We start from the raw sequence: 72,089 nt of genomic DNA, 5'->3' as shown, positions 1-72,089 counted from the left end.
AGAATGGCCACTCACCTAGTTGCAGATACCCAGCAGTCCAAGTTGTCTACTGGAGCACAGACCCAGTGGCGCATACCCAGTGGCCCAAGTTGTGACGTGAAAGAGATTAGATACAAACATACTACTAAGTGAGCTAAGTTCCAGAAGAATGCTAATCGAATTAAGACGATCACCGGAAAAATATAAACGATGTACGCGCGTGAATATCGCGGCGGTGCCAAAGGCGAGATTCTCGGTTATACGTATTGACTTTATTCAATTTAAACAGTCACGCTGAAAAAGCGCCAGATAATACAGATAGTTGAGCAAACTCAGCTTCGCCGCCTGCGTTCCAATGTAAGATTAATCAAAACGGCAAGTTGGGCCAGTTGGTTGGGATTCATAGTAAGGTTTTGTTACAGCGCAACACAAGACAAGGACAAAAGACGGTATAGAACGACGACACGGCGCTGACTCTCAACTGATATTTTATTAAAGATATGTCGAACTTATATGTAGGTGCCAGTTGATAACCATGACATGTACGATACACAGAGATACATCGAGGCAACTGTGACAAACTGACGCATAATCAAAATTGACATAGGTAACGCAGTTCCTTGTCATGAAGAGTGATAGACGGTTCACTGATACACGCTTTGTCCCTAACCTTGTGAGCCTCGGCGATTTCCCTTGTCAATTGGCTCATTGGTGAATGGGCCTTGATATTATTTTCGAAGTCCCTAAGGACCATCAACTGCAGTTTCTAGACCTGAGAATAATTTTTGGTAAAAATCATGTGTGCTGGAAATATGATCCCAGGTCGGTTAAGCCCATTTTGAACTATAAATCCGGTCATTCTAAAGTAGTGAAGCCGGCTATAGCGAAGACTATCCTAAATGATGCATTAAAAAAGTCGTGTTTTTATATGTCGAAGGCTGCCTTTTCTGATCAGATATATCGGTTACTGGACGCTGGTTAACACAAAGCGATTATTTCATCTGTGAGTGAAAGTAGGGTTCGCGGCGTCAAGAGCATAAATGACCAAGGCATTAAAACTAAACTAGAAGAAAAAAAAACGCAGTAGTACCGTACGCACACAAGTTAGCACATGGGCTTAAGAACGTTGGTTCAAGGTACAACACGGATGTTCGTTTTTCTTCGAAAAATAAGATAGGTCGCATACGCCCGCTAGTTGATAATTTGCTGAAGGATAAGCAAGTGAAGGGAAAATGCACTGGCAAACATGTGAACAGGTACATCACTTGCGCTAAGCAGGTTGTGTATGCCATTCCATTATCTTGTGGTAGACAGTATGTGGGACAAACGAAGCGATGTGTGAATGTTCGACTTCGGGAGCATGAGATATCTCTTCAAGAGGTTGCGCCACTTGATGTCCCAGAGCATTGCAAGTCCTGCGGTTGTCACCCCGAATGAAAAAAAAAATCGTGGCATTATTAAACACGCAAGCCAATTGACAAGGGAAATCGCCGAGGTTCACAATATAAAGATTAGGGACAAAGCGTGTATCAGTGCACCGTCTATCACCATTCATGACAAGGAGCTGCGTTACCTATGTCAATTTTGATTACGCGTCAGTTTTTTACAGTTGCCTCGATGTATCTCTGTGTCTCGTACATGTTATGGTTATCAACTGGCATCTATATATATATATATGTTAGACTTCAATAAAATATCAGTTGAGAGTCAGCGACGTGTCGTCGTTTTATACCTTCTTTTGTCCTTGTCTTGGGTTGCGCTGTAACAAAACCTTACTGTGAGATTGATGTTCAGATTTCAGGTTTGGGAGACTAGGTGTCTAGAAAGTAGATAACCGATGCATTCGATGATCAATCTGTTGCGGACTCATAGAGAGTGTGGTGGCCCTATGGGTGTTCGCGCAGCATCTTGTGATTGGCTGCAGACTACAAGAGGTTCTGTTTAGCTTGACAACCAGAAAACCTTTCGCTGTAAGTCCAAAGCTTCGTAGAATGTCCAGAAAGAACTAGTACGAACAGGCTTACAAGAAAGCCATGCCAGAACCAAACGTTAGAAAGAAACTACGGGATGCAGTGTTGACTACAGAAAAATAATTTGTTGCGTGAACATGGATAATTTCCACCAAGAATACATCAAAAATTGCCACAAAAAAGCTGCAGTTTTACTGAAAGGCGAAGCATCGATTGCGATAGCAAATTAGTACACAGCTATACGAAGTAAGGATAATAGTCTTATCGGCCATATAATTTGGAGACATACACTTGCAAGGCGAATTAACAAGCAAGGTGTCAGCGCGCAGAACCAAACATGAATTCATGACACTCGATGAGCGTGGACACTCGCTGTGAAAACGCTGGTCTGAGCAAGCGTGGCAGCAGCATCGAGTGAAGCGACCTTCGTGCTGCCTATTGTCCATCGCTTCAAGGCGAGAGTGGCGAGAACACAGCGCGCACAAAGGTATGAGCCGTCTGCAGATCCCTTTCAAGATACGGCACGCGCGATCCCGCGCGCCTGTGCGAAGTGCTCGCTTGTTGACAGAGTCGATGCTGTTTCCCTCCCTCCCGCGCTGCCTCCCCGCTTTCCTCCCTATTGCGCGAGAGATTGAGCGATGCTAGTCAGTTCCCTTTGCCCGGTCAGAAATACGCAGTTTTGCTGCCGTAGCCGGCACGTGATGCTCGCAAGCGGAGCACGAAGTCACCTTTCTTTCAAACGCTATTTCCAACAGAAGCCTGCAGCTCCTCATTATCTCCTGGGCGCTTTACTTCGTAATAAAGCGGATTCACATTGGCAGTTGCTATTGGCCAATAGCTGACTTCAATCAAGAAGGGTGTTTGGATCGCTGCGCTTCTTCCTCTCGTTACTCTGTATATTTATTGACGCAGTTACGTACTTCTGGAAGAGGCCGACTATCGTCTGCTCACCGGCGCTCGGTCGCGACTGCCCACGTAGGAACTTTGCCACACCGCTTATCGGTGTCGTAACTGACTGGTCTCACTAATTTCTACTAGTTTTGAGCGCTCAACTAGCCTCGAACGACAGAAACATAAGGTTAGACCACACGCACGTTTGCCAGCGCGCGCTGACTCCGGGACTCTCCTGGTTACACGGCTCGGCAGACAATTGATAACGCTTCAAAAATGCGCAAGGTGGATGTGGCTACTATCCATCGGTCAAGCTGGTGAATGACAAAGCCGGTCCGTACCACGTATCCTGGTCGGACTTGTAGCATATAGACCTTTTTATCGGGCGCGGAGGAAAGGACGCGCGGCGAGTCTTTCCTCCTCTGTGGCTTGTGCGAACCGGCGTGGCGCTGCTTGAAAGCATTGCTGTCGCGTGCTGCGGAACGATTTTGAAATGTTTCAGATCGCACTTTGTGAAATTTACGCAATGTTCGTTCATATAAGGTCGTCAGGGAAGCTTTTCGGTGCATCGGCAACTACAGTATGCGGAAATATCTCTTGGGGGCGCAAACCTGTGACGCGCATTACCAGCCGCGGTGTGTGCGTTGTGAAATATTTTGCGTATATCGGCTTTAATTCAACGATGAGAACCGGTGTCTATTAATAGCATGTAATGGTAAATCTGTTCAGTATCTGATCGCTTGGCGTAGGGACTAAACCATAACAGTGCATGCTCGTGCACGGCCGGCCAACCCACCACGAAACATCTAAGCGGCAGGCGCTGTCAAATAATTGTGATATGCCGGCATCTTTCTCACGCATTTCAAGTCTAGTAGGCTTGAAATCACTATATGTCTCCGCTAGCCTTGCTTACTTTTTTCCCCCACATTGGTGGGGGAAACATTGGCCATTGTTTCCCCCGCATTGGCCATTGAGACGACAAACGCCACCTTTACTGTGCGAGCTCGTCTCTGAAGAAATTATAAAATGCTGCTTCAGTTACACGCGCCTCTAGCACGTTGTTCGCAACATCGGGGCGACGGAGATCTACAGGGTTAGCGATGGCACTGACCCTAGATCCAGCCACGCCGGCGAACAAATACACGAAGACGACACGCGACCATACCCAACATGAAACAGGGGACATTTTCCTATAATTTTGATGACCCGATTTTCAGCGAGTGGTTGTAGTTCACAGAGTAAGCGGGTGCGTGAGAAAACTTTTGTTTCGAATCAGAACGATTCGCGTCGGGCGAGTTAGTGGGCTGGAGCACCCGCCGAGGTTACGGCTAAGAGTTCTTGCCTCTCGGTGGCTTTCTTGGCCCGCTGGATTGTCCTAGTTAACAGCAGCCTCTTTTTTTTTTTTCGTTTCGCAATACCCGTTTCTGCACTTGAGAGTCGCACAAAAAAGCGCCTGTAATATTGATAATTTATGTTTTTTATGCCATCATGGACAAAAACGAAAGAGACATACTTTTTTGTTCAGTGTTACTTTTTTTCATTGTGTTTTATGTAGACGCAATAAAACATGTTTTGAACGCGACTCTGTGTTGTCTGTATTTTGTGGGTTTTTAGCTAGTATTAGATATTAGTATTGCGGATTTTGGAGTTCTTCAGCGCCTCAACTAGCGGGTCTTTATTTCTAGTCGGCAACATTGTTCGCGGGTCTATCGTTTCCTCCTTGTTCACGGCGATAGAAAGGACTTGTCGGAACGACGCCGATGGCTTGTGAAAAAAGATAAAGTCATGGTCGTTAAAGTGATGGCTGGTATTTTAGAGTGTACGCGCGCACGTTGCAGCAACTGTTTTGGACGCATGACTGAGGAGCTATCTGTTCGTGTTTTGCAGACACGACTACCAATGTAGTAGACCTAAGTTTTATCAGTAAGTATTCCATACCAATCGTGATTATCACGACATTCGCAATTCTTAACTGGCTGAGAGAAATCGCATTACGCGTGCCTAGAGGAACAAAGGCATTGGGCATACCTCCTGAAAAAATTACTGTGTATGGTGTTGATGGGCATAACGATGGTGCTATACCGGGTGTTTCTACGAAGTGTTTAGTATTTAAAAATAGCCGTTTTCAAATATAAGGACAGTTCCTTCGGAGACATGCCGTCTGTGGTGCCGATCACGGAGTACGGGTGAATTAGTTGCTAAATAACAAAATTCCATCAGCTGACTTTTCAACTTTGTTTCATCGGGCTCATCGTAATCGGGGAACTAGACCGAGCTCTCCCCTGTGCAAGCTAGATCAACTTCTGGGTCTGGAAAAACGCCATTACCCGCGAAACTGTGGCACGACGCATTACAGCTATCAGAGCACGCGAAACACAGCAACAGGCAGCCAGCGCGCTTCGACAGCAAGGAGCCCGCAGGACGCTGGCTGCGACGAAGCCGTCCTTTCATTTCGAAATGGCTAGTTTTATACACCCTGCCCCAGCTGATTTTACGCACAGCTAAGGAATATGCCGATGGACCCTAATACGAGGCGACCAAATTCATATTGCTGACTATTACACGTAGTAAGGCACACGATTTTTTCTAGTCTCCTTAATTGCATAATTAGTCAAGAAAAATTTGCCAACTTCTGAAGAAATGAAGTTAGGCAAGATTTACGATTAGAAAGTTGTATAGAGCTGTTTGGAAAAAGTCCGATAAAACGGTTTCTAATTTTCTAGCTATTAAATATTTGTTTTTTTCTGCGCTTGCTGCAGATTCCCGCGAAAAAAAAAAACACATGACATGCCTGCTTGCGCGCCGTGATTGCAGTGCTCCCGAAAGTTCCGCGTACAAGCTATTTCCATTTAGCCGGATGTGCTGCAGCTTGAAAGGCGACAATGCAACCGTTATGGCAGCGCGAGCGATAACGGTTGCTGGCGTAAATCGCACAGCCAACGCCTGCGTCATTACCCTCTATATTACTCCATCATAGAAACGCCCTGTATGTGGGTTATGTCGTAGTCAGCAAAAGTCCACTGGCTGCTCAATTCATACAGTTAAACACAACCTGCACACAACATACCAAGTGACTGAACACAGTCTCGCATCAACGTACGCTCTCCGCAACTCAATCTACGAATGACGTCATAAGTGGCGCTACATATCGTCCATTTTGCGCGATCCAGTTATATTTGTTAATTATTCATTCTGACTTTTTTATTTTTCCAGATACCACGTTTCCGGTTGGAGGTAAGATTTATCAGCTATAGTTTAAGCAACTTGCAGTACGGGAATCAGGACGCCGCAGTTTTTACACATCGTTCTCTGAGAGAGAGGAAAGTTAGGTAGGATTGGCTACCGGTAGAGGTGGAAAGTGAGACGGCAGTGTGCTTCTAGTTGTACTTTACTGCATGGGTGGATATAAACAGAAATTTAGCACATGTCAGCATACGGCGCGAGCATGAAGTGACAAAAATGTTCCATAAGGGACATTATGCAATGCGAGAAAAATGCTATACGAAGAGTCGCGTGGAATCACGTTTATACGCCAGCCGAAGAAAGTTGATAAACATTCAGATATATACAAGGGACTGAGGCAAGGGTGCCCTTTATCCCCACTGCTGTTTATGATGTACATGGTGAGGGTGGAAAGGACGCTAGAATGAAATAATATCGGGTTTAATCTCTCATGCAAGCAGGTGGTTACAGTAGTAGAGAAGAAGCTTCCATGTTTCTTTTATGCGGACGGCATTGTGTTGCTAGCTAACAAGCAAAGGGATTTGCAACGTCTGGCTAATATCTGTGAGCAGGAAGACGAGAATTTAGGTTTGAAATTTAGAGTTAGAAAATCACGTGTTATGATAGTCAATAAAAACAGGGAACAGACAGTGCAATAAAGGGTTAGGAAATACCTCGGGTAAAATAATATTGCTACACGCGTGTGATATTTCATTCTTTGAACGAGGTCCGTGGGCGCCATCAGGCCATGAAAGAGGAGGAAGAAACTGGGCTTGCGCTGTGAATCTAGCCGGTCAACGCTGCAACCGCTGTTGTAAATAGTGGCTCGTCTTACTGACTCGTCCTTCGCGTAACATTGTGGAGGAAGTGGAACGTTCACTGTCCTCGCCACGGAGCTCTGAAGTGGCTGCACTGTGGTCTTTTTAGCCATGGCTTCCGATGGAAGCAGCCCGTCGCCACCTACACCTGCTGCGCCTACCACAACGTACGTTACGGTTCCTAGTCTCCGTGATCCTGGGACATTCTCCGCCCAAAATGACGTTGACGTCGACGACTGGCTCGGCATGTTTGAGCATGTTAGCCAAAGCCACCACTGGGACCCTACCATCATGCTTGCCAATGTGATCTTTTATCTGGACGGGACACCGCGTGTCTGGTTTCGCACCCATGAGGACTAGCTCTCCAGCTGGGACATCTTCAAAGAGCGGCTTCGCGACCTATTCGGCAACTCGTCAGGTCGCCAACAGGCTGCGCGAAAAGAGCTTGCCACCCGTGTCCAATCGTCGACCGAATCGTGTGTCTCCTACATGCAGGAGGTGCTCGCGCTTTGCCGGAAAGTCGACGAGCACATGACCGAGGTTGACAAGGTGGGCCATATCCTAAAAGGGATCGCGGACGACGCCTTCAATTTGCGGGCCTATAACGACGTATCTACCGTCGACGCCATCATCAAAGAATGCCGCCGCTTCGAAGTAGCCAAAAGCTGCCGCGTTGTCCCACACTTTTCCCGGCTGCCAAACACCCCTGCCACGTCCTCTTCCTCCGCTCCTAGCGCCACATGATCATTTCAAGAGAACGTCACCCGTATAGTTCGCCGTGAGATTGAAGCGGCGAGTCCGGCCCCCCTTCATCCACGACCCCCTGAAAGTACCTTTGACCAAGCGGCCCCCACTATTTCCGTTATCCAAGCAGTTGTGCGGCAATAAATTGCAAACCTTGGCATCCCTACCGCCTGCTCTGTCTCCCGACCTGATTCGGCACCCATTCCCATGTCCACAACCTGTAATGACCAGTATTTCGCTCCCAGATCACGCAATCCTTCTGAATGGCGAACCCCAGAGGACAAACCGATCTGCTTCCGCTGCCACCGCGTTGGTCATGTATCCCGCCACTGCCGCACCACATGGATACCGCCGTACTGGAGCTCATTGCCTGCTTCTCGCCCCTACGCCGACGCTCGTCGTTATTCGCCTCGCCGTCTGTACCCTACTTCTGATGCCCTTGACAGCCGCTCCTCCGTGCGATCACCGTCGCCTCAACGCCATCGCTCCCCGTCACCCCAACCACGCCGCTTTTCTTCGCCACACCGCCGGAAGGAAAACAAGGCCATGCAGCTCGTGTATCGGTCCGAACAAAAGGTTGTAAGAACTACTGTACCAATTTATATATAGCGATATAAATGGCGATATTGGATTAATTCAAGTGAAAGCGTCGGCTTTTTGGTCATTCATGACCATGCGGTATAACGGCGTTAAAGGGACGAACAGAAATGCGGATACATGGAAAACGACACGTTTGGTTGACTGTCAACTGGTTTGCTGTTGCGACAGATAAACATTTATTTATTTATACTGTCAATCCTTTTTTTTATGAGGTTTAACGTGCCAGAACCACTTTCTGATTATGAGGCACGCCGTAGTGGAGGACTCCGGAAATTTTGACCACCTGGGGATCTTTAACTTGCACCTAAATCTAAGTACACGGGTGTTTTTGCATTTCGCCCCCATCGAAATGCGGCCGCCGTGGCCTGGATTCGATCCCGCGACCTCGTGCTCAGCAGCCCAACACCATAACCACTGAGCACCCACGGCGGGTTTACTGTCAATCCTCTGCTGAGGGTTCTTACATGGAGGGTTTATACAGGCAGGCCATATATATAGGGGCATCAAGTTAGAATGCTAGAGTGCATCGTCAAATGAATAAAAAACAAAAACCATACATAAAGGCAGGGGCCGGTCATTTTTTACACAATGGTGAATGCGCGCGGTCATTGCGTCTCGTCGTAGATTAGCAATGAAGTATGCAATTTCCTTGCCCGATAACAAAACAAATAGCACGCCGGAAGAGTCATTTTTTTATATTAATATTCTATTGGCTTTAGGTATTTCCCGGATCATTTGGCGGCTATTTTTTCGCTAGCACTGCACACTCTTCAAATTCAGGCCTGCCACCGCACTCACAATGTATGCCCAGGTGGTCACCGACGGCTTTTGACATGTTGTAATTGTGTTGACGGCAGTCATGGCACTGGTTGCAGCCCGACGACGGCTCACGAGCTTGTCGACATCTGCCTCTGTGAATGAGTCAATGGCCTCTGTGAACGTCCTCAACAATTCTGCGCTTCAAAACACCCTACACGACCGACCTACAATATTGCGTCTGAGTGGCGTGTCGTCCTATCCGACAGCGTGCATACTTCTCCGACCTGCTAACATACGGAAACATTTCTGCGAAGCATAACGAAATGTTGAGGTCGCCGAATTTAACAGTCCCCTTTAACTTGTGTCTGTAAAGCTCGGGAAGCTCTTTCTACGACTTGCCTTTGAGACGGCCGTTATAGATACGTGCACCCGGACTTATCTTTTCGAGCACTTTCTGCTAGCCTAGCTGGTGAAACGTCGCTTGAGGGGCAACAGACTCAAAGCGACGCTTTTCTTTCTTTCTTTTGTTGCCCTTATGTTAGTTTTACGGAATTTGCTAATAGCTCTTGCGCGAGAGAAAGGAGGGATGGCGGGGGGGGGAGTTTCTTTGTAAAGGAGGAGGAGGGGGGGGAGTCGTGTAAAGATAATTGGAAGTGTGCGCCTCGACCATAGCTACCACCGCGGCGGCAATAAAGAAGCAGGGAGATCGCGCATGCATTTGGTACGGCGAGGTGGCAAAATAGCAGCCGCATCGGCAAACGAGTTCGCGCATGCACAAATGCTCTTCATAGTTGGGAATAGCGGATCACCGTATGCTAAATCTCCCTCGCCCCTGTACTCAGTGTCACATGCGCTGTGCTCTTTTTTTCGGAATTGCAGGCGTAATACATTCCGCCACCGCGCTCCGCCCTCGATTCCTGTCGAGCACTAGACCGCCAGTGTATGCTTAGCCACTGATGACATGTTCTCCTCTCGCGCCGAGCGCACCTCCAAGGTTCGTCAACGCGTACCACGCTGTGATTTCGACTCAATTACTTCTACGATTACTTCTAAAGTCAAAACAAAATACACTATACTGATGGGCGACTTTAATGCCAGGGTAGGCAAGAAGCCGGCTGGAGACAAGTCAGTGGGGGAATATGGCATAGGCTCTAGGAATAGCAGGGGAGAGTGATTAGTAGAGTTTGCAGAACAGAATAATGTGCGGACAATGAATACCTTCTTTTGCAAGCGGGACAGCCGAAAGTGGACTAGGAGGAGCCCGAATGGCAAGACTAGAAATGAAATAGACTTTATACTCTGCGCTAACCCTGGCAACATACAAGTTGTGGACGTGCTCGGCAAGGTGCGCTGCAGTGACCATAAGATGGCAAGAACTCGAATTAGCCTAGACTTGAGGGGGGAAAAGAAGAAAGTGGTACATAAGAAGGCGATCGATGAGTTAGCGGTAAGCGGGAAAATAGAGGAATTCCGGATGAAGCTACAGAAGAGGTATTCGGCTTTAACACAGGAAGAGGACCTTAGTGTTAAAGCAATGCACGACAATCTTATGGGCATCATTAAGGAGCCTGCATTAGAAGTCGGTGGCAACTCCGTTAGACAGGATACCAGTAAGCTATCGCAGGAAACGAAAGATCTGATCAAGAAACGCGAATTTATGAAAGCCTCTAACCCTACAGCTAGAATAGAACTGGCAGAACTTTTTAAGATAATCAACAAGCGTAAGACAGCTGACATAAGGAAGTATAATATGGATAGAATTGAACATGCTCTCAGGAACGGAGGAAGCCTAAAAGCAATGAAGAAGAAACTAGGAATAGGCAAGAATCAGATGTATGCGTTAAGAGACAAAGCCGGCAATATCATTACTAATATGGATGAGATCGTTCAAGTGGCTGAGGAGTTCTATAGAGAATTATACAGTACCAGTGGCACCCACGACGATAATGGAAGAGAGAATAGTCTAGAGGAATTTGAAATCCCACAAGTAACGCCGGAAGAAGTAAAGAAAGCCTTGGGAGCTATCCAAAGGGGGAAGGCAGCTGGGGAGGATCAGGTAACAGCAGATTTGTTGAAGGATGGTGGGCACATTGTTCTAGAAAAACTGGCCGCCCTGTATATGCAATACCTCATGACCTCGAGCGTACCGGAGTCTTGGAAGAAGGCTAACATGATCCTAATCCATAAGAAACGGGACGCCAAAGATTTGAAAAATTACAGACCGAACAGCTTACTGTCCCTTGCCTACAAAGTATTTACTAAGGTAATTGCAAATACAATCAGGAACACCTTAGACTTCTTTCAACCGAAGGACTAGGCAGGATTCCGTAAGGGCTACTCAACAATAGACCATATTCACACTATCAATCAGGTGATAGAAAAATGGGTGGAATATAACCAACCGTTATATATAGCTTTCATTGATTACGAGAAAGCGTTTGATTCAGTCGAATCCTCAGCAATCATGGAGGCATTACTGAATCAGCGTGCAGACGATCCGTATGTAAACATACTGAAACATATCTGTAGCGGCTCCACAGCCACCGTAGTCCTCCATAAGGAAAGCAACAAAATCCCAATAAAGAAAGGCGTCAGGCAGGCAGATACGATCTCTCCATTGCTATTCACAGCGTTTTTACAGGAGATATTCAGAGACCTGGATTGGGAAGAATTGGGGATAAGAGTTAATGGAGGTTACCTTTGTAACTTACGATTCGCTGATGATATTGGCGTGCTTAGTAACTCAGGGGACCAATTGCAATGCATGCTCACTGACCTGGAGAGGCAAAGCAGAAGGGTGGGTCTAAAAATTATTCTGCAGAAAACTAAGGTAATGTTTAGCAGTCTCTGAAGAGAACAGCAGTTTACGATAGGTAGCGAGGCACTGGAAGTGGTAAGGGAATACATCTACTTAGGGCAGGTAGTGACTGCGGATCCGGATCATGAGGCTAAAATAATCAGAATAAGAATGGGTTGGGGTGCAGTTGGCAGGCATTCTCAGATCATGAACTGCAGGTTGCCATTATCCCCCAAGGGAAAAGCGTATACCAGCTGTGTCTTACCAGTACTCACGTACGGGGCAGAAACCTGGAGGCTTACGAAAAGGGTTCTGCTTAAATTGAGGACGACGCAACGAGCTAAGAAAAGAGGAATGATGGGTGTAACGTTAGGGGTAAGAAAAGAGCAAATTGGGTGACGGGACCAACACGAGTTAATGCCATCTTAGTTGAAATCAAGAAAAATAAATGGGCATGGGCCGGGCATGTAATGAGGAAGGAAGATAACCGATGGTCATTAAGGGTTACGGACTGGATTCCAAGGGAAGGGAAGCGTAGCAGGGGGTGGCAGAAAGTTAGGTTGGTGGTTGAGATTAAGACGTTTGCAGGGACAACATGGCCACAATTAGTACATGACCAGGGTAGTCGGAGAAGTATGGCAGATGCTTTTGCCCTGCAGTGGGCGTAACCAGGCTGATGATGATGACTTCTATGATGGCGTTGGGCATTTTCTGGACAACCGTCGTAACATGCGGTGATTCAAATTGGTCTTTGAGATGGTTGATTTCTATGTGCATCAAGCGAGTACACGTCACAGATATTTCGTGCGATAGGACCGCTCACTATGCAATTATGCCAATGTTAAGAATCCTTGGCGCTTAGTCTAATCTATGAGGGCAATTTGGGTTTGAGAACGTTGTATGATTTATCCGCGCAATATTTGAGCACACTTGTCATATTCACATTACATTGCCGATCATGTAGCCTTCAAGCAAGAAATCAGTGTAAGCTTTGGGTAGTGTTCAAGTGTTTTTTTTTGTGTGTGTATATAACTTGTTCTTTTCTGTAAGTATGTAACGGTCGCATTAACTGCATAGCCTTGTTTCTGCTGGAATAACCTTGGGATTTCATAATTTGAGTTCTTTTGAAGATATTGTCACGTAGTAGTGGCGGTGAATAGTACAGCTGTAAAACTATGAGTGACGAAACTGACTTTTTGTTGGGCGAACTTAAAAGGAAGTTACACTCAAAACACATCGATAGCGTGGAACACGGTTGGCGATCGTCAAAATCTGATATGCCGGTCACACGTGTCGGCTTTTATACACGAGTGGTCGAAGTTTCCAGAGTAATCGGTGGTGCCCGCGTGTTTTCCAGGAAGTTCTACACAATTCCCGTCGCACATGCAATCAGATTACACATGCTTCGGTGATAACAGAACCACCGATAACATTCGAGAAACTTCCGACACATGCGGGCGCGTCCCGCGCTGAGTGATAACATTTGTTAGACGGTGAAAAGCGCTCACTCGATAAAGATGAACAAGTCCACGTGTCAATATTGTACTTATTTATGCCATGCCACTGTTTGTACTTTTAACAGTGTATACCTTCACTTCTTGCTCTTTCCTTCCTATTATGGGACACCCTCCTCCCTTCCGCAATATTCCTTCTGGAGCCTGCGGGGTTCATGAGTAAATAAATATGTGTGTAGCAATCGCTTGCAATTGTTTAGCAATTCGTGAAGGCTGTGGCCTGGCATTCGTTGATGCGATAGATTAGACGAGACGCGCACACACACGCGCGCGTACGCATGAAGAAAACAACAACAAGAAAGTAATTATCTCTTATTTTTCAGGCGAGGACCTACGCTTTCATGGTAAGAACATTACTCATTTCTTCAGTTTTATCGCAACGATAAAAGCAAACGATAACGCTCTACACAGTAGAGCTTTCGGGCACAAGCTTGTGTTGAACGGGTGGCTAGTAAGCCTAACATTCGAGATTACAAATGAAGCATGACATGTAACACAAGAACGACGTCAGTGCGATGGCGGTGCATTTTTTGTTTTCTTCTTTTAGAATACAGCGCTTCATACTGCAGAGCAGTCTCATGAAACGAGAAGAAGCATCAGTTCCGAATACCTTGGAGTATCTGTGAGAGAGATCTGCAAGATTTTTTAGACTTTTGATAACATATTATAAACCAGAGACCTCATTAGCCTGATTTCATATAATCTAACACTTTATACTCCGAAGAGAATATTCCCAGATAACTTTATGACTGATAAATCAATGTGGGGAAACCCAACAAAAGTCAAGCCATGCATCCATTGGTATTCTTTGTGTGCTGTTCACAAACGCTCTTTTATATTCATACTCGGTGTACAACAACACTTGGTTGTGAGCATGTGTAGCGCTCATGATGTGCTGAAACTTCTTGAAGCAGACAACGACGGCGAGATGTACCAGTCTGGACAGTGGAACTAGGTTTCCGCTTCTCATAGCTAAGATTATTTTTTGGCTATATTTCGCTGAACTGCGGTGAACAATAAAAAAATATTGTTGGGTTTAACATCCCGAAACCGCACAGTGGGCTATAAGAGGCATCGTATTGGGGACTGAAGATAAATTTTGACCATCTGCGGTTCTTCCCGTGTACCTAAATGTAAGTGCAGCGTTTTCGCATTGCCAGCAGGATGTGGCTGCTTCGGCGTCAAATCGAAGCCGAGAACTCGTGCCCAACAGCGGAACTCCACAGCCGCTGTCGCAGCGGGTGGTGGGCGATGTTCGACCGCTGGGCTACTTTGACGAATTGCTGTATATACTCGCGCATGAGCCATACATTCATATTTTCGCAAAGCGTCCCTTACATGGGGGGGGGGGGGGGGGTACAGTACGGTCTCATTTTTTCTGGCCGTGCCCTATCAACAAAAAACGGCCGCCGCAGCCGCAGTCGCACCTGCGACTTTGGGCTCATCAGTGACCCAGCAGAGTCATCAAGCTACTACAGCGAGTACATCAATTATTGACTGACCACCTTCTACCCTGCTGCAACTTCCTCGTCTATCACTGTCACTACCGCGCGATAAAACTATCACGGTGTGCTAGATTTCAAGAGTACGCACCATTCTTCACTGTTCTGACTTTCTTCTCTTAACCTAAATGCTTTCGACACCGGTAAACAAAAGCACTTATCGAAAGGGGACAAAAAATAACCGTTGTGGTTCACCCTAGTACGAAGGTACAAAGGAAACACTTTCTGGGCAACCGGTACGGATTTCCTTTGTGGCTTCGATCCTTCTCAGGGATGGCTAACATCATTTTCTTTCACGAAACTGCCTCGGCAGTTGCAAATTTTCGCAGGCCATATTCGCGAAAAGCTCTTATGAATTCCGTTCTACTCCTTATATTCCGTGCCACGAAAGCATCAGAATCTACAATAGTTTCGAATTTTACTTCAAATAAGCATGCTGGAGGCTCTCTAGGGACCCAGGTTTTTGACGACAATCGCAATAAATTTTGTAGTCAGCAATCTAAAGACAGCTTGATTTCTTTCTTGCAGTCATAGGTGCCCGAAGACCGGTCCCTGGAACTCTGCGTATTCGAACAACGAAGAAGACAAGCTTGGAAGATGGTAACGTACTATTGGCGCATCAAAGCTCTACAGGCGTTGTCGAGACTTCCTTCCAAGCTTGTCGGCCAGCCACTCTATTAAAACGAAATCCTAGGCATCTTCGAGGAACTAAAGAAGGAAAGCTATAGTGTAGCAACGCTCGGTGTAATGAAAAGTGGCGCTGTCGTTTAGCGCACTGAAGACAAACAAGACCGTCCAAGACAGACCACTGCATTAAGGAATAACCGCGGATGCCACCCCCTATACTTCCAATACAGACAAATGAAAACCACTGTTCGCGAGAGTTTGTAGAGATTCAACTGTTGTTACAAAGTGTATCTGACCTCTGATTAAAGCGAACGTGATAAACGCATTGTTCTTCGTCTGGACTTCTCCCTACAAGTGCCGCGCGATTTACGAGCTTCATTCGCGAAGGGATTGTGGCAAGCTCACAGATGCGTCGGCGGAAGCATTGGTATACACCGCGATACAGCGATACACATTTTTCTGGAGTAATACAGAAACAGCGCTACACAGGACAGAGCGAGTAAGGAGGACAGGCCAGAGCGCTGACTGCCAACCAAATGCTTTATTTGCAGAAGCAGCATATAAATAGTGCTTCTGCAAATAAAGCATTTGGTCGCTGCTCAGCGCTCCGTCTTGTACAATTTACTCGCCCATGCTCTGTCGCGCCGCTTCTGTTTTACTCCAATGATGAACCAACCAGCCCCTCTGAACACACGGCTAAGATTTTCCTGCTTCTTTTTTTTTTCTTGCTTAGTTAAGCTGCGGACGATAAAGACGTTTGTCGTTTCGAGACTTGGCGATATCGAGACTTGGCGATAATCTACTGACGATCGATTTGATGCCACGAAAGGCCCTCGGCAACTACATCAATATACCGCACATCGTGTAAACACTTTAGGATTAAGAAGTTTGCGCCGTCTTGGACTTGCTTTGAAAACTTATCGCGTGGCTCATGTTAATTTTCTTTGTATCTGCACTGCAGGAACAAAATACGGAGGTCGACAACGGAAGGTACGATAATATATGCAACATTTGGAAACTCGCTGATTATCTTGACGTTTACTTACCACGACAATACTGTGCATGCGCGGTCAACAGTTAGTGATGAGATAATATAACGACTGCATTGCCGTGCCATTTCTTTTTCGCCTTTCGTCAGTATAGCTTGTCTGGAGATCTGCATGCGTTATCACTAAGACACGCCGACCATGAATGGTGGCTAAAAACAGCGAATCGAGCGAAAGAAATTGTTGCATTAATTGGCTCAAGATTACGTCTTAAAGATATTTTGTGGAATCAATGCTAACAAAAGGACTAGATGGTGCAAATAGTAGTGACAAAGAAATCGTATCCTGTTTTTGTTTGCATTTGAAGCCTGTTTATTTTATTCATATATATATATATATATATATATATATATATATATATATATATATATATATACGAGGGGGCACCCAAGAGTAGCCAGTATTCCTTTTAAAAAGCTATTTTTACAAAGCAACCTTATCACATTGAAGGTACTCTCCATTAAACTTAGTACATTTGTCCAATCTGCGATTCCATTCTTCGGAAGATTTTTCAAACTTGTCTGGTTTGATGGCTTAATGGCACCTCTCACGTTTTTTTCCTCGCCTCTTCTATGTCGTGATATCGCAGGTCTTTCATATCATTCTTCATCCAAGGAAACAAAGAACAAGTCGCACGGAGTGAGGTCAGGTGAGCAAGGGGCGCGGGCACCTGACCTCGCTCCGTGTGACTTTTTTTTTTATTTCTTTCCTTCTATTTTTGTTTCCGCGGGTGGTTGAGGCAACCACGGTAGGTGAATTAGCGGCGATGGTGTAGAAATGAAAGCAAAGGGGTGGTATTGACAAGGCCGGTGACATGGCCGTGTGTCAGCCGGCCGTGTGTTCTTTCGTGAAAGGGGCCTTGACAAGGGCACAGGTGGAGAGGGAGATTATCTGCTTTGCTGGAGGTCAGTAAGCTATCGTCTCCGTGAAGGAGATAATAAAAGGGGAGGCAGAAAATGGTGGTCGTGGGAAAAAAATTGCTATAATGGAATAAATATACCAATAAATAAAGAAGTTTTATCATCATCATCATCCTCAGCCTGGTTACGCCCACTGCAGGGCAAAGGCCTCTCCTATACTTCTCCAACTAGCCCGGTCATGTACTAATTGTGGCCATCTGGTCCCTGCAAACTTCTTAATCTCATCCGCCCACCTAACTTTCTGCCGCCCTTTGCTACGCTTCCCTTCCTTTGGAATCCAGTCCATTACCCTTAATGACCATCGGTTAACTTCCCTCCTCATTACATGTCCTGCCCATGCCCATTTCTTTTTCTTGATTTCAACTGAGATATCATGAACTCGCGTTTGTTCTCTCACCCAATGTGCTCTTTTGTTATCTCCTAACGTTACACCTATCAATCTTCTTTCCATAGCGCGTTGCGTCGTCCTCAATTTAAACAGAACCCTTTTCGTAAGCCTCCAGGTTTCTGCCCCGTACGTGAGTACTGGTAAGACACAGCTGTTATATACTTTTCTCTTGAGGGATAATGGCAACCTGCTGTTCATGCTCTGAGAATGCCTGCCAAACGCACCCCACCCCATTCTTGTTCTTCTGATTATTTCAGTCTCATGATCCGGATCCGCAGTCACTACCTGTCCTAAGTAGACGCATTCCTTTACCACTTCCAGTGCCTCGCTACCTATTGTAAACTGCTGTTCTCATCAGAGAATGTTAAACATTCCTTTACTTTTCTGCAGATTAATTTTTAGACCCACCCTTTGGCTTTGCCTCTCCAGGTCAGTGAGCATGCATTGCAGTTGGTCCCCTGAGTTACTAAGCAAGGCAATATCATCAACGAATCGCAAGTTACTAAGGTATTCTCCATTAACTCTTATCCCCAATTATTCCCAATCCAGGTCTCTGAATACCCCCTGTAAACACGCTGTGAATAGCATTGAAGATATCTTATGTCCCTGCCTGATGCCTTTCTTTATTGGGATTTTGTTGCTTTCTTTATGGAGGACTAAGGTGGCTGTGGAGCTGCTATAGATATCTTTGAGTATTTTTACATACGGCTCGTCTACACCCTGATTCCGCAATGCCTCCATGACTGCTGAGGTTTCGACTTAATCAAACGCTTTCTCGTAATCAATGAAAGCTATATATAAGGGTTGGTTATATTCCGCACATTTCTCTATCACCTGATTGATAGTGTGAATATGGTCTATTGTTGAGTAGCGTTTACGGAATCCTCGCTTGTCCTTTGGTTGACGGAAGTCTAAGGTGTTCCTGATTCTATTTGCAATTACCTTAGTAAATACTTTGTAAGTAACGGACAGTAAGCTGATCGGTCTATAATTTTTCAAGTCTTTGGCGTCCCCTATCTTATGGATTAGGATTATGTTAGCGTTTTTCCAAGATTCCCGTACGCTCGAGGTCATGAGCCATTGCGTATACAGGGTGGCCAGTTTTTCTAGAACAATCGGCCCACCATCCTTCAACAAATCTGCTGTTACCTGATCCTCCGCAGCTGCCTTTCCCCTTTGCATAGCTCCCAAGGCTTTCTTTACTTCTTCCGGCGTTACTTGTGGGAGTTCAAATTCCTCTAGACTATTCTCTCTTCTATTATCGTCGTGGGTGCCACTGGTACTGCATAAATCTCTACAGAACTCCTGAACCACATTAAGGATCTCATCCATATTAGTAATGATATTGCCGGCTTTGTCTCTTAACGCTTACATCTGATTCTTGTCTATTCCTAGTTTCGTCTTCACTGCTTTTAGGCTTCCTCCGTTCCTGAGAGCATGTTCAACTCTATCCATATTATACTTCCTTATGTCAGCTGTCTTACGCTTGTTGATTAACTTGGAAAGTTCTGCCAGTTCTATTCTAGCTGCAGTGTTAGAGGCTTTCATACATTGGCGTTTCTTGATCAGATCGTTCGTCTCCTGCGATAGCTTACTGGTATCCTGTCTAACGGAGTTGCCACCGACTTCTATTGCAGACTCCTTAATGATGCCCATAAGATTGTCGTTCATCGCTTCAACACTAAGGTCATCCTCCTCAGTTGAAGCCGAATGCCTATTCTGTAGCTTGATCCGCAATTCCTCTATTTTCCCTCTTACCGGTAACTCTTTGATCGGTGTCTTATGAATCAGTTTCTTCAGTTTCCTCCTCAAGTCTAGGCTGATTCTAGATCTTACCATCCTATGGTCACTGCAGCGCGCCTTGTCGAGCACGTCCATATCTTGTATGATGCCAGGGTTAGCGCAGAGTATGAAGTCTATTTCATTTCCAGTCTCGCCATTCGGGCTCCTCCACGTCCACTTTCGGCTATCCCGCTTGCGGAAGAAGGTATTCATTATCCGCATCCTATTCTGTTATGCAAATTTTACTAATAACTGTCCCCTGCTATTCCTAGAGTCTATGCCATATTCCCCCACTGACATGTCTCTAGCCTGCTTCTTGCCGACCCTGGCATTGAAGTCGCCCCTCAGTACAGTGTATTTTGTTTTGACCTTACCCATCGCCGATCCCACGTCTTCATAGAAGCTTTCGACTTCCTGGTCATCATGACTGGATGTAGGGGCGTACACCTGTACGACCTCCAATTTGTGCATCTTATTAAGGTTCACAACAAGACCTGCCACCCTCTCGTTAATGCTATAGAATTCCTGTACGTTGCCAGCTATATTCTTATTAATCAGGAATCCGACTCCTAGTTTTCGCCTCTTTGCTAAGCCACGGTAGCACAGGACGTGCCCGCTTTTTAGCACTGTATATGCTTCATTTGTCCTACTAACTTCACTGAGCACTATTATATCCCATTTAATGCCCTCTATTTCCTCAAATAGCACTGCTAGACTCGCCTCACTAGATAACGTTCTAGCGTTAAACGCTGCCAGGTTCAGATTTCAATGGCGGCTTGTCCGGCTGCCATTGAAAAAGTTTGGAGGCCGCTTAAGCTTCGCCTTTAGGAGCGGAACGCGATATCATTAAAAGATCACTGAACTGTTCTCACGCTTGCAGCTTATGCAATCGCAATGTTTAGCGGGAAGCACTGGCGGCGAACGCTATGCACGAAGGCGAGCTTTCTGGTCGAAACGCAGCCTCTTGCGTGAGCAGTGATGGATGGATGGATGTGATGAGCGTCCCCTTTGGAACGGGGCGGTGGATTGCGCCACCAAGCTCTTGCTATTATACTGCCTAATGTCCTAACTAGGCTACAAAAAAAGCACAATAAACTCCCACAACCAAATTTTCTGACCCCCTATTGGGAACTTTGCGTTTGTACGTCTCCATTTTTGTCGTTTCCCTAGTTTTCTTCCACCAATCTTCCCATCGCCTCTTACTAAACTCTATTGCGGACATGTTTACTTTTCCCCTCCTCTCGCTGAACCCAAGGGCTTCATTGAGGGTGGTGGTGCCTAAATGTACCGCTGAGCAGATGTCTTCACATTCTAATAAAACATGCTCCATCGTTTACCTAGCTTTAGCGAAGGAAGCAGATGCTTCTTCTTCCTTCTTATATCTCGCTTTAGAGGTGCGTGTTCTAAGCCATCCTGATCTGGCTTCGAAAAGTAATCAGCGTCCCTTTGAGTTATCATAAATTGTTTCGTTTCTGATTTCGTATTTTCCTCTTAAGTAGTTACTCATGCCAGGTGTCTTTTCCATCGCCGCAACCCATAAGATTATTTTAGTTTCTCTGACTTTCCGCTTGACTATCTTTGTTGCTTTGTTGCCCACCCTACAGGCCGCATACTTGCTGGTAAGCTTCCTAGTTCTTTTCCTCCTCTGCGAATCAATGTTTTTACTGTACAGGTAGCTCAACACTCTCCTTAGCCCATTTACTTTCTTCCATATTCTTCGGTCGTTCTTCATAATCAATTTTACTGTGAGCTTCCCTCACATCAAGACTAGTCCATCCCATATCACCCTGCACAGATTCAGTTGTAGTCTTCCAGTGAGCGCCCAATGCGAGGTGTTCCACTCACCTTTGGTTGCCATCGAGTCCTGATTGTACCCCTGATTTCAAGCAAACAACCGCATTTCCAAAAGTAAGTGTTGGAACCATTACACCTTTCCACATACCCCGGAGCACCTCGTAGCTATTGTATCCCCATAGCGCTCTGTGCTTCATTAAGGCGGCATTTCTCTTCCCTTTTACGGTTATTGTTTTTTCCTGTTTCCATATATCTATATGTGGCGGAGACGAGCGCCATCTGTCGCTTCTGCATGGAACCGGGCGCGAAGCTTTTTGACGTTTGAGATTTGCGAAAGGGGTTCGTTTTGAGTTTCCCCGCAAGAGAGTTATGTTTTCTCGTATATACATATCAATTAAACGCTTTCATGTCTGTAGGTGGTGTGTGAGTCGTAATTTACAATTGTGCTGACATATTTTACCTTGGGAAATTAAATTAGTTCGGTAACTTCCTTGCGCTACATGGAAGACCTGCGTAAATACGCAGGTCCTCCTGCGTAAGCCTGGTTGAATACAACAATCAAACCCCGGCCCTCAGACCCCAGCAGCTGCGAATCACCTGACCACGGCGGCGGTTGCACCTGTAACGCAGCAGCGGGTGCTACGAATTTCTGGGTCCGGACAGGCCGCCATTGGAGTCGGAACCTGGCAACGTTTAACGCTGGAACGTTACCTCGTGAGGCGAGTCTAGCAGTGCTATTGGAGGAATTAGAAGGCAGTAAATGGGATATAATAGGGCTCAGTGAAGTTAGGAAGACAGCATGAGCATATATACAGCGCTAAAAAGCGGGCACGACCTGTGCTGACGGGTCTTAGCGGAGAGACGGGACTAGGGATTAGATTCCCGATTAATGACGATATAGCTGGTAACATATAGGAATTCTATAGCATTAGCGAGAGAGTGGCAGCTCTTGTTGCGAAACCTAATGAGAGCTCCAAATTGAAGGTCGTACAGGTCTACGCGCCTACATCCAGTCATGATGACCAGCAAGTCGAAAGCTTCTATGAAGACGTGGAATCGGCGATGGGTAAAGTCAGAACAAAATACACTATACTGATGGGCGACTTCAATGCCAGGGTAGGCAAGAAGCAGGCTGGAGACAAGTCAGTGGGGGAATATGGCATAGGTTGTAGCTATAGCAGGGGCGAGTTATTAGTAGAGTTTGCAGAGCAGAACAGTATGCGGATAATGAACACCTTCTTCCACAAGCGGGATAGCCGAAAGTGGACGTGGAGGAGCCCGAATGGCGAGACTGGAAATGAAATAGACCTTATACTCTGCGCTAACCCTGGCGTCATACAAGATATGGACGTGCTCGACAAGGCTCGCTGCAGTGACCATAGGATGGTAAGATCTAGAATCAGCCTAGACTTGAGGAGGAAACTGAAGAAACTGATACATAAGACACCGATCAAAGAGTTACCGGTAAGAGGGAAAATAGAGGAATTCCGGATCAAGCTACAGAATAGGTATTCGGCTTCAACTGAGGAGGATGACCTTAGTGTTGAAGCAATGAACGACAATCTTATGGGCATCATTAAGGAGTGTGCAGTAGAAGTTGGTGGTAGCTTCGTTAGACAGGATAGCGGTAAGCTATCGAAGGAGACGAAAGAGCTGATTAAGAAACGGTAAAGTATGAAAGCCTCTAACTCTATATATAGAATAGAACTGGCAGAAGTTTCAAGTTATTGAACAAGCGTAAGATAGCTGACATAAGGAAGTATAATATGGATAGAATTAGGCATGCTCTCAGGAATGGAGGAAGCCCAAAAGCAGTGAAGAAAGCAGAATCAAATGTATGCGTTAAGAGGCAAAGCGGGCAATATCATTACTAATCTGGATAAGATAGTTCAAGTGCCTGAGGAATCCTATAGAGATTTATACAGTACCAGTGGCACCCACGCCGATGATAGAAGATAGAATAGTCTAGAGGAATTTCAAATCCCACAAGTAACGCCGGAATAAGTAAAGAAAGCCTTGGGAAGCTATGCAAAGGGGAAAGGCAGCTGGGGAGGATCAGGTAACAGCAGATTTGTTGAAGGATGGTGGGCAGATTGTTCTAGAAAACCTGGCCACCCTGTATACGCAATGCCTGATGACCTCGAGCGTGCCGGAATCTTGGAAGAACGCTAACATAATCCTAATCTATAAGAAAGAGGACGCCAATTATAGACTTGAAATATTAGAGACCGATCAGCTGACTGTCCGTTGCCTACAAAGTATTTACTAAGGTAATCGCAAATAGAATCAGGAGAACCTTGGACTTCTGTCAACCAAAGGACAAGGCAGTATTCTGTAAAGGCTACTCAACAAAGACCATATTCACACTATGAATCATGTGATAGAGAAATGTGCGGAATATAACCAACCTTTATATGTAGCTTTCATTGAGTACGAGAAAGCGTTTGATTCAGTCGAAACCTCAGCAGTCATGAAGGCATTACGGAATCAGGGTGCAGATGAGCCATATGTAAAAATACTGAAAGATGTCTATAGCGGCTCCACAGCCACCGTAGTCCTCCACAAAGAAAGCAACAAAATCCCAATAAAGAAAGGCGTCAGGCAGGGAGATACGATCTCTCCAATGCTATTCACAGCGTGTTTGCAGGAGGTATTCAGAGACCTGGATTGGGAAGAATTGGGCATAAGAGTTAATGGAGAATACCTTAGTAACTTGCGATTCGCTGATGATCTTGCCTGGGTCTAAAAATAATCTGCAGAAAACTATAGCAATGTCTAACAGTCTCGGAAGAGAACAGCATTTTACGATAAACAGCGACGCACTGAAAGTTGTAAGGGAATATATCTACTTAGGGCAGGTAGTTACCACGAATCCGGATCTTGAGACTGAAATAATCAGAAGAATATGAATGGGCTGGGGTGCGTTTGGCAGGCATACTCAGTTCATGAGCAGCAGGTTGCCATTATCCCTGAAGAGGAAAGTGTATAACAACTGTATCTTACCAGCAGTGGCGTAGCCAGAAATTTTGTTCGGGGGGGGGGGGGGGGGGGGCTCACATTGCAGCTTAGCCTCCTCTTAAGAGGAAACATTAGGTCGGATGTCTAAATAGATGTAGAAGGAGAATTCATTTTTCTCGGCAACCACAGCACCAAATTGGATGAGGTTTGTTGCATTCAAAAGAAAAACTAAAATTCCAGCGACTGTTTGTTTTGAATTTGCGATTTAGGTCGTCAATATTTTATTCAAAATTGGCAAAAATTGAAAATTTCCAGAACACGAAACAATGAAGTTTACAACTCTGTAAATCAGCAATGAAAATTGATATCACAATTCTGTGATTTGCACATAATAGTACATCTACAGCGGACAAAATTGATATGTTACACATGAATCTCAAAAAATTAAGTATTATGGAAATAGGGCTCTTGCAGAACCCTCGTACATAAGATGACCAATTCATGTAAACTACAAATAGACATATCGAATTTGTATGCTCTGAATGGGGCAATGGATGCCGTTTACAGAACCGCGATATCTGTTCTTGATGCAGAGCTAATAATTTGTGAACTTCGTCCTTCCATTTTTTCGAAGTTTCAAATTTTTCAAAATATTTTAAACAATGTTCCGACCCTAAATCGAAATTCCGCTTGCAACAGACACTAGAATTTAACTTTCTCTCTCAAGTGCAACAAATTTCATTAAAAGCGATTCAGGAGTTATCTCAGAAAAGCGTTTCTGCGTTTTACATGTATCTGAATAGGCCGCGTCGGAGTTGGGCCCAAGCTAAAGCTTCCTCTTAAACAATTTGCCTAGGGATCAAATACATGAAAAATAACTGCATTGCCATTGCCAAAGATACTGTAAACGAATTCTTGAATGCTACGCACTGTCAGTACAAGTAAAATATGTATTTTTTCATAAAATATTACACTCGTATGTGCCAAAAATTGTGCCCAACATAACTGATGTCGATGTTTCCATGATTTTGGTCTATTTAATACGTAAAGAAAATATCACACGAGCTTTAGAACTACATCGGTTTGAAAGCAGCAAAGCAGTGCATGCCGCTGGTATGAAAAATGTAAAGGCCATGAAATTAACAAGTTCAGGACAAATATGTTAATGCAACTTTGTCATTCAAGATCCTTGTTTACATTCTTGTACATATGCAACGGCCAGTGAAAAATCTCAATGACGCTGTCACTTGTTCCAATGTATTACGCAGGAGCAGCTGTCAACGGTCGTGTATCGTGAGTAATCGCACCGAAACTATAGTCGCAGCAGAGAGCACGTATAAAAAGCAGGAGTTCTGCAGAATATACGAGGGCGAGTCAAATGAAAGTGAGCCAGTGCGAATATACGACAAACGGGGCACTTTATTTAAAAGTAGCCTCCATGAGCACTTAGACATTGGTCCCATTGACTGTCGAGTCACGTGATTCCCGTCTCATAAAGCTCCTTGGGTTGCCGCTTCAAAACGTCTGCAACTGACTTTCTCGTCATCGTCCGTGACGAATCTGGTTCCCGTGAGCTCTTTATTCGGTTGCCCCAAAAAGTGGAAGTCGCAAGGCGACAGATTTGAGCTGTATGGCGGATATTGCAGCGTTTCCCGCTTGAACTTTGCCAGTTTTGTATTAACCACATCAGCGACGTGGAGATGGGCACTGTCGTGGAACAAGATGATCCCATTCGTCAATTTTTCACGTAGTTTGTTCTTTAATGCGACACGCAGCCGATCCGGCGTTTCACAATATCGGAAACAATTCATAGGCTCTCAAGATTTAGCAAATTCTATCAGTAATGGCCCCTGACGATCGACAAGTAACAGTCAACAACACCTTTCTTGCGGAGATGATGGCCTTTGCTTTCTTTGGGGGTGGTGAATTCGAATGTTTCCATTGTAAGCTTTGCCGTCGTGTTTCAAGCTCGTAGTAGTGGCACCATGGTTGGTCCCCGATCACAATTGCGGACAAGAAATTGTCACCCTTATTGTGATACCGGATCAAATGAGTAAAGGCAGCGCCGAACTTCTCCGTATTCTGGCGGTGGTTCAAAATCTTGAGCATCCATTGCGCACACAAGAGCCGATAACCGAGATGTTCATAAATTATGGCGTGAACGGTGACGGTGAAGCGAACCGTGACTGATGATCACAAGCCCTGCCAGTTCATCGATGCTTATCCTCCGATCTTGTGTCATCAGCTGATCAACCTTTGCAATTTTGTTAGGGGTGATTGCACGATGGCTTTGGCCTGGTCTGGGATCGTCTTTGCAACTTTCACGTCCTTCTTTGAACCGTTTGTTCTAACGCTTCACAGTGGCCGATGAAATGCAATGTTCAATGTACACGGCAGCCATACGGTGACTAATTTCTTTTTGGGAAACACCTTCAGCTGTCAAAAACCTCATGGCACCACGCTGCTCAACTTCTGGAGCGTTCATTACGTCACGCAACCATGTTCAACCCAGTGTATGAGCGCATTAAAGAGCATTTATCCTCGCACCTGCGTGCCACTTTTGTAAATGAGAGATGCCTGCCTGCTACGCGCAGGCCTTGCAGATAATGAACAGAACCATAATTGCGCGGGGTGGGTAGGCTCACTTTCATTTGACTCCCCTTCGTACATTAGAAATGCGAAGATACAATGGAATATACAAATGCAAAGATACAGCTTGATAAAGGGCAAAAAATTGCCACTGGAAACAAAGTTCACTGCACTCCAATAATCTCCAATAGTCTCCACAAAATCTACGTATCTAAGAAAAAGTGATAGTATATATTGGGTCAAACAAGGCAAATAAAGATGTTGCGCAATCACAGATTCAAAGAATCCTAGTTCCCGCCGCAATTCCATCCACTCCCCCCGATGTATCGCGCGCGACGGAAGGCGGCGCGCTTGCTCCCCGCTTTTCTCCTTTGCGCACACAAGACTGAGCCACCATCGTCGGCTCACTCATTCCCCCCACCCCCGACACGCTTTCGCTCGCACATACAGCATGCGGCGCGCGATCACGATGTTATCACCCTTGGACTTTATGCGGAACATTAGGGCGACGGCGACGGCAGGAATGAGCCTAGAGTCTCCATAGAATTGCTATCGCAATAATACAATAAGAGTATCCGGCAGCTAAAGCGTCCCATGGCCCATTACTTTCCGCAAAAGAAGTAACAAAATAGAACATTCACCATGAGACAATTCGCTGCTCCGCAACGTTTTTTTTCCTTTTGTGGGGCGGGGGAACCGTAATGAAAAAAAAAAACGCAAAGGAAAGTATGTTGGTCACAATCGAATGCCTACTGTGGGCAACTAATGTGGCTATTAAAGGAATAACGAAGAAAACACGAGACGCTTGGTCCACCAAGAACCATGCGCATACTGCTCGGTATCCTACGCCTGCGAGACAAGACTTTCAGGAGAGGTTGCGCTCAAGCGAACGCTGTGCAATCCGTCGAGTCCCCACAGTGATGGCGGCGAGCGGCTGTTTCTTTTTCTCGTCTGCTAGCTAGAAAGCGTCCAAAAATCTGCCAGGCGAAAATGCACTCCACTAAAGGAAACCGAACGCGCACCGAAGTGCGCCGCGCGGTGGTCGGTGCAACACGACAAAAACGCGTGCGCTCTGGCTGGCTCTGGCAGCCCCTGGGTAGGGGAGCGTGAACAAAAAGATTGAAGAGACTCAATGTGTCCTCGCGATTAAAAGTCAAAGTAGAAAAATAAATAAGAACGTAGTTACCTTGGCTGGTTTTAGTGTCTTCACTGGATGCTTTGGCGCACGTGAAAAAAAATGTTGATATTTTTTTATGTGACATGACGGCACGAATGAACCACCACAACGCTTCGTCTCATCGGGCCTCGCAGCGGGCTTTGTCAACTTGTCTGATAGTGTGTTGATTTGGCTTGTCTCGTTGTATGGCTCTATGTACGACTTTGGATAAGTTAATGCACCTTTGGCATCAAATATTTGTGGGAACATTAAACTTACAAAGTTCCGCAATTGAAAATCTAAAGCACACGTTTGGAAATGGCAATGCACTTTCACATCAAAAGTTTTTGAAAACATTACACCCACAAAGTTTCGGAATTGACATCCACGCGCTCCGTAGATTCCATGATAGAGTAGATTTCGCGGCCTCTGCGATATGCCGCGGCGAGCCCGTTCGCCATCAAAACGTCCTTAAAACTGTGCTCGGATGGGGCTGCTTGCTTTATGTGACTCCTGGTGCATGGGCGTTGCCGCGAAATCCAGCCCGAGTTCACAATTTTCGCGGTGAATTGGCTTTTCGAGCATGAAAAAGACGTTCTAGACAAAATCCAGAATGATTTCCTGCGCCGGGGGTTGCTTTGGTCGGCGGTGCGTGGACAGCATGAAAAAATTTCGGGGGGGGGGGGCTGAAGCCCCATAAGCCCCCCCCCCTGGCTACGCCCCTGCTTACCAGTACTCACCTTCGAGGCAGAAACCTGGGGGCTTGCGAAAAGGGTTCTACTTAAATTGAGGAAGAGGCAACGGGGTATGGAAAGAAGAATGATGGGTGTAACGTTAAGGGATAAGAAAAGAGCAGATTGGGTGAGGGAACAAACGCGAGTTAGTAACATCCTAGTTGAAATCAAGAAAAACAAATGGCCATGGGAGGGCATGTAATGACGAGGGAAGATAACCAAGGGTCATTAGAGGTTACGGACTGGATTCCAAGATTAGGGAAGCGTAGCAGGGGGCAGCAGAAAGTTAGGTATGCGGATGAGATTAAGAAGCTTGCAGGGACAACATGGCCACAATTAGCACATGACCGGGGTAGTTGGAGTAGTATGGGAAAGGCCTTTGCCCTGCAGGGGGCGTAGCCATGCTGATGATGAACTTCCTTGCACTACATGGAGCACCTGCGTATGCCTGGCTCGATATGAATATTGTAAAAGGACGGTGGACGCTGGACGCCGACCGCCGACGCCGAGTTTCCTTCGACACGAGGCCCTTCATGCTGTCGCGTTAAATAAGAAAGGAAGGAAAGAAAGGAAAAAACTGAAAAAAACAAAACACAGAACAGTAAGCAACCAAACGAGAATAACGAAGTGCTGTTGCTCATAGCTCGAAATTTAGCATACACTTTTAAAAGAAGGGGAGCGAGAAAAGAGGGACTAGCCGTTTTCCTTCTTCAGGCCCGTGAGTTCCTGCTTCACACCCACTTCACATGCCGCGCCCTCATGTGGCAATGAAAAGGGGAGGAACGTTTGTCCCTCGGGGGCGTATGCTGCGTCGCCGCCGGTGGCCTGAACATCGGCTACAGTAACTTCATTTCGACGGAAAGTAAGACTGAGTAGCATAACCAGAGGTCTAAACCTTTCATGACAAGCGACCACCAGTGTCAAACGTCTAGCTCGAACGGGAGCTTCGATACGAGATTAGTTGCACTCAAAGCAGCGCCCGGCTGCTGACGCACACCGAGACGAGCCCGTACTCGGGCATCTCGGCCTAGACACTGCAGATATCAGCCAGCCTTTCTCGTTTTGACGCTTGAAATTAGGATGAAGAGAAGGTTAAGATTTGTGGCCATGTTCAAGCGCTATCCGCGACAGCTTCGAAGTGAAACCAAAATACGTTTGCTAGCGCTGTCGGCACGTAGCTAGGCGGTGTCAGCGCATCACTGCCACGAGCGACGCCGTCAAATCCACAGCTGGAACATAAACCATGCCGCCAGAGAGCAAGGAGGCGCTGGAGCGCCCCATGCAAGCAGATATAGAGCTGTATATCTAGCGGCACTTGCGTGCTGATTCATCTGCGTCTCCGTTCGCCAGCGGCGGCTTCTCCGTGATGCAACGTGTAGCGCACACGACACTGCAGAGACAAGAAGCACCGACCAACAAGGACAATCTATAAGTTTGAAAAAGATTTTACAAATGGCTGACTTCCGCGTTGCAGTTTTGCACATCTGGCTGTCGGCGTCAGTGAAGAAAAGGAGACACCCTCGACGATAACATGTAGAGGGACAACTGAAGCTGCAAAGCACGAAGAGCCTAATTAAAAACACGGATATGCCCAGACGTGAACGGGAGACCAAGCTGATGAGACACAAATGGGTACAGCAACGTTTTGCACTGTTTTGAGTGCCAGGATTCTAGAAAGCTGCAGAGCACTGTCGAACTCCTACGTCGGTACAAAGCCAAACCACACTCTCTCTAGTAGAAAGTATGGCTAACACGGCGCAGACACAGCTTTGCAGTAGGGGCGCTCGGACAGAGACGGCATACTCCAAGGTCGGAGCTATCCTTTGCAGTCACTTGTCGCGATGGTTACGCTTCAGCCACTGTAGTTACGCTGTGGTTATAGTAGCTGTAGCCTAGTAGACTGTATCGCAGCAATCTTCGTTATCATGACTCACCTGAAGATGGATGTAACACAACATGCACCAGCAGTTAGCCTTCTGATATCGTCAATGGCGAGCGGGGCCAGTCACGCCAACCGCGTTCTCGTATGTAGTAGTATCCGGATATCACGGCGAGTAACTTGTATTATAGCCTTCTTGGATGCTTGTTGGTATTTATGTACGCTCTCCTCCAATATCCTTACAAATCGCACGCAGCTGCTCAGCGTGTAGGAGCGAATGACGTCATCGCCGTAGCCGGATACGTTTAGTCTGTGGGCAGGAAGGCAAAACATGATGTCGAAGGATTGCTCGAAAGCAGTGGCTTCAGCGTCCCGGTCAGATTCATCCCTACACTACGCGCCCGGCCTCAAGTCCAGCCGCCGGCAGCAGCCCGCACATCGCGCACCGGCTCGCGCGTTCCTGCTTTCGAGCGGCGTACAGACGCCGCGCATAGCAGTTTGCGATTTCTGTATGAAATTAGGCGAGAAAACGGCGAAGTGATCATAACAGAATGTATTTTGTAAACGTCAACCGTTCTTGAAGCGCGGCTTCGAAGTGAAAGGCTCAGATCGCCCTCGCCGCCGTGTTGATAATTGAAAGTCGCTAGTCAAGAGCATTCATTATAGTGCGGTTTTATATTAACATGTCTGTATGGATTTGCCGTGCCTATCATGTGACTATACCCAAACAAGTATTTTACCGAAATTTATTGCTGAATTACATATAACAGAGAGTCACTCACTGGTATTAGAATGCAGGTCGAAACGATAAGAAGGTTACAAGGCATATGGATATACACAGCTCGAGCATTGTTTGTGTACGTGCCGTGTGTTGTGTGTTTGTGGTTGCTCTGTTCTGCGCAGTACGTGTGAAAATGCTCCATGTTGCTCTGTTGTGCATAGAACGAGAATAATGGGGTTAACAGAGGGGCCCGATCTTTTAATAATACCATAAGCAGCCAACAAACAAAAGAGACCAAGGACAACTCGGGGGAAATTACGTGTACTTGAAGATTGAATGAAAGAAATGATAAAATAATGGAAGTGGATGAAAAAGCAACTTGCCGCAGGTGGGGAACGATCCCACGTCTTCGCATTACGCGTGTGATGCTCTAACTAATTGAGCTACCGCGGTGCCTTTGCCCATCCACTTAGACTGGTTGACCACTATGACCAATAGCCTTCACCCAGAAAGGTCACGTACTTGTGACGCCTGCGGGAGAAAGGATGTTCCACATCCGCCGCCAAGGTATGTGAGTGGTGGCGCTGGCTAACACTCCGAAGGTTTGTTCTAGTAGTGACACCTAAATACCACATAAAGTGGATGGGAAAACAGCGCTGTGGTAGCTCAATTGGCAGAGTGACGCACGCGTAATGCAAAGACATGGAATCGTTTCCCACCTGTAGCAAGTTGTTTTTTTCAGCCACTTTCACTTCCATTAATTTATCGTTTCTTTAATTAAATTATGAAGTACAAGTAATTCCCCTGCGTTGTCCTTGGTGTCTTTGTTTGCTGGCTTCTTTTGATACTGTTGCGCACAGTATGTCTTTGAAAGTGTTGTGTGGGCTTGCCCAGCGGAAAGTGCAGAATGGAACGGCAGCTTCTTTTTTTTCGTTAGCTTTTAGCGCCATTTATCGAGCCGCGCAGTAACTATACGGTTTAGTAATTTGAAGCCTCTCCACGTGGCGCTAAGGGCGTTGTTTACATAAGCGTGCGTGTATGTGTGCGACGGATTAATGTATATATATCCCTATGTTAACGTAAGTTCAACGCCGCGATCTTTAGCGATGCCATTCCTTTTCGCGCTTCGACAGTGGTTAGAGCAACTTTCCGCCCGCGTTATTAACGTGATCAGCCGGCCGTCAATGATGGGTGATAAGCGGGGCAGTCGAGCGGAAGGCATCGCTGCAAAATCGTGTCCTACTTGCACTTGGTTCCTTGTATGCTCCAAAGAAAGCTTAGCGAGCTTGTTTTTTTCTTTTCTTGCAAAGTTCTGTAACGTACACTACGCTTATGACGCGTACGTTGTTTTCCAGCGGCGAACTACCACAGTTCGTAGGCCTAGTCGCATCCATCCCTTCGCTTGCCTGGAGTCGGCCATGTTGGTTTTGAAGAGGGAGAAACCGTTGCTCCCATGCATCAGGGAGGAAATTCGCTCCATTTAAAGAAGAACATAGGAGACATCGCCGTTTTTCCGTTAATGGAGCAAGGGTCACTACTTTTTTTCTTAGAGTGTAGTGAATAGGATTCTAAAGCACCTATTGAAACGTTAATACCTAGTGGTTGCAATGTCTTGAACTTATGGATGAGGTATTACTATTTGTATATTCTTTCTCTCGCACAGCGAAAATTTGACTGTCTGTAAGATGCAGAGTTTAAACTGAACTTTGATGAACTTAAACTCTACGTCTACGCGGTCGTCAAGGCCCCTTTCGCAAAAAAACACACGACCGGCGGACGCACGGCCGTGTCAACGGCCATGTGAGTAGCACTCCTTTCTTTTCATTTCTACACCCTCGCCGCTAACACACCTTCGGTCGTTGCCTCACCTACCCGCCTTAACCCTTTTGACCTTTAGAAGGACCGTACCCATGTATACTGCGCCGAGGGAAGCATATGTAGCCTGGAAAAAGCCACGTCCACTTGTCGAAACGCTGGCTCCCGCTTTTATCTTGTTCTGGTTTTGCTCATAGTTGCGCGAGGTTGCATCGATGCTCTATTGCCTTTATTGTATACATTCACGGCACATTATGGTTTTGGAAAAGCATGCTACTGATAATCTGTGCGCCTGTGATTACTTCATTACACTTCAAGCTTGTCTCCTTTGTGTATGTAACTACATACCCCGGAAATGCGTTTCTTCATTGCCAGCACACTCCTGACGATGGTGCCTTGGCTCACGGGGCAGTTGCGTTCTACTATGTATTCACATACTCCGTTATGTAAATATTTGATTGTACTGTGTAGGCTCGAGCTTTGTTTTGTTCATTTTGTTTGCAGCTTTTCTTGGAATACAGTTGCGCAATGTTGCAAGAAATAATATGTTGCCCGGAGTGTATAAATGAGCTGTCATGTTACAGCGAAACAATTCTTGATCCCTCATGCAGATGTTGTGGGCTTGGCTCCCACCGGTGACATGTTCTTTCGTCCACTATTATTTCTCTTTGCTGTATCATATACACATTTCAATTAAAACAACAAATTATTTCCTCCCCCTTTCTTCTCGTCATGCGGTGCTGTGGTATCACACTTCTCTCCTTCAACGAACGCAGCACTGTATGTACAAATTGTAACATGCTGTTCCTTTGCTCCATTACTGTCATTTTCATGGTGCCGCAGATAATTAAAAGGAGTTGTTCATGATCTGCAAGCTTCTCAGTTGTGCGGAGTTGTTATTGTGATCACAATTGCGCGCATGCGTCAGTGTAATAAGACTGATTTCATTTTTACGAAACGGACCCCGGGCCAACTTTATTACATATTTCTTTAGAAATGAGCGAATATTCGTCTATTGATTCAGTTCTCGGTGATAATTTTCCTCAAATATTCGTATTCGACTCGATTCGGAAAGTCGGCTATTCGAACGACCTTACTTCATATTCCTTTTTATAGTGGCGCTTTAATGTCTGACGTTTCTGGCCTTGGCCGAAAGGCGGCGCGTACCGCAGGCCTCATCTGGCCGCTGCCTCAGAGTCACAAGGTCGGATCCGGCGTGCTCTTCCTGGACGCGGGCACCTTTTATTTCACATTCTCAGCGTCAGTGTCGTCAACGTCGACGGACCCTTCGCCGACGGACCCTTCGCCGACTTCGGTGACAGCGACAGCAACACCACGGCCAGGCGCACACTCGCCCTGTCCGCTGGTGGAGCGAGCGATGCGGCGTTATCGCGAACGCTGGCTGTTCGGCGACTGCGCCCCCCGGCACTCGAGCGAGGCCGACGTCGCAAGAGCTCGGGCTCAGGCGAAGCTGCGCTGGGATCGGAGCAGGCACGGCGACGACGCATCTCTCTGGGGCACGCTCATGCAGGCACTGATCGTCAACCTCAGGGGCCCTTGCGAAGACAGCCCACACGAAAACATGGATGAAAGCTGTGAGCATTTTCGATGTTCGCTCGATTTACGGAAGGCAATTTACAGAGCCTCTTACAAGAATGGTCGGTTAGGACTGACATTGCCTGAACTAAGACCCTTTAGCAGCCCGAAATTCGCAACTACACAGGACGCAAAAGAAAAACAAACAAACGAACAAACTTGTTTATAGCTTTCACACTACCTTTGTTCGTGTCTTTGTCAAAGTCGTGTCTTTGTCAAAGTCGTGTCCTTGTCCAATATCTGTTTAGCTGAGCTTCCCGTGTAGAGGGTGTGGCCTTGCTGCTACCCACTTGTCGAAAGCGTTCGCCAAATACATCGTTGAAATATAAAAATCAAACCTCCATGCCTTCGCAACAGAACAGCCGGAACAGCCCGCGCTTCGTTCGCCATATCATCAGCATTCGCCTCCCGGGGCTCAGCACGTGCACCGCTTCTAGAGCACTGCAGCATGTTGCGCGTGTTGCTGCTCTATTTTGGTTAACAATTTTTTTGCGCCAGCGGACGAGGACAGAAGGGACGCGTTGACAACGCAATGCGCTAACTTCAACAAATCACCCAGTTTCGAACAGTTTCGAAAAACGGGACCTGGCAAAAAGCGATTTTACTCTTGCAAGATAAAACTCAGAGTTCTGAAGGTTGACGACCCGTTTTGGGGGGAATAGTTCACAGGAAGTGGTAGATTTCCTGAAAGAAAAATCAGACAAGTTTTTCTGCATGTTCTATTGACATAAAGGACTTGTATTTCTGCTTGCCTCATTATTGAACTACTAGTTTGCATAGAAGAGTGCATTAATGACCTTGGAGCAGTTGCGTTACAAAACTCATCTAGGTTATCCGTCAAGGGCCTTTTAGATTTGCTTCGCTTTTATCTTAACTCTACTTATGCAGAATGAAATGATGGTGTATTTACTCAGAAGCTAGGTGTCTGCATTGGTTCATGTAATTGGCACCTACACTTAAAGACATTTTTAGCCCGTGATAACAAAAGCTTCTCAGATGCATTGAGTGATTTCAGCGTTTTTACACTGTTATGATGTGTGCATGACTATTTATCTTGTTTTAACCTGTACGCAGATTCTACAGTGGATAAACTTTTCAAAGTTTTTAATGAACCCCTTGATCCACTAACACTGACGGTTGAATCTCCCGCCGAATGGGCACTGCGGTTTTTAGATATCCACCTTCGGACCAACGCACGTGCTGGATATATAGACCTAGCTAATAAGCCATACCTAATGTACAACTCCGCCTATTCAAAACTTGTTAAAAGGAACATTGCTAACCTATGTCGTGGAAATGCTCGCAAGAAGGTCGTGCGATGGCGGGATTTACACAAGCTTGATCAATCGGAACGGTTGTCCACAGCAGGGTTTCCGAAGTCCTTGCAGGTTTCCGTAGCCGAGGGTTTGCTGAAACGTTGTCGTGCAGAAAACAGCACTCGGGGCACAGCAAGCGAACAGACGCAAAACAAACTAAGGGTAGTGGTTGTGCCGTGCGCACATAGGATGGCACGCTGTCTTAAAAATTGCTAGTCGCGTGAACACAAAAGTTTTTATTTTGAGCTACAGAAAAACTTAGCAGTGTGTGTCCGTTGACAGACCCGTGTCGCAGATCAGTGGTTGGATGTTCGAAGAGACATCGAAATCTCTTTGTGGATTGTGAAGAATCAGTGGAATACGAGCTGCCGCTGTCCTGTGGTAAAAAGTACATAAGACAGAGAGGACGGTGCCCTAATGATCGCTTAAGAAAGCGTAGTTTAAATGTGAAAAATCATGACGGCCATCTGTCTGTTCACTTTCATGAATGCAGCTGCACTCCTTTCTTTGGTAATTGTGTGGTTCTGGTCATACACAGAGATAGAGATGTGCACAAAATTATTGAGGCACAGGCTATCAATCGTAGTAATCGAAGTTGTGTATGCACTCCGTCTATAGAACTGTTAAAGAAACGGCCTCTTTGGAAAGCGCAGTTTGACGAATTGATAAGGTGTGGCGCTACTGTGCATAGTGTGTAAAGGTATTTCTTTCAGGGAATAAATTGTTAAAGTTAGCGCAATGTGTTGTACACGTCTTCCTTTTCTCCTCGTCTGCTGGCACTAAAATGTTATCCAAGTTAACGCTTCTATAGTTGCAGCTTTTATAGCCCCGGGAAATCGGCGCGTACATTTACTTACGTTCTCGCCTGGCTTTGTCGCCGTAGCCGATCCATGGGCGTGGGCGAACACCCTCGGTCCTTTGTCACGAGTGCTGATAAGAAAAGTTTTGACAGGGTTTGCGCAATAGAGTTGCACAGGGAAGCCTCCCATTTCATTTCCACTTCATTCCGGAGAGTGGAAACCTGTGTTAACTACACCCTTTTAACTCTTTGGAATGGTGAGAGTTACATCATTCCTACTCCTGGAGTGGCGGAACTGGTCCAATCCGTTGCACCAATTCCAGCGAATGAAACGCTTTCTCTATAATCGTTTACTACGTGCCCTGGCGCGCCCACCTATAAAAAAAAGGAATAAAACCCCAAACAGCAAACCGCATACGATCTCACCTCCCTCCGGTTATTTGAATTCGCATTTGTTTCTTGCAACTATATAAAATCTCAAGATACTGCAGGGACAAAAGGTAATGAGTGCCTCACAGAGGACCCAGATCCTGCCCAGTAGAAGTAGTGCAGCGCACATAAGAAGTGTACATTTACCGCAAACAATTTTTATAATAGAACAAAGAATTGTACTTGGTTTCTAAGTCCACAGCACAAATGTATCGCTAGTTTAGGTAATTGTATTGTCGCGCTTATGCGCAACGTTGCAAGAGCAACAGTAATTACTTGGAATATTCACAACAAAAAAAGGCAGCAGATGTGTGCGACCTTGGAGAATTACAACGCGATTTCCAGTGTAGCTGTCTCTTTCGAGCAGTTGCAATGAATGTTTCATTTTATTGTAACTACACCGCCTAACTTATGAAGGTTACCGTATATTTATGACTGTTCTGTCTTTTTAGTAAGGTATTTCAGTAAGGCATTAGTAAGGCGTTTTAGTAAGGCACTCGAGAGATTAGTTCATTTTAAATTGATTCAGAAACTGAATAGATAATAATCTTCCTAAGATTATAGTTTCTTGGATGGCAGCTTATCTTTCGGATCGCGCGCAGTTTTTCTCAATAGAAGGTAACAACTCCAGCTCTCTTCCCGTAACATCCGGCGTACCCTAGGGTAGCGCCCTGAGGCCATTGCTGTTTCTACTCTACATAAGTTATACATTGCCGCCGTTGTTACACCAGGCACACAAATTAGATTGTTTGGGGACGACTGTGTCTTATTGCGGGAAATATCTTCAGTACATGACCAGACCGGACTTGATCTAAGCTTACACAATATACAAGAATGGGGCGATAAGTCAAGCATGGCCTTGAGCAAAGACAAAACAGACTGCCTTCATTTTACTCGCAAGAAAAGCGCTTTAAAATATTAATGCACGTCGGTCGCTTCACCGTTAAAGGAAGTAGAAAATTATAAATACCTAGGCATGACACTTTCTAATAACGTTTTCTGGAATTTATATATTAGTAATATTTGTTCTACATTCCGTAAGCTTTGCTTCTTGAAACACAAACTGAGAAATTCAGCTGCCAGCATTACATTATTGAGAGGCTGGGTCAAATAAATAAATCAGAGGCTGGGTCAAACCAGCCTCTGCAAAGGGCGACACCGTGCGGAACAAGTATAACGGGCCACCCTTTGGAATACGCGACCACTGGGCACGGTGGCACCGAAAAATTGCGGTCCAACCCTCTGCTTTTCTTTGTGCAGGTGAGAAAGGATTACGGCAAGTGTTACCGTTCAAGCGATCCTTTTCTACTAGTGCTGCCGTGCCCATGGCTGTGTTGCTTGCTTGATGTTTTTTGCCTCCGGAAGTTATTGCTTTTAGGAGGGGACATTGAAACTAACCCCGGGCTCGAAGTTGCTCAAATCTTGAAACAACCTAAGGAAATTGCAACTGATATTAAGGATATCAAAGAAAACCGCCTGGTTGAAATTGAAAAAAAGGTTGACGCTTTATCGAAACTTGAAGACAAGGTCACTTTATGCCAAAACCGGCTTTTACATTATAACGAAGTTGTTCTGACCCTTGAAAAGAAAATAGACGCATTTGAGAAGCACAGTAGACGACCTCATTTGATTATTTTTGGCCTAACAGAACCAGAGAGTGAAAACGGCGAATCACTGGAAACAGTCGTAAAACAGTCGTATCTTCCAAGAACTTCTCAAACTGAACCCGATAGCTATTGAACGAATACATAGATTAGGTCGTCCGTCCACGAAAAAGAAACGACCTGTAATCCTGAGATTGTTCGATACAAGGCCGTTATTTTGTAGCGATGCCTTATGCCTTATTCTATGCTATTCTTATCATCTACCACACACGGTCACCTGATCCTGTTGATAATGTGGGCAGATCGTCGCTGTGACCACTGGCCAAGCGCGAAAAGCCTGAAAAAGCATAGAATCGGAAAAGGCATCGCTACAAAATACCAGCCCAAGAGACAAAGCGTTCCACAAATTGAAGAACACTACTATATCAATAAGTGAAGACTATTCGCGAAAAGTTCGAGAAGTTAGAAGGAAGCTGTGGGCAAGTGCGAAAGAAAACCGCGAGAAGGGTGATAAAGTTTCCTTAGCTTTTGACAAATTATACATCAATAGTACAGCTTATATTTGGAGCGAGGAAAAAAATGAAAGAATTCCTGTTAAAAGATACGACGCAGAAAAACCATACCGCCCAACGACCCGCCGTCACGCGCAAGAGCAGAAATAGGCACGAGAGTCGCCGATGGTCCAGACAATGTTTCAGAACTTTCATGTTTAGAAATCTTCCAACCTGCCATCCATAGCAATTCAGTTTCAGCCAAGTACAAACGTCTGCGTATCGTGAATATTAATGCTCGTAGCGTGGTGAACAAGACAGATTCCCTAGAAATTCACTTGGTACAACACGATCCGCACATCGCAGTCATAATGGAAACCTGGTTGCGCAGCGACATAACAAATGAACTTGTTTTTTCACCCAATTACAAAGTATTTCGTAAGGATAGACTGCGCAGAGGCGGAGGTATAGACGTTCTAGTTAAAGATCAAATCGGAGCCACGCTTATCGGTGATACTCTCGAACTAGAGTACCTATGCGTTAGGTTATCGTGCTGGGGTAAATCCTTTGTGCTGTTCGCATTTTATAGACAACCTGATGCTACACCAGACTACTTGAATAAACTTAGAGCACATGTCTCTCTACCAAAATAAGAAAATTTGTTTGAGCGGCGATCTTAACTTGCCTGGTGTGAATTGGGAGCTCCTCCAAGCAAACAATAAGGCTGATGCAAATGCTAACATTATTTTTGACATTATGCTAACACATGATCTTATTCAAGTGGTTAATGAACCCACGCGTGTGCAAGGGTCATCACGTTCCATATTAGATGTTATTTTTTTAAACCGAACCTTTTCCGAGCATACCGTGTCAATCGAAGATGGCTTATCTGACCATTACCTTATTGCACTTTCCTTGCCCATTGTCAAAACTACCGTTCCTAAAACTGCCCATACCAAATCTTTTAAAGATTACACCAAAGCGGATGACGCCAGCATAGTTGACTACATGGAAACTTGTTTTACGCGCTTTGCAGATAGTGGTAGTGATGTGTCTACACTTTGGACCGCGTTTACTACAATGTGCAGGCATTGCATAGATACATTCATACCCACTAAAACTAAGAAAGTAAATAAAAGTACGCCTTGGATGACGCGTGGAGTAGTACAACTAAAGCACAAAGTCAAACGAATAAAAAAGTAGCATCCACGCACGGTCGCTATCACGGAACTCCAAAAAAAGCTGTCATGCGCCGTGCGCGATTCAAAAAATTTTTATTTTTCCAAAACATTGCCCAACCTTATAAAAAACGCACCGGATAAGGTTTGGGGATACGTTCGCAATAGCAAGAACAATATTACGGAAATTGCAGTTAATAGAACCATTCTTAACGACCTGAATGCAATCGCACAACATTTTAGCACTTATTTTCATAGCATATTCTCCCGTGCACGATCAGGCCCATCTTTGAGTTCTGCAGTGTTTGAAGAGCATGAGGCAAACTTTATATCTTACCATGACATTGTCTCTATGTTACTCAATTTAAAAACCAAAGCAACTCCTGGCCCTGACAACCTCCCGAATATGTTTCTTAGGCGATACGCCGAAACTGTTGCCAAGTTCTTAGTGGTATTATTCAGAGTATCTTTGTTATGCGCGAAAGTGCCCGAAGACTGGAAGATGGCTCGAGTTGTTCCGGTCTTTAGAAAAGCTGATCGATTATTACTCGAGAATTACCGCCCCATATCATTAACGTCATCGTGCTGCAAACTTTTCGAGCACATAATCGCAACTCGCATTAATGAATTCTTAGATGAACACTCCATACTAACAAGTGCTCAACATGGCTTCAGAAAAGGTTATTCCACTACCAAACAATTAGTAAGAACAATTGATTCAATTGCCAAAACTTTGGACGCCAACGGTCAAATTGATGCAGTGTTTTTCAGTAAAGCATTCGATAGCGTAATTCACAAAAAGCTAATTCTAAAATTAAGCAACATTACCCTGCGGACATCATATATTACCTGGATTACAGACTATCTGGATAATCGCCAACAGTATGTTTCAGTTGACGATCACAACTCGGGATATCTACCAGTCACTTCAGGTGTTCCCTGGGGCAGTGTCCTGGGTCCATTGCTCTTTCTTTTATTTATTAATGACACTGTTACCGTCATCAAACCTGGAACACAAATAAGGCTGTTTGCAGATGACTGCGTTGTATTTCGTACTATTAAGTCCGTGGATGATCGGAAGGAAGCTGACTCCAGCTTGAATAATATATTTTTGTGGTGCGATGAATGGGGCATGGCTGCAAAGATAGATAAAATTGTCTCTCTTCGCATAACGCATAAGAATAATCCCCTGTAGTACGCTTATCAAATGGGATTTGTTCCATTGAAGCAAGTTGAGAGTTACAGGTACCTTGGTTCACTATTAAATTTTCTTAGAACCTTCACATTGACAACACATGTTCTTCTGCCTTTCGAAAGCTAACCTTTCTGCGACACAAACTAAGAAATGCCCCCTCCAACGTTAAGCTACTCACATACCTAACCTATATCCGGCCAAAAGAATATGCTTGCGTTGCATGGGATCCCTATACTAAAGTCAATGTTAACAAGCTTGAGAGAATACAGAGAAAATCTGTTCGTTTTATTTATTCCAAGTTCAAAAGTTCGGATTCGCCGTCAGAGTTGATGTTGGCTAACGACATTCCTTCTCTTGAACAGAGAAGACAGAAACACAGGCTAGATTTCTTACATAATCTAATTAATCATAAATTGGCTCTGGACCCTTCACTATACGTAAGTCATCTCTCCACAAGGTATACACGACACCACCGTCCGGATACACTGACACCTATCTATGCTGGGACAGACAGCTATAGGTTCTCCTTCTTTCCCCGGACTATGTCGGAATGGAATTCGCTGCCCGCCCCTTACAACATGTGCCTGTGTTTTATGTAAGTTTTTATTGTCTTTTTTGTTTTTGCATAGAATGTGTTCTCCTTGCTGTTGAATGAGCAAAGCAAGTCCTCGACTCTCGAACTCCCTTGCCTTTGATGTGCAATTCCCTCGCGTTTGATGTGCAATTCCCTTGCCTTTCTTTCTACATCGTTCTGTTTGCACCATGGATTGATTTAGGCATTGCGTTTTCATCTTTGGTGAGCAATATGTGTTTCTGTGAGCAATATACCCTTGTAAAGTCTATATATTTTATGAATGTATACGAACGTATCTTGTATATGCCTTGTACATAATGTCTGCCCGTCCTGCAAGGACGACAATGTGGCCTGCAGTATGTACTAAATAAAAAATAAATTAAGTTATTTGACTTCCATCAGACGTAAGCTAGAGTACGCTTCCATTACATGGGATCCATACGCTAAACAGGTACCTAGGTCAACTAATCACGGAGAACCTTGACCATGAGAAGAAAATTCACAGAAGAATAAAAATGGGTTGGATCGGATACGGCAGACATCATGAGCTCCTGACTGGAAGCTTACCGTCATCATTAAAAAGGAAAGTATACAATCAGTGCATTTTGCCTGTGCTTACATATGGGGCAGCGACTTGGACCCTGACAAAGAAGCTTGGGAACAAGTTAAGGACCGCGGAAAGAGCGATGGAACCAAGAATGCTAGGCATAACTTCGAGAGACAGAAAGAGAGCGGTTTGGATCAGAGAGCAAACAGGTGTAGACGATATTCTAATTGACATTAATAAAAAAACATGGAGCTTGGCAGGTCAGGTAATGCGCCGGGTATGATAACCGTTGGATAATTAGGGTTACAGAATTGATACCAACAGAAGGGAAACGCAGTCGAGGACGGCAGAAGACTAGGTGGAGCGATGAAATTAGGAAATTCGCAGGCGCTAGTTGGAATCTGTTGGCGCAGGACAGGGGTAATTGGAGATCGCAGGGAGAGGCCTTCGTCCTGCAGTGGACATATAAAATAGGCTGATGATGATGATGACGATGATGATGATGATACGCTAACCATAACATTAAAATCATAAAGAGAATTCATACAAAGCCTGCTCGTTTCATTTATTCTAAGTTTAAACGCACCGATTCCCCCATGATGCCAAACGACATTACCTTCCTCGAGACACAGAGGCAGGTACTTGGCCTGAATTTCCTACAGCAACTAATTAAGCGTGAATTACGCTTAGACCCCTAGGCACACGTGACCCCTTTGTCCACAAGGCGCACACGTCATGATCACGCATATGCATGAACCTCTAATTTCGCCAGGACAAATACATACAAATTTTTTTTCTTCCCCCAAACAGTGTCTCAGTGGAACTCCCTGCCCACGATGTATTAGAACTCTCCTAATGATGTGCGTTACTCATATGTTCTCTGTTATGCAAATCTATTTGCATTTATTGTATAGTGTCTATATTTCTATATTTGCGTTTTCTTGTTTTGCTTGCCTTGGTTCTTATATGCCTCGTACGCTTGAGTGCCCTTCCTGGTCTGCACTATGTTATCAATCAAAATAAATAAAATAAAATAAAAAATTGCCTTGTTTGGAGCGCTTCTTGTTGGGAATTTTTAAAAAGCCAGTAGTTCATCAACACACATCCTACTCCGCCATACCATTTACCATGGTGTCCTCCACTCCTCCCCATTCCCCAGTTAATTTCTGCTTGATTTGATATCGGTTGATATTACAGTTTTCCCGGGGCAGTGGAGTAAATTCTCTTGTTCGCACAACGCATTGATAAAACTCCGAATTGCTTGCATGCGCAATTTACTGTAAATGTCATTAATAGTCACATGTCCTTGAAGTTTACCTGCATGTTGCCTGTAATGTGCCCTCTACTTTTACGAAGTATCAACAAAATATCTTGTATAGTTCTCCGAGAACATACAAACCAAGTCGGAACATGTTATGACACCTGAAGATAGGGAAAGGAAAACGACGGCTCAGTAATAATTTGCAACGCTGCTAACCGGACCAGGAACGAAAAAATTTTGTCGTACGTTGCGTTTACCATGTCTTCCCTACCCCTTCCACAAAATATAAACATGTAACTTATCGCTATGCCGGGGCACTGGGAAGCATAGCTGATAGCGGCCATATGACATGCTCTAACACTTGTATAAGAGATTTTTGACAAAGACTGTGTTTGATCTAACCGTATTTAACTTCGCACATAGAGTTTCCATAGCGTACCACCAATTTTTCCTAAATGTGGTCGAGGTGGCTTTTATATGTAGCTCTACCAGGGCAGCGGGCTCAATACTTCCCCGCTCGTCAGGCACGCTCATAACAATCTAGAGTGCTTGCATGCACATTTTATTGCGAAAGCTCGAATTGCCCATCTGTCTTGAACTTCACCTACACGTCACCCATTATCTTGTCCTTACAGTCACCGGACATAACGAATCTGCCTCCTTCAGTGAGGACACCAGGGGAAACTAATATATCACGCATGAAAAAGAGAAAAAAAACATGAGGCTTCAATAATTATTCGTAACGATTCTAAACATCCCCGAAATGTTAAATCTACGTGACACATTGCACTTACAATGCAGCTTATTCCTTCAAAGTACGATATACCTGAAACGCACAGTTGGGACATTGGGAAACCTAGCTAATAGCAGCAACGTGACACTTCCGAGCACCGGCTTACATTTTTTTGACGCTGTCTTTGATCAACACGCGTTTACCATGGCACATAAACTTGGCGTATTGTTGTCCTTATGTTCGGAAAATATGACCTCAGTTGTAGTTGGTTATGCCAGCGCAGCCGTGTAAGTATTGCGCCACACGTAAAACAGACTAATATCGCTATGGACCACTTGCATACATATTCTACTGGAAAAAGAGTATTGCCTACATATTGGCCATACCATGCCCCTAATTTTTCCCAGATATAAACAAGATGCCTTGTTTATCTCCCAAAGGACACCGGAGAATGAAACTACGAATCTCGTATGATGCACGAAAACACATGCAAATCGGAGGTTTAGTAGGCTAATCTGCAACATTTAAAGCAAGAAAGTGAAAGTTTCGCAAAGCATTGCGTTTAACGTTCTCTCTAATGTCACGTAATTTCGACCGTCTCTCATGCTGTTGTTTTAGGAGTCTGGGAAACATTTCGTTGAGCGGCAGTATGAGCAACTATCTACAAAGGCTGTGATGAATCTACACAGAATAAACACATATCGCTCGTCAGTCAGAACATTCATCCGTCCTTCGAATAAATATAAACACCGTGCCCCGCATTTAGATATATATTACCGAGGATACCGAGGCAAAACAACTAAATGGTGCTTATAATGCATAAAAATAGATAAAAAGTTACGTTTCAGTAAATGTTCTCAAAGGACATAAGCAACATACACTGTGCAGATTTTCGGTACACGTCACCAAGAAGTGGCCCCAAATTTTTCAAAATACGAACTACCTGCTGTTTTGCTCCTGCCGGGAAACAAGTAATAGCCTTGCTCTTATTTATAGACAGCCTGAAAACGAAATCATCAATATCAGAAGTGACACATGCCTTTAGAAAAAATTCGAGTCAGTGTTCTATTCGTATTGAGATGGCTCTGCACGTTCGACAAAGGTCATTTTCATGAGCATATCTACGATAACTCCTGATTACGCAATAAAATTAGACAGTTACACCTGCAAGAGGTTTCATTTGATTTTTGATGCTGATAAGATACTGAGACTGCAACGCTATGTAGGCTATCGCTGGAGAGAGATTAAATAGTTCCAGCAGTTGATAATCCGACGATTTGATGCCGTAAGGCGCAACAGTCGTTGGGCGCGGCTGATTATATTTTATCCTGACCTCCGACTTGGCCGCAGATTAAATGTAGGAAGCTAATCGTGTTTTTGAATGCGGATGTAGTGGTCCCAAAAACCTGGGCACGATGCAAGTTGCGGAAGCTGACATTTGTTAGGGCGGGTACTGCCTTGCGCTAGGCGTTCTCTACAACGCGAGCATGTAAGGCGAATCCCTCGCTTCGTCCGGTACAGGGCGTCCCAAGAAGGCACAAAAGGCAATCTCCGATGTCCAAGCAGGGGATGCGTAGCAAGAAAAGCATTACTTATGTGGTCACTCTATTCGGAAAGAAAAGTTAGCTTCAGCTGCAGTTTTGTTGGGCTTTTCAGCATGTAGCCGAAAGCGCCCGCCTGCAGCAGTGAAGGGGGGGGGGGGGGGGGGGACAAATGACATACTCGGCCTCCGCCATCTTCTTACTGTGTATGTCAGCATGTATGTATGTAATATATATGTTTTCTTGTTTCACGTTTGCTGGCATATTAATTAACTGGTACCATTTTACAACGCACCTCAGACTGTCGGATATGCCGGCTTTTAAATACTTCACAGTAGGCGAAAAAATATGACGCGCTTTCCAAACGACGGAATCTCGGGATGGAGCCCGGAATCTCGAGCTACATCCAGCTTTTAAATTAATATGCTTCATTGCGTAAGAATTAGGTCTCCTGCATAAAAAAAAAAAAAAAGATATGGGCGCTGAAGAGTGGTACAACATTTTATCGCTGGCTTGAGGGCGCTTGTCTCAAACTTATGCGTCCAATTTATATTGTCATGAATTCACTAAAAAGTTAAGGAAGCTCAGCAGTGTTCATCAAAGCAGTTTCTGGAAAACAACGGAAGAGGTGCGACAACGTTGGTGGACGTTGCTGCTGTACTTATTCGCAGAAGCGCGCCAGCGATAGAGATGGGTCGATGGCCCGAGCGCTCTACTCAAAAGCTTTCGCACTTTCGCTGCCTGACAGCACAGCGTGATGTAGAAACGCATGTGCATTCATTTTGGATACTTTTCTTGGGTATCTAATTACATTAGGCTTCTTAGTTTTAGACTTTGTATCGAGACCCGGATTTAGGTGGGCCTAGCCGCAGTTGTCAGTGTTGCTGGTGTTATTGCGCTGTGCTTTCAGCCAGAGCGCCTGTGAACTCTAAAGTCCTCGAGGTGCATGCGTCCGAAGCAGAAAATCCGTGTGAGAATTAAGCAGTGTACAGAGCGCTAGCGAAAGAGCAAACGCGCAACGTCCTATCGCGCGGAACCTAGATGCGTTCATGCTGCGGAGGGCAAAAGAAGCAGCGCACGGAACCAAATCCTGTCACTGGAGTTATCGATCACGTATTTCCTCTATTTTAATAGGACATGCTTGTGCTGCCTAACGCACAATTTCAAACAGCAGGCTCGAAGCGAGCCTCCGCTGCGAAGGGAAAAGCCACACTTCTTATTGCTCATGCAGCTGTCAGCCTCGAACAACTGCTTCGATCTTTCTCGTGCGGCGCGTTTGCTTGTGGACGCATCGTACCTGGGGCATTGTGCTGAAAGGCAAGGTTGGTTTAGAGGCTTGGCGCCAAAATTCCGGAGCGATTGAGCAATTTTTCGGGGCACTTCGCTCATTTTCGGAGCACACGCTACCGAGGAAAGAGGCTCGGCGGGTAAATTTCAGTTTCAAATCAATATGCTTCGTCAAAATGCCGTCCGGACCAGTAGTCGAAGGTGCAAAAACCCGCTGGCCTGGCTTCCTTTATTAGTGGCAGCACAGAGAAGTTTGGTGTTTGTTAATCGCTGGATGATCAAGGCGACTGTTGCCAAATAGCCGCACGGTACCGATCGCGGAGCCTCACAGTGTGCAGCTAGCTGGAAATTGCGCGGTAATGAACATGGCGGACGTGGCCAGTGTTGCCAGATGACTATGTATCTGAATATTTTCTATTAGGTAGGTAATACGCAAAGCGTTTATCGAACCATCCGGACTGTAAAACGCGATTTGAGCAACGAAGACTGTAAATTTGAGCAACAACAAAGCAGCGTATTATTTTTAGTTGTTGATGATGTAAAAGGAACAAAAGGTATGCCTCTCTATATCAAGATTTGAGTGGCGCCGAATAGAGTAGCGCTTCAGAATTACTTTTACTGCCGGAGGTCAAGTATTGTGCACCGAAACATAAGCATCTATACTCTATCTCACAGGTCATTTGCCCCACTGCCGAAGGTACGAGGCGTACACAGGCAATATCCTTGCGCAGCAGAATACAGTTTTGAGCGTAACTTTCTGATTAGTTGCAGGATTAGTTTTGTTTCTTCTCGATACAATATATATTACAGCGAGACGTGTCATTTTAGGGCATTTGCGCATGAACGTCGTACACCGCGAAACCAGCAGGCACTGAGCAGACGACGCGGCGCGGATGAACGCATCTCAAGGGGCATTATGCTTTCTTATTCGCTAAGGAGTCTTGCAGCTTCCGCAGGGCTACAAACTACTTTTGAGAGTTATTATAATTAAGCGTTTTCAGTCCAAACCTTTCCTAATGCAACCACTGCGGCCATGAATTGAACCCGCGGCCTTGTGCTCTATAGCACAACGTCGTAGCCATCGCGCCATTTCTGTGCGTCACTTGCAAACCTGTCATAACTTGCAGACCACCTAGTACTCTCACGTTCGCAACCGTCGGTACTGACCTCCCGCTCTGCATGGGGCCTTATGCGCGGCCTGGAGTCCTTCAGTCAACTCGTGCGCCGGTACAACGCCACACATGTGAGTTCCTCATACTTCGGTTATGGTACTGCAGTAATGTAAAGTGCTAAAATTGCTGACTCCTTCAAATAAGTTGCTAACCATAACTTCCAAATCCCGTCAGATTTTTCAACATGACTCGGACATCTGTCAATTTACGACGAATGCTCCGATATGCATAAAAATCGGCAGTGAGAATGTTGTCCACTTTCTCTGACAATGTCAGCCACCATGCCGCCCTTGTCCGTTGATTACCGTTTCAGTTTGCTCTTCCCCCATTAGCCAATTCTCTTCATGCCATCCCATCTCCTAAATTCGCGTTCGTGGTTTCTTCAGAGAGCAGGTATTGCAGCTGTTACGGAATACTTTGATGGTGCTTTTCTTTCACAGTCTAAATGTGCAGCTCCACTTCTTTGGAAACGTTTTGCAGTGCGTCGCTACGCGACTCCCTTTTCAATCGGGAAGACCAGCGCCCATAGACATACATTCCGCAGAGACACAGACAGCAGGCAGATGCAGGCGATTTCCACTTTCGTCATATATCACATACCTCATATTTTCGTTAACCAGTGTCATAGGCTGGCCAGGCGCACCGCTGTTCTAGCCTTGAGACGTAGTGGATAATCTACACGAGCGTATGCACTCGCCATTGTTTTCGCTACCAACGCCACAGGTCACGCCTCTATAAATACGAGCTACTTTTGAGCATCAAGGAACGAAGAGGGAGTATTACGCCATGCCGCTAGCGCCGAATTGCCAACCTTCTCTGACAGCATACCTCCGAATTTTTTCCTTCCTTCTGGGTGCATGCGCGACGACTTTTTGCAAAGAGGCCTTCCATACGATTGCCGAACCTATAATGGTAGTGTTTCGTCAATGGTAGCTCTTAGTCACGTGGGCGTCACTGTCAGCTTGCGTCTGTCTCCATTCTGCTCTCTACAACTTTCCGGGCAGCTGGATGTTTCCCCTTGCCTATCACTAACGTCCACGTCCTCTGCTATAGCGAACTCCTAGATAGGAAGTTATACGGGGTAGGATTCCTAAACATAGGGACGTACCGGGCAACACTGGCGAATTCTACCGCATTAATGAGAGGGTAGCAATGGTCGCATTAAAACTTAATAAGAGGTATAGATTAAAGGTGGTACAAGCCTACGCTCCAACATCCAGTCACGATGATGATGAAGTAGGTCAGTTTTATGAAGATGATGAATTAGCGATTAGAAAAGTGCAACCTGAGTATACCGTAGTAATGGGCGACTTCAATGCAAAAGTGGGGGAAAAGCAAGTTTGTGAACAAGCACTTGGCAACTACGGCATCGTTTCTAGGAACGCTAGAGGAGAGATGTTGGAAGAATTTACGAAAAGAAATAAGCTACGAATTATGAACACCTTTTTCAGAAAGCATACCAGTGGACCTGGTAAAGCCCTAATGGTCAAACAAGGAATAAAATCGATTTCGTATTTCCACCGATCCCAGCATAGTGGAGGATGTAGAAGTGATACGTAAGGTAAAGTGCAGTGATCATAGGTTGGTGAGGTCTAGGATTGACTTGAATTTGAAGAGAGAGAGGCTAAAATTGGTGAAGAAGAAACACGTCAACCTAGACGCAGTAAGGATAAAAGCAGACCCATTCAGGCTGGTACTTGCAAACAAATACACAGTCTTAGAGGAGCGAGATGTAGATGACAAAGATGTAATGAAGAAAATCGTAACTAGGCTTTGAAAGTAGTGATGAACAGGTTACAGAGACTCCTTCTATAACTTTCGACAAAGTTAGGAAGGCCTTAGAAGACATGAAACGAGGAAAGGCGGCAAGAGAAGATGGAATAACAGTCGATTTAATCAAAGATGGAGGAGACATCATGCTTGAAAAGCTTGCGGCTCTTTACACGAAATGTCTCACGAATTTAAGGGTCCCAGAGAACTGGAAGAATGTCAACTTTATGCTAATCCACAAAAAAGGAGACATTAAATAATTGAAAATTATAGGCCCATTAGTTTACTTCCAGTATTCTATAAAATGTTCACAAAGATAATTTCAAATAGAATAAGAACAGCACTTCAGTCAACGAAGAGATCACGCTGGCTTCAGGAAGGCATACTGTACAATGGATCAGGTCAATGTAATAAATCAGGTAATCGAGGCATCTGCAGAGCACAATCAAGCTCCCAACATGGCTTTCATAGATTACGAAAAGGCATTTGATTCAGTAGAGATACCAGCAGCCATAGAGGCACTACGTAATCAAGGAGCAGAGGAGGCTTACATAAATATCTTGGAAAATAACTACATAGATTCGACAGCTACCCTAATTCTCCACAAGTAGGAAGATGCCTATAAAGAAAGGGGTCAGACAAGGAGTCAGACAATAAAGAAACGGGTCAGACAATCTCTCCAATCTTATTCACTGCGTGCATGAAAGAAGTATTGAAGCTATTAAATTGGGACGGCTTAGGGGTAAGGATTAACGGCGAATATCTCAGCAACCATCGGTTTGCAGGTGACATTGTCCTAATCAGCAACACTGAGGACGAGTAACAACAAATGATTGAGGACCTTAACAGTGTGAGTGTAAGAGTGGGCTTGAAGATCAATATGCAGAAAAGAAAGGTAATGATCAATAGCCTGGTAAGTGAACAATTGTTCAGGATCGCCAGTCAGCCTCTAGAGTCTATGAAGGAATACGTTTACCTAGGACAATTACTCACAAGGGACGCTGATCATCGGAAGGCAATTTACAGATGAATAAAATTGAGTTGTAACGCATACGGCAGACATACTCAGATCGTTACTGGAAGCTTACCATTACCACTAAAAAGAAAGGTGTACAATCACTGTATTCTACCGGTGCTAACATATGATGCAGAAAGTTAGAGACTTACAAAGAAGCTCGAAAACAAGTTAAGTAACGCACAAAGGGCGATGGAACGAAGACGTAGGCGTAACGTTAAGAGACAGGAAGAGAGCGGTGTGGATCAGAGAGCAAATGGGTCTAGCCGATATTCTAATCGACATTAAGAGAAAGAAGTGGAGCTGTGCAGGAGCTGTAATGCGTAGAATAGTTAACCGGAGCACCATTATACGGTTACAGAATGGGTGCCAGGATAAGGGAAATGCAGTCGAGGGCAGCAAAAGACTAAGTGGGATAATGAAATTAGGAAGCTTGCAGACGCAAGTTTGAATCGGTTCGCGCAGCATAGGGGTAATTGGAGATCGGTAATTGGTAATTGGATAAATGCTGATTTAATTTAGCGCTTCGTATATTACCGCTTATCTTTAAATAGGTGGCTCTAAAGTGATTAACGCGACAAGAGCTCTGGGTGAAGTTGGTGAAGTTATGTGAGAGTCTGCAGGTGAAGTGATCAAGTGTGGCCGTTGTCCTTCTCCACGTGTAGGGGTTAGCGGACGTTGCATGTGCGCATGACTGATCGTGTTGCCCAGTAGCTATGTGGAAGTTGATGTGGCTTGAGTTGATGCCGTTGCCGCTTTACCAGTTCTTGGGTAGCGCCTTTGCTCGTAGTTGATCGCGTTTGCCAGGAACTTTGTGTAAGTAATTTATGCAGATGTCGCCGCCGCTATCACAGTGCTTTAACTATAGGTGACCACGCTGCCTCTAGAAGTGCGTACGAGTGCGAGAAGCTTCACCGGTTTCTGTGTAACGATCGTGGAGATCTCGAAATTTAACTAGAAAATCAACCAGTATCAACTCAAGTATGCGTTTTGTGGTTGCGCGAACTTATGCGCGGCCGAGCCGCAAAATGACAAAGGTCCGTTAAATGATATTGGTTCCATGAAGTCAGCTTTGCCGCGATACAGTAAGTTATGCGACGACACTTAGGCAATGTAATGCGTTGAAGTATATCGGACACCGTTACTATGGCGATTTAGCTCCTTGTTTTGGGGCCATACCCGTGTGCTTTCAGAAGGTGCGAACAAAGATAAATAACGGTCGGAGAGCATGGCACGAACCTTGCCGGTGCATCACTTCAAAGAAAAAGAAAAGCGATAGAGTATGTGATGCCAAAAGGAAGCCTTGACTGATTGAGTATGACGAAAGCAGTTTCAAGCATATGCCAAGCTCCTGCCGTATTTATGATTGTTTAAAGTAAATACACGTGTTGTGCTGCAACTGCTGTCCCAATTGTGAGGTAAATTATTGATGTAGCTTTAATTACACGTGGCAAATATATAATTTGTGCTGTACGGTGTTGGTGTTGTTTATATACTCATTTTAATGTTGTAATGTGTACATTGGCCAGAAGGGTGCATGCATCCTCCTTATGGAACACGGTAACTCCTAGAAAGGTGAACCACCTGTCGAGCCATTGTCATTCTTGTGGTTGTCCACCGGATTTCACAAATATCGTCATGATACACAAAGATCATCGTGCAGAAAGAGTAGCTGAGTCTTATCATATACAGATGCATGCACAGGAGTATGCGAGTCAAACATCTACAGAAGTACTCTCCCATTTAGAAATAAGCCAAGTACAACCGTAGTGAATAAAATGACAACTTATATATCATTTCAATCTCTAGGAGCTTAGTGAGCTGGAGATTTTTGTGAATTCACACTCAAAATCAAGATCTTAAAGGTGACACATATTTAAACAGGTCTCTGCTCCAAGTGGTGATACCAAGTGTGGGCTAATGTTATAAAACGTGCTGTACCGCTAGTCTCCCAAGCTGAAGCTGCTGTTCAGTTGCAATTAGAAATCATTCCATTTTGTCTAGGAGTGCACTTGAACAAAAGGCAGACAAAAATTACTCTGACATTGAAAATGCACTAGAAGCTCCAACAAAGCAGCTGATGGCCTGCGTTCTGGGTGTAGGTGTGCACAGCTTGCAATTACTCATTGATACTACTTAAAATATTTTACATATTTCAGTTATTTCTTCGTGTCATGTGAAAAATACTGATGTATTATACACCCTTTCCACAGTTAAATGCTCCAACCCAGGGCAGCATAGGTATATTCTTGTTGTCTGACTTCTTCCTAGAAATCTACCTCTCTAAAAAAATCTCCAGAGGAACTTAACCTCAACCTCTCTTGAGAAGACCATCACACCGGTCTTTGAACATGATATGGCAACTATTTACATAGCTCTTTGCTATGTAATGAGAAGACCATCACACTGGTCTTTAAACATTATATGGCCGCTATTTACACAGCTCGTTGCTATGTAATGTTATGTACTTCAGCACTCTACAAAGTTTAGGAAAATGTAACAATGGTAACATATGACAGGTGTGGCGGTATGACAGATATGGCAGTATGGCAGTAGACGTAACGCAACCTGCCATGGTTGCTTAGTGGTTATGGTGTCGGGCTGCTGCACGAGGTCACGGTATTGAATCCCGGCCATGGCGGCTGCATTTAGATTGGGGCGAAATACGAACACACCCGTGTACTTAGAATTATGTGCACGTTAAAGAACCTCAGGTAGTCCAGATCTCCAAAGTCCTCCACTACAGTGTGCCTCATAATTGTATCGTGGTTTTGGCCCGTAAAACACCATAACTTAAATAATTTAGACGTAACGCATCAAGCAGGCCACAGCCTCAACCTTTCTTTACACGTATATAGAGTGGAAATGTAAATTACACTGTAAGTGGGCACGGAATACGGAACACCTCACAGTGCGAGCGGTACCGAAAGGTAAACTCTATGCAAACAGACGGATGTGACATTATAGGATGTAACTTCATGGGTGAACGTTGACGTTTTGTACCCGGTCGCAGCAGGCACGGCCTTTTCCCGTGATCCTTCTTTTACACTTTTTACAACTGGGCTTGAAAAAGATCTCGTGACCTTCCTTCTAGCCTTTTTCCTTTCTTCGGGCCTTTGTGTGCTCTAGCAGAGCTTTTGATTGAGATAGCTTGTCAGACATACTAGCAGTGGTGTTCTTGTGGAAAGAAAAAGACGAGGACAAATGATACGAGGTTATGTCTACAGGACTATGAAGCCCACCCTGACGCTGAGTGTTCTTTAGTACTGGCTTTTCTTGCGTCGTAATGCGTTGTGTGTGTTTTTTTCTTACAAGCTTTGTCTTGGTCAGCGCCGAGAATCAGTAAAGTTAACGAATAGGGCTAATTATTAATAAACTATAGAGTTTTACGTGCCAGAACCACGATCTGATTATGAAGCACGCCGTAGTGGGGCACTCCGGACACTTTCACCACTTGGGGTCCTTTAAGGTGCACCTAAATCTAAGCACCCACGTATGTTTTTGCATTTCGCCCCCATCGAAATGCGGCCCCCGTGGCCGGGATTCGATCCAGCGACCTCGTGCTTAGCAGCCCAACACCATAGTTATTAACCAACCGCAGCGGGTATAGCGCTGATTGCTTCGGGCTTAGAGGAGACGTTCATAAATCGGAACGATTAAACATGCCGACAGGAACAGCAAGAACATGGCAGCCGTCTCATGTAAAGATTAACGATTGAAGATGACTTCGTCGTTGGCTTCATGGTTACCACGGCGGTGGAAACTGTGCTTCCATGTACTTGCAGTTCTGGGTCAATGAAAGCGAGGTGGTGGACGCTCCCAGATTCTCGCACCGTGGTCTACTCCTGAACACCGGCAGCCATTTTCTTCCCGTCGCTACCATCGTCGAAGCACTGGCGAGTGCCCTTTTTATGTCATACGCGCTTGTGCGCATGGTCATTTGCAGCTATGGTCGATTTTAAGTCAGGAATACTTGACGAGTTCTTCCGAAAAAGCATAGTGCGAATGCCATGTACCCCTCCGCGCGTCAAGAAACAGCGACTTTGCAGAATCTACCAGGTGAAGACAGGAAACCACCCGTTTAGCGGTACCACACTCGCCAGCATCCTAAATCGCCAAGTGAGGGAATAAACAATGCTTACCACTGAAGCAGGTTTGTTTGTAAAGGCACTATTAGAAAGAAATTACCATTTATTTATTTATTTATTTATTTATTTATTTATTTATTTATTTATTTATATATGTGATAGGTTATTATTTGCCAACTCCCGCAATTCCAAGTTTGTAGGTTTCCGCAACTGCCGGGAAATCGCGCTGCGGAAGTTCTATGGATCCGTTGATTCCTTCACACTGGGCAGGTTCGCAGAGAAGGGTGAGAAGTTTCACCGCAAGGAATCTTACAGGCGAACTTGGAGACATTGGCTGAAAAGACAAGGGAGGAGGCAGGACAGTGGGATAAGGCGGTTTGTTGGCGCATGCATACATCTTCCCTCTGAAAGGCACTTGCCGCTTTATTCTTGAAGTGTCACTCAAGGTGCGGTCGGACCACTGATCAAACTTGTTCAAATTCTGTGAAATCTATATCGCAGCATATATTTAGTCTTGTTCATAAAAAAAAAAAAGCTGAAAGCTGTCAAGAGTTCGACTGGCACACAGAAGTTCCAGGCTTTATAAATATTCAACTAGCAAAAGTACCGAGGCTTTGTTCACTTTCCCGGCCATCCCGATTCGACAGAAACGTACATTCATTGACTTGGCGGTACTCTGCTATGCCTGAAATGTGTGAACGCAACGTTATGCCGGGGCACTCCAACATGTTCGTTTAGGTATGAGACTGAGCTATGGAAGTTTCTTAAGCGCCATTTCTTGCGCTGCATTTCGTCGGAGACCGCACGCCGGTTGTCGCAGTGCTCCATTTTCATTTCGCGTACAGGACGCCATGGCATCTAACAAGATGAACGTGCTTCACTGGCGGATCGTGGATGAATATTCTTTTCCTTTCGTCAGCCAAGCGTTCCCGGACCTCAGCTTGAAGGTGGGTCAGGCCGATACTGCAGAACCTTAATACCGTTTGCTGCACATTCTAACCTTTTGCTTTGATGTAGCGCTTCTTTCCCCAAGGAATGATGTAGGAATAGCAACGACAAGGCATCGATACGTGCGGCGGACACATAGGGCGAACTGTTAAGGAGTAGAACTGCTTTAATATATGGTTAGATTCTACTTTCCATAATTTAGGCCGCACAAAAGTTGTAATTCATCAAACGTGGTATTCACGACTACCTTGTGACTGCGGCTATAAGAGCATCGACCAACTCCGTAGTTTGTTTGAAATAAAAAAAGACGTTTAAACGTCGCGGGTGCTGAAAAAACCGAGAGATTGCATTTACACGGCACATTCCGTCTCTTCTTAATGAGTATGAATACGACTGACTGCGTGAAAAAGGGTGATTTAATCGTTTTCAAAGCATGTTTTTCGCATTGTTTCGCCTTCCGTGTGCCTTGAAACAAAGGTTACAGGCTTTAACACATGTTAAATGGTAGTTTAATGGGAATAGAAGGTATGAACCAAATAATGCACTGAGCACGTCAAATCATTGGCATGATTATCCTATTTCTTCCTAATATTGCCGTAATATTATTACACCAATACGTCAAATTCCACTGTAGTTTCTTCCATTTGCTGTTGGCGTTGGCTTTCTAATTGGTCATTCATTGTTACTTCATTTATCAATATCACTGATAGCAGTTTGGACTATTAAATGAGCACTCTAATGTTTCTGGGCCCTCGTTTTGTGAGAAAGCTATATGCAATCTTTAGAGTACAGCCATAAGCAATATGAAAACGGGCACAGAATTTACTTTTAAGGGAAGACTACTCGTGATGTGCGCATTGTAATCTTACTTGTTCTTATGTGACAAATAGATTTTTCCTCGAACATCGAGTCATATTCATCACTTTTATGCGAGACACGTCTATTTAGCCAATGGGACACCTGGAAAGTAATTTGGTCGTTTCTCTTTATACTACTTGAAGGTTAACATGTGCTTAAGGCTGGGGGCGTGTCCAAGACGGCACATTGTAACTGGCGTGACGACTGCTCGGTTACACAAAGGAAGCTTCATTATATGCTGCGATAACTTCTAAATGAAGTAGCGTACTTTGTTTTAATGCGAAGCATTCTTGGCGTGTTCAGTCCAGTTTTTGTAACACCTATCCGGTGACTATCTGGCGACAATTTTGGGCATTACATTGTGCCGGTCGTCGTGCATATATTGCAGTACAAAAATTTAGGCCTAACCCGAGGGTCACTGGGTGTCTGTCGCTCTACGACGAACCTCCCCGACGCCAACTTTCTGTATGGCACAACTAGGCTGGGAATCGAGCCTGCTCAAGTTACGCCCCTCCACGCGTAGTTCTCCTCGCGTCGAAGCTCTCTCTCGGCGAAAAGGTGTTTGTCACTGGCGGCTGGGAAAATGCAGAAGATAGAGAAGGCACACGATTGAGCGGCTGGTTCTGTTCAGACGGGACATTACCTTGGCATTCGGCGCGTGGCTTCGAAGCAGCGTGGGAGTCTACGCCGCGTTGCCGCCGGGCTCGTTGCAGTTCCTACGAGGGATATACAGTGTCAGTGTGACACACCAACGTCGCTATCCGCATTAAGCAGCCCGAATATAGTGCAGTCTAAAATGTGCGTCGATCCTGAAGATGACTGACTATGTGTCCCTGGGGCCACTGGTTACGTGTAGTTTTTCAGTCAACTTGTCCGACAGCATAATAAAACATACAATACCATGCTCTGCACGCTGCATTAGTTTAGAACGGTTCGGGAAAATATTAACATTTCGCTGCGGAAGAAATCTGTAAAATATAAGAACCCTTTTCTGCCACACTCTCAATACCTGGCATACTTATATGGCAATTGAAGTTGAGCCTGCTAATATATTTATTTACTGAAAATCGGTGCATTCCTTACTAAGATTTAGATATTTGCTTTCTCTAATGCTAGGAAAACCTTTTCATCGTCCTCAATTTTATATTCTTTGGTTAAACCAATTTCAGGTAGTAATTACAGTAAAAGCCCGTAATTGCATTATCTGCTAAATAGTACGAAAGGTATATTTAGCTGTCAATTATAAATCATTATATCTGTACTGGTATAGGAGGTGCAGCGAACGCTAAGTGCGAAGTCAGAAATTTAAGGTCATAAGGTGTTTTGATAGGTAATGAACGAGCATATAAAGCATGTAATGGATAGAGGGCCCGTCAGTCCAGTCTATTCTTAGTGCTCATATACATTGTACTTTACCTATTTGAATAATGTATCAATATTCCATCATATTACCTTGCTAGTTTTTATGTTGTGATTGAGCACGTTGTCATTAATCAACTCCCGCCCATGAAAACAAAAGCAGAGAAAGCGGTAGTAGAGAGTAGAGTAGTAGATTTAACTGAGAACTGTTCACTGCAAGCAAAATTAACTAAAATATGAAAGATTTTTCAGTGAATCAATCGGCACGCCTCTTCCAACAACTCTGCACGCTAGCAATTAATTACTCACCAAAACACACTGAAACCTATAAAAGGCTAAACCAGCGTAGCCTAAACATTTTCCTCTGTCTCCATAATACTGCTGCCCCTTTGTTTGGCCGTGATAGATACTTGTTCTTTAAAAGCTTTTTCTTTATTTCGATTCACCGCCCACTCAGGGGGCGTACAACCCGGAGACACTGGTGTACCAGCCTTCGGACGTTGACCGGGTCATCAACGAGGCCAGGGACCGAGGGATCCGGATAGTGCCCGAGCTGGGCAACCCCGGCAAGTATTGTCTGGATGCTTATCTGAATGCTTAACGTGAGTTTTCTTATTACCTGAGAGAAATAATATCTCCGAGCTGCATTGCTTTCTCTCAGTAATTAATTTAGTTGCGTGACTACCTTGTTCGTGTGCTTGTTCAATATAAGAGTCACATGTGCAGCCCGAACGGTCATTGAAGCATATCGCCAGCGAGCACAATGCATAAGAAGCACTGCGCCTCTGGGCCTAAGCCGAAGCCACTGAGCCTCTAAGTAGCCCGTATGAGCCTCTCTCGGTATGACAGTACTAGCAGCGATGTCCAAACGGGAGGCAATTATTATGGCTAAGCTCTAAGAACGGCTAAACCACTGAATCAAGAAAGGAACAGTTGCACGAAGGAATGGGAGAACGTGCCATAGAACAACATATAGTGCACATTTCATGCCATTAACGTATTCATCGTAGGTTAAGCGTAACGTTAAATAACTTTTAAATGAACAAGCACATTTCTCATGAAAGCAATTCGCAGTTGTGCTAAAACGTACCTGAAAAGTGCCGCAACTCGGACGGGTTGGTATACTCTCGTTTCGAGTGTGAAACAACAGTTAAAAATACGAGGAGAAAGAAAAAATGGACGTGACACGCGCTGACAAAGCGCATGTGACCCTACCTTTTCTTTGTCCTCCTATTTTCGAGGGCTGTTCTACATTCCAAATATTACTCTTGTAAACAGTCAATGCATATGAATACTCTGGGGCGCACACATGTGTATTCGCATAATCTGTTTAAAGCGAAGCTTCCTCTTTGCCTTTTTCTATGACACTGCGGTACGGATAATGTGTCTTTCCTGCAACGGACTTATAGCAGTGGTGGACATTTGTAAATACGTGGGGTCACTGAAACCCTATAATTTACGCCAAGAATGGTTAGCCGGCTTTTAATTAATTAGGCGCACAGGTTGCATTGTGGAATGGAAGTCAGCCAGTGCTCTAAACTTGCACTTATAAGGAGTTTTGTGTCAAGTCCCAGAGCCGAGATATGTTGTAAACCTGTGCAGAAATGCACTGGCGTTCCTCCTGCTAAAAATTTGCGAAAAAGCTTTCTTGTGGCAATGCTGAACGAAGCTGCGTGGAATATTAACACATTTTGGGATAGAGTTGCAGGATGACCATCTCTAATCTGATCTTATAGTTCAAGATACCTAGCAAGTGGAGATGCCTAGGTCATTGGCTTGTTCCATATTCGTATTTACAGCATGTTTAAAATAAAATTTCAAATCATGGTAACAAATTTACGGAGTGCTTTAGTAATTATCATACACTTACTGAGGCTCGCTACTGCTAGTAATGCGTCTACGAAATTAGAACACTTGAACCTCTGCACGGTGCTTTCCTTCAAAAAAATCTGTCTTCTGATTAATTGTGGTGTCTTTGTTACAGGCTGCCGAAGCCATTAGGGTGTAATAATTTTATTGTGTATATTTCAGAGACACATGAACGAAAAATCTAGAAGGCCAACTCCCCGCCGGCTTCCGAGGAATCGAAAATGAATCTTATTCTATTCCTCTGATATCAGCGGATGTTAAAGCAAGTGCGAAAGACCATGGTCAATGGGAAGCGGCACCACTATGGCAGTAATGTTCTCTAGCGGAAACGAATCAACTACACAGCCAGATCGCGTGACCTAGTCAGCTGAAAATTATTGCCGCCTGTTGCGCGGTAGCAGATGCTACTTTTGCCAAAGCACCAGTTTTTATTAAGTTCTGTGAACTTTCAAAATCAGCGGACCTGGAGATATCATTGCTCCTTGGTTTTGTATACTACCTATTTTGTGCATAAATATTCTTAGCAACTAAGATACACGTGTTCGAAAAGGAAAAATTGTCATCCAGCCAGGAGTACGGCGAATCTTCAAATAAAACCCACACAAATTTCCCAGACAAGAAGCTTCGCCGTTGAAGAAAAATTGAAGTGGGATGCTACGGAACTGATTATTAATTAGCTTTAAGTATAGTATGTGGCTGGCAGTGACAGGGGCAGGTCGAAACGACGTCGACCTAACCAGACAAGCACGACAGTCCTAGGGCGCCTGTTAAGACCAATATGTTGAAAAAGAAGCTAGTTAAGTGTTCGGAACGTGGTTACAGCGTGGTACAAAGACGAATGTTTAAAACGTCATCCGACTCTTGGCCAATCCCCTATAAGGGGCATACATATGCACGATCAGTAAAATAAACCAAGATAGAATGCACAGGAAGGGCATGGGTCTTCTAATTCCAGTAACTAATAGCCCAACTTTGAGCAATGTAAATCACAGCGTCAAGAGGGAGAAGATGATAACGATATGCTTTAACCGAAGGGGTGAGGCATGCGAAGAGTCTGCGCGTGCATTCATTCCTGAGTGAACGGGCACCATTTTGTTGGGAAAACTGTGCATGCATACAATGCGGCTCTGAACCCTCTTGTTTCTTTATTTCTTGTTCGCTTCGCCCTCATAGGTCGCACGAAGTCGTGGGGCAGGGCGTTCCCTCACCTGCTGGCCAACTGTGAGGAGGAAGAAAGCAGCGGAAGCGTGGGCTCGCTCAACCCGACACAGAATGCTACGTTCGAGTTCCTGGATAGGCTTTTGGCAGAAGTGGCACGCCTGTTCCCCGATGACTACCTGCACCTGGGCGGCGACGAGCTAGGCCTCGACTGCTGGTACGCTTGCGAAGGCTAATCTATACCGTATTCACACCGTGATAGTCGCTTGAAGCATTTCCATCGCTTAGAAGGAAAAGAATTCACAAAGTAGCGCAGGAGAGAAAAGTATAAGGCAGCGATTGCAAAAACCAAAGTGGTGACAATATTTACACGGGTTGTGTTCAGTTCATTTCCCGCAACACCTACATCAGATACACAAAATGTGCTTGGGAAGACGGGTTAAAGCTGCTATGAAGCATCCTTCATCAACTGCAGTACCCGTCTTTGCAGCGTGCATATACAATACACTAGGAGATATACAAGCACATTATGTGGGACGCAGTGCCAAAAAATAAAAAAAGAAACGAACTAAAACATGTGTTATACAGTTGATACGCGTATTTGTTTATCCGGTGACTTCATTTTTACCGGCTAACGAATGTTGAAAGTTATCGCTCAGCGCAAGACGCGCCTTTCGTTATCGAAAGTATCTCGAATGCCATCGCTGGTTGTGGCTGTTTTTGTTTTCGCTGAGCCTTGCGCGCACGACAAGAAAAATAGTGTAAATTCTAGAACTTACGCGAGAGCCAGCGATTGCGCGGGTAGGTTCAGCGAGTCACGCATAAATAGCCAACGCCTCGGATCCTTACCATCGATTTCGATGACCACCGCCTGTACTCGCCGCGTCTTGAGATCGCGGGAGGCAGCGCGTGGGTGACGCGCGGGTGTGAGTCACAGCAGCCGCTGCAGACAGGCCTCCCAGGCGACGCGCGCTACACTGGCGCCATCTCGTGACCATTGTCGCCGCCCTACGCTTCGCTTCTCACGCTTTCGGCATACCCTCCTCCTCCTCTTTCCTCCTCGAGTCTTTCATCCACCGCAGCGCTCCGCGTTCGCTCTTTCATCTTTCGCTGCACTCGTTCGCTCGGTTAGGCCGACGCCGACACTTGCCGCAGGAACCGGCGCCTAAGAGTTCCGCTCAAAAATGACAAAGAGAAAGGCAGAATAAGAAGAATGAAAGGGGCTGCGTGCTTTGACCCGCGAAGTCACGTGTGGTGGTCGGCAGCTGGTACATTCCTAAAGAAAAAGAGTTTTGTTTAAAAAAAAAAAAACGGTCGAGAGAATGTTCTGGCAATATGTGGCAGTTTTTGTATATGAGGCATCCTGAGTGCAATCCAAAATGCTTGGGATAAAATGGGTTTGAGCGAGAGTATCGGCATACGTAAATGACGTCACAGTGAGGAGACGCTTTCGGGAAGGTGCTGCACTGTTGACATCTAAACGTAACGTTTTTGAACATAGGGAAGTAAATAAGTGGAAGCGCACATCTCAGATTCACACATGCAAAGTTATGGCGATCCAAATGGAATGTTCGGCTGATAGAAGGGTGTCACTAGAGCTTGGCACACTAAGGTGGTATCTGTTCTGGAGGCAGACCCAGCATAATCTGTGTAGGTGCTCTGCAGGATGTGTACCAGCACCATAGACTGCGGCGGCGCGCAAAGTGGCCAGTGAGGAGCAATCTTCCAGGAGGATGGTTGTGGCGTATCGCGAATTTAGTCCGGATTTGCAACATCTCCAAGATTCAATCAAATTCTGTTTTTACCTTGATTGCTTGTTTCAGTCAACTACGCGTGTATTATTTTTCCATACGTGTTCTAAGTTGCAGTATTTGTTAGAGATACCTTAATCGTAATAGAGCTAAGTTTTAGCTTTCACCACGCTGAAGTTATTGCCCTCCGACTAAACACGCCTACCTTCTCGTTCGTTCTGTTTGCTGTTTATCGGCCACCTTGTTTCAACGGAAGATTGTTCCTTGCCGAACTCTATCACGCACTCTCGAATCAGTCACATGAAGATTACGTCTGCTTGTTAGGCGACATTAATATCGACATCTTGCGCCCTGCAGTTGGCTTAGTTGCAGATTACTTTGATACGTTGTCGAAAGGGGGACTGCAGACTACTATTCAAAAAACAACACGGGAACAATACTTATCTGGCCGGCTTCCCGCTTCCTGCATTCATCACTTGAATATGCGTGTTCCAACTTTGACCTTGCAATCTTCCGTCCAGGAGACAAAACTTTCCGATTTTTACACTGTTGCTCGTTGACTCGGCAATCTAGCCCATCTGCCCCCCCCCCCGCCCCCCCCCCCCCCCCATGGCGTCCAATAAGAAAGAAGTTTCCATTTGTGACTCAAAAACATTTTACACGTTAGTATCGAACTATTACTGGAACGTTTTTTTTTAAATATATATCGCACGAGCCGATATATGCCACAGGCTTGTTGATGCATTACACCAGCTTAAGAAGGCGGTCACACGTAGCGTACTCGTCAAACAGCGTAACAAAGACAACAAATGGATGATGTCAGAAATTCTGGCTGCTATAAAAGAAAAGGACCTTCCTTGGGCGCAAACTAAACGTTATCAGGCTTCTGAAACGACGCGCTCTAGATTCAAAGCAGCGAGAAATAAGGCAAATGGGATGCTTTGTCGCGCTAAGCGAATGCAAATACGGGATGAATTTAAATAAGCTCGGGCAGATACAAGAAGAACATGGTTATTAATAAATAACATCAGAGGCGCTAGTAAGCATGCTCATCGCGAACGTGATTTCACTACTTTTATTACAAATGATCTACTCTTGCTAATGATTTTAATACTTTATTTTTTCGAGTGTCGGGTAATGCATCACCGCTTCCACCTACGTGTACGTTGCATAAAAGTGCATTAGAGTCATGTGCATCTATCTCTGCTAGCCGAAGACGAACTTAAGTCACTTATCTTTAGTCTAAAGTGTAACAAATCACCCGGTATTGATGTTATTTATGTAAATGACCGATGCGCCATTTTTGGCGTCATCAAAGATGTGTTGCTGTCGCTTTTCATCCTTCCATAACAATATTAATAATTTCCAGTGGTGCGATCCCTTTAAGTATGAAAACTGTGGTAGTAATTCCACTTTTTAAGGGAGAAGCCCATAATAGAATAGAAAACGATCGCCCAATTTCTGTGTTGCCCTACTTATCTCAAGTATCGGAAAAACATTTATTGCTGACAATGACAAGCTTCTTGGATAAACAAAGAATTCTATCCCCTTCCCAGTATGGTATCATTCCAGGTAAAGGTACGCAAGCGCTTCTTGAAAATCTGTCTGACGTGTTAAACTTGTCCTTCGAAAGTATTCCGTTTGTATGCGTAATCTTTTTTGACGTCAGCAAGGCATTCGACAGCGTGAGTCAAGGCATTTTGTTAACCACGCTTTTCATGTTAGGTTTTCGGGGCACATTCTTGACGCTCCTGAAAAGCTTTCTGCATCACAGGCGTCAGCAGGTTTCACTCGGGCAGGCTAAGAGCAATTTCTTATTAATAAAATCCGGCGTCCCGCAAGGCTGTATACTAAGTCCACTGTTATATAATATTTATGTGAATGACCTTTCTGGTATGGTCTGTTGGATTGTATGAGTACGGAGATGGGGGGGATACTGTCAATATAACTCATTCAATGACTGCGTAATATAACTCATTTGCCGATGACTGCGTAATATATCGATTAATTTCATGCGACAATGACAAAGTTATTCTTCAAACCGATCTTAACGCTATTAACACATGGTGTTCAACATGGTTGATGAGTCTTAATACAGCTAAAACGAAGTTATCATTTACTAGGCGCAACCACCGTATTCCAACTTCGTACGTAATATCTAACAACATAATTGAACTTACAACTTCATATAAGTACCTTGGTGTTCACTTACAGTCTGATCTAACGTGGCATCATCACATCCGCCTGACGTTGGCATCAGCTAACCGCTCTTTAGGCCTCCTCAAACGCAACCTTAAGCATGCTCCAGCTAAACTACGCAGACTAGCATACATCACATTAATACGCCCCAAAATCGAGTATGCATCAGCCATCTGGGATCCTTTTCAAACATATATCACCCAAGAAATCGAATCATTGCAAAACCGCGCGGCTCGTTTCATTTTTCTGATTATTCACCCTATACTAGCATTTCAGCACTAAAAGCTCGTGCTCAGCTTGACAACTTATCTCATCGCCGCAGAATTGCCCGCCTGTCGCTGCTGCACAAACTTTATCATCATCCGCACCTTCACCGTATCTTCGAACCAGCGACAGCCTTCTTTCCACGCACAGACCATAACTTCAAGATAAAACGCATCAGTTGTCGCTCAGCTAACTATGCTAACTCCTTCGTTCCCCGAACAATTGTTGCATGGAATAACCTACCATCACACATTGCTACTCAAACCGACTTCGCCACCTTTAAGGAACTTATACGCAATAGTTACTTGTAAATATTCATCATGTACTGTTTCTCCATACGTTGTTCAGTGTATATATTGTTTTGATCATTTGTCTTACTGTTCTGCGTGCACATTGTACAAGTGCATTTCATGTCTCATTAATTTGTTAAGGTGACAACTGACGCAGTTTCGAACAACACCTCGTTTTACTTCTTTTACATTGTGCCTATTTATTTCCCTTAATTTGTTTTCTCAGGCAGTTTTGTATTTTCTATCTAAGTTTCACTTGACTAATGTATTTCGTATATTGTTTTACTTGTGTATAACTTCTGTGTTTTCTTTTGTAAAAATTTTGTATAACTTTTGTGTACTTGTTTTTTTTCCGTAACGTGCAAAGCTCGCATTTCTTCATGTATCGATACCCCCTATGTAATACCCCTTCGGGGGCCTTTAGGGGTATTATGAAATAAATAAAAATAAATAGAAATAAATAAAAACCCACTATGTGCATTTTATTACTTCCGTACAAGCAGTAGCCATGAAGGGCTGGTTCTCTGCTAAGTTAATCAATATTTATGCGTCTAAGACAAAACTTATTTGTTTTCACAGTCCTCTGAAAAACTAAACATCGATTATCCGTTTGCGCTACACAATTCAAAGTGTTTGCCATGTCTGTGTAAACCTTTAAATTACGTGACTTCTGTAAGATCCCTCGTTTGTACTTCGACAGTTATCTTTCCTGGAACTCCCATTTAGATTATCTATGCAAACGACTTCGTACAATAACATGTGTGTTGTACAGTCTGAGATTGTATATGCCCTTCTCTGTTCGAAAAGTCATTGTGCTTGCTTTGTCTTATAGTGTATTAAGAGAAAGCTTTAGCTCAGGTGTTCCTATCTGAATACATGTAAAAGGAGAATTCGTTTTTCTCGGCAACCACTGCACCAAATTTCACTACGTGTGCGGCATTTAAAAAAAAAAGCTCAAAATCTAGTGGCTCTTTGTTTCGAATTTTTTATTTAGATTGTTAAATTTTTATCAAAAATTCGCAAAAATCGAAAATATTCAGTAAGCAAAACTATCCAAATTACCATTCTCCAACTAAGAAAGGAAATTATCATCACAATTCTGTGAATTGCATATTTTAGTGCATCTAAAGCGGACAAAATTTATATGTAATACATGAACTTAAAAAAATTCACTAATATGGAAATACAGCTTTTGCAGAACCCTGGTAAACAACGCAACAAATTCACGTAAGATATAAATTGGCATAGCAAATTTGTTCACTGTGAATGGTCTAATGGATGCCGTTTACAGAACTGCGACATCTATTCTTGATGCAGAGCTATTGATTTATAAACTTCATGCGTCTATCCTTCTCGAAATTTCGAATTTTCGAAAATTATTTCAATAAAATTCAGGCCCTAAATAAAAAATCCGCTTCCAACAGTCACTAAGTGACGTTTTCAAAACCTTATTTATGGCGGACTTTAATCACCTACTATGGGAAACTGTTGTGACCAGGCACGAGAACACGAGACTACTATGTTTCTGTATACTTAAATTATTTTTCTCAATGCGTCCTGAGCGCTCAAACTACGTAAAAGCAAGTTAAAAGAGACACTCAGACAAATTGACTATTAGTCGCCTTCAGTACTTTACTTTCGTTACCGTTTTTTCTTTTTTTTCCTATGGACAATATTAAAATATTAAAAGAAGAATAAGAATGGGCTGGGGTGCGTTTGGCAGGCATTCTCAGATCATGAACAGCAGGTTACCATTATCCCTCAAGAGAAAAGTTTATGACAGCTGTGTCTTACCAGTACTCACGTACGGGGCAGAAACCTGGAGGCTTACGAAAAGGGTTCTACTTAAATTGAGGATGACGCAACGATGTATGGAAAGAAGAATGATAGGTCTAACGTTAAGGGATAAGAAAAGAGCAGATTGGGTGAGGGAACAAACGCGAGGCAATGACATCTTAGTTGAAATCAAGAAAAAGAAATGGGCATAGGCAGGACATGTAATGAGGAGGGAAGATAACCGATGGTCATTAAGGGTTACAGACTGAATTCCAAGGGAAGGGAAGCGTAGCAGGGGGCGGCAGAAAGTTAGGTGGGCGGACGAGATTAAGAAGTTTGCGGAGACAACATGGCCACAATTAGTACATGACCGGGGTAGTTGGAGAAGTTTTGCCCTGCAGTGGGCATAACCAGGCTGATGATGATGATGATGATGATGAATATTAAAATGCGAAAAGTATGCCATTCCCATTTCCTAATGGCTCCTGCTGCCTGCCAGGCATGCCGTTCAAGCTCTATGTGGCTTTGGCAAGCCTGTTTTGTACGCAGTTTTCTTTTTGTAAATTTGTGCAATAAGGTGATAATAATAATAATAATAATAGTAATAATAACTATTATTATTATTATTACCATTATTATCAAAGAAGAAACTGAACTATAAGGATTCTCGGTAACTCAGTTTATTTATTTTGGAATGCAAGTTCTTTAGAGAGCACAGATTTATGCGATGTAAATGACTTTCCCCATTTTTATCTCCACACCGGGATTACTCTGTAATCTAGTATCCCTGGATCCTGACACTTTGCCAGGGAGTCATTTTGCGTTTTATCAAGTCCCTCGGCTACATCTTTCTATGTTGTCTTAATAATCTTCAAACTTGAAAGAACTTCCTCGCTGCGTGATGATTGACTTTTGTCAGACCAATTGGTGTAAATGAAATAAACAGAATAAACTAAGGCAAAATGCGCTAGTCTCATCTCACAGCTTTATTTGCTCAGCAAGCACGCTTGCTACAGCATGTAAAACATTCGTGTTAACAAGGAAGTTAGTTAAAAGCATATTAACCTGACGTTTCGCCTTCTTCTTACTGGATTTTTTGTGCGTTGTTTTCATCGTTGAAGCGGAAGACGTAACAGACAGGTCTCTTGAGGTGTTTTCTGCGATTGAGAGAAATCGTCAGAATTGGAATTTAACGGTGGCGTGAGACTTCATTACGTCTGTTTAGTCGCCGCCATATTATTTGAAAATGACACTCGACTGCGCTATAATTGTTTGATCAGAAACGATTGCACTAGTGTCACGGTGTTAAAATCTGCTGGAGTGCAACTACAGAATTCGTGTCTCATCAAAGTGCGTAGTCATCACCCACGTTGTGCTGCGTCTGTGTTTTCAGGAAGTCCGACATCGAAGTTGCAAAGTACTTGAAGAAAATGAACATCTCCGGAAATTACAGGGACCTTCTGAGGCGCTATTACAAAAGGTGAAAGTAATAATGCCAAATATTAAGCCATTGTGTTTAGGATGACTACTTGATTTGATGGATTCTGCTACTTAGAGACATCTGCAGACAGATGCGATAGCAAAAGTCCCCTATGTTGCCATAGAGCCGCCAGTCACATTTTATTGCAGTTCAGTATTCTCCTCGGAACATTGTGTGATGGGATTTCTAATAGTAGCTAGCTCATTAGCCCAAGGAATAGGCACTGAAAAAGATGAAAAAAGCGTTGTTCTGCTACTGAACACGAGCGCGAGTTAAGCTGAGCGACAACGGTTGTGCTCTCTCTTCTTGGCCGTGGCTATTCTCTGTGTACTTCTTGATGAAAGTATTTCAATTCGCCCAGTTTTCTGCTTGTATAGTTGATAAAGTATGCGTTTCATGTAGCAAAACCACAATTTTGACATAAGTCGCGCCGTACTGTGGGGCTCTCCATTACCTTTGATTAGTTGGAATTACTCAAGCTGGCCTTAACTCTATGTGCACCGGCCCTTTTGCATTTCGACCCCATAAAGATAGAACCGCCGTGTCCGGGACTGAACCCGCGATCTCGAGATCAGCAGTGCAAAGCCATATCCAACGGACTGCCGCGGTGGGCATTCTAGTGTAGTCTTTTAGACTTTTCTTCGCAATGTTCGTGGTATAGAACTGCCGACAGCGAGTACTGTTTCTTGCTTGCCGAACATTTCAACCTGCACTTTGTCTTAATTTTAGACCAATTTTACAAGTGGCAAAGTCTGATTACTTTTTCTCATTCGCTTACGTCAATTATTACAAACACCATTTCTGAGCTCGCGGCTTTCTGACACCTTCAGAAACTCCCACATGATCTACGGGATGAGCTTTCGGTACTCATAAAGACTTTCAACGATTCCAGTGCCTGACGAACTCCTCAACAGTTCCCGACATCTTTAAAAGCCACCCCCCCCCATACAGACACGCACACACACAAAATCCGAGGACATCTAAGCACTCTATGAGTTGTGGATCCGAAAGCATTGGGGTCCAAACATGGTCAACCCGCCCGTCCATTCTGCCCTCGTCCGCCCGCATGCGGACGCCCAAAAGGCGGGTGGTGTCGCAAAATTCGGTGCACGTTCAATCCGCACGACCGGATCGCACGCGCACTCCTATTGGGCGATGCGGCCTGTTGAAAGCTGGCAACCATTCAGCGGAGCAAAGGTGTTCAAGGTTGGCAACTACCTTTGGCAGCAGACATCGCCTCCTTCACGTAGAGGAAGCGCTGCAGCAGAAGACACTGGCATGTTTTTGCAGATGTGATTTCAAGTTTCCGCGTCCTGGTGAAAATGCGACTCAAGGCGGCCACATTCTTTTCTGCAGCAGCATGTGTTGCACTGGCGCCGTCATCCTTCTTCGAAACACTGCACAGTCGTCTTACCTGCGCCACGTTCTACAGATGTATAGCAATCGCATCACGTCGAAGCATGCGACGTATTCTCGGTCCGTTACTTTCAGTGCGCGCTGCCTTGGCTGATTGAACAAAACCTCTCTAATTATCCAACGTGCTGCGTTCTACGTAACCCGAAAGTTTAATGTCACCGGAAGCGATTCGTCCGAAATCCCCGTGTTCGGCGAGGTGGTGCGGTTTCTGTAGTGCTGGTGACAGCTTGCGAAAATATGGAACACACGCACATCTGTCGCAGAATACAGCTGCGTAGGTCGCCAAGACACACCTCTTTACCACAGAGCACGCGTGTGAGGCTCCGAGTACAGCTTGCTGATATGGTTGCATTTGCTTGCTCATGCGTTTTCTTTTTCACTCTGCCAATTTTAAGCGAGTGCGTAAAGCACTTGTATGCATGAAATGACTTTTCCTTTTTTTACATATATAAAGCCCCCAAACATGAGGCATCAAACATGCATATTAGAAATTTAATACTTGCTGCTTGTAAACTTTCCAAACAAAATATAACCTTAAATAATGTGCTATGCGATGAATGAAGTTCTCACTGTATGCAAAAAGGTTGTCCATAAGTGGTTAACTTCATGCAGCAAGAAATTGAAGGTTATTTGTGACTGGCATAAAAGCAATATGTATGTATAGCAGTGACCTTATGCAGATATATATCATGATATGTTTCCAAGGGGAGTATTTACTTGAAAGCCAATAATTTATATTGCTGATGAGAGAACTCAGTTTGAGCGAAATCAAACAATCGCATTCTTTTTTGCCAGCCTGGGTGGCCAATCTGTTGCCACCTTACTACTTAGACACACCCCATTCAACATTTCAACAATGTACAAAACATTACCAAAGTGCGAAAAATTAAGCAGTACTATAACGGATATGCTCCCTCTCT

The 72,089-nt window shown here is 44.7% G+C and overlaps 1 protein-coding gene across 1 annotated transcript; it reads left to right on the top strand.

Annotated features, from left to right (window-relative positions):
* The first annotated feature begins 34,331 nt into the window (after positions 1 to 34,331).
* LOC126532472 (beta-hexosaminidase subunit beta-like) lies at positions 34,332 to 62,229 on the top strand. The gene is made up of 6 exons (XM_050180153.3): positions 34,332 to 34,800; positions 48,884 to 48,999; positions 55,499 to 55,609; positions 56,647 to 56,748; positions 59,424 to 59,532; positions 62,009 to 62,229. Exons 1-6 carry the CDS (start codon positions 34,332 to 34,334, stop codon positions 62,227 to 62,229), a joined length of 1,128 nt encoding a protein of 375 aa, XP_050036110.2.
* Positions 62,230 to 72,089: the final 9,860 nt, after the last annotated feature.

The sequence above is a fragment of the Dermacentor andersoni genome, chromosome 4, assembly GCF_023375885.2.
Source record: "Dermacentor andersoni chromosome 4, qqDerAnde1_hic_scaffold, whole genome shotgun sequence".
NCBI lineage: Eukaryota > Metazoa > Arthropoda > Arachnida > Ixodida > Ixodidae > Dermacentor > Dermacentor andersoni.
Note: the sequence above shows the minus strand (reverse complement) of the source record. Positions and strands in the feature narration are given on the sequence as shown.

Excerpts from the sequence above, each read along its gene's own strand:
- LOC126532472 (XM_050180153.3), top strand. The coding sequence starts at position 34,332 with ATGTCTGACGTTTCTGGCCTTGGCCGAAAGGCGGCGCGTACCGCAGGC. Across the intron at positions 55,610-56,646 it reads CTACCATCGTCGAAGCACTG|GACGCCATGGCATCTAACAA; the intron begins GCGAGTGCCCTT and ends TTTCGCGTACAG. Across the intron at positions 59,533-62,008 it reads GCCCGAGCTGGGCAACCCCG|GTCGCACGAAGTCGTGGGGC; the intron begins GCAAGTATTGTC and ends TCGCCCTCATAG.